The sequence below is a fragment of the Dipodomys ordii genome, unplaced genomic scaffold (assembly GCF_000151885.1).
Source record: "Dipodomys ordii isolate 6190 unplaced genomic scaffold, Dord_2.0 Scaffold1000000893, whole genome shotgun sequence".
In the NCBI taxonomy this organism is placed as follows: Eukaryota; Metazoa; Chordata; class Mammalia; order Rodentia; family Heteromyidae; genus Dipodomys; species Dipodomys ordii.
In genome coordinates, this window is record NW_012284510.1 from 186,756 (window position 1) to 258,844 (window position 72,089).

At 35.9% G+C, this 72,089-nt stretch overlaps 1 pseudogene; it reads right to left on the bottom strand.

The window, feature by feature from the left end:
• Positions 1–7,997: 7,997 nt before the first annotated feature.
• LOC106002777 lies at positions 7,998–56,896 on the bottom strand (annotated as a pseudogene).
• Positions 56,897–72,089: the final 15,193 nt, after the last annotated feature.

Sequence of the window (72,089 nt, forward strand, 5' to 3'; positions counted from 1 at the left end):
TTGGATTTGTTTGTAATTTCATATTCTATAGGATACTACAAAATTCTTTTAAAGTGGAGGGATTAATTGAAAAATTCACAAATAATTCTGGCATTCTATTTGCCTAGATATTCTTTCACGACAGTTATAATTAGAACATAGTTAATAGATAATTCACAGAGTTCATGTATACCATGTTAATATGAATAATCTAGACAGAGTTGCCAAAAAAGGATGACATTAATTTATACATTTAGAAAAACCAATTTTTAAAGGTTTGGTTTAATATGGTATGAAGAGAGTAATTGTGTGACATCTTCTTTCTTCTACCTATATGTACAGAAAAATGCTAGGTTTGGGTTTTTTTTCCAATTTATTTCTTTTTATTGGTTCATCCTAGAACTTTTTTCCAATTTATTTCTTTTTATTGGTTCATACTAGAACTTGAACTCTTGGCATGGACAGGGCCCTACCACTTCAACCTCAGTGCCACTTGAGTCTAGCTTTACAGAGAAGATTTTTGGAGTCTGGCTTTACAGAGAAGATTTTTGGAGATAAGATTCTAAGAAACCTTCCTGCCTGGGAAGTCTTTGAATCATAATTTTCCTATCTTAGCATACTGAATATCTATGAGAGATAAAAAAGTCTAAATATAAATAATATCAGTGGAGGAAAAATGATGCAGCTCAGAGGAGGGTGTCACATTAGCAGAGGTGTAGTATTTTTTCAAAATAGAGATAAGGTATTCATGATGTGAATTAAGGAATTTCATGATGTGAATTAAGGAATTTTAAGGTGTCCCTTACATGTTGGAAACTGTTGGGCTAGGATGACTTTATGGCATAAATCTTGGGATTGATGGTCATAGACATAATAGCTTACTCTTATAAACACACATGCTTCACAGTTTTATCCTCTACAAGAATGTCGCTATTTTTCTGTTTACTTCTCAATCTGTAACACCCCATTGGAAACTGCATCTATTGCAGAATTACATAACATGCAAACAGGTACTGTTTTGAATCTCTTAGGAATATTGAGAATTTAAAAATGAGTAGTTGTTAGTCATAGGAATTTTGAAGAACACATATATTCTGTCCTCCTAAAAACTTACTTACTTTTAAAATTATGGGTTTCCATAGTATTAAACTAGGTCCGGTCGTGGGGCCTGAACTCTGGGCATGGGCACCTGTCCCTCAGCTCTTCAGCTCAAGGCTAGCGCTCTACCACTTGAGTCACAGTACCACTTCCGGCTTTTTTCTTTTTGCTTATGTGGTGCTGAGAAATAGAACCCAGGGCCTCAGGCATGCAAGGCAAGCGCTCTACCACTGAGCCATCTTCACAGACCCTGTTTTCTGTTTTAGAATGAGAAAGTACTAAATTTATTCTTTTTTGAAAAATTTGGCAAGTATATTGTGAAAATAGTGTCTAGTTGGATAACATTCAAGTTGATGAACCGCTAATAAATAAGGGGTAATTATTTCAAGTTAGAAGCCAAATAGTATTGATTTTAAAATGTAACTACATAGAGAATAATATTTACTGTGCCAATACAGTAAAATTACATTTTACACAGCTTATTTTTTCAATTTTATTATCAAATTGATGTACAGTGACTTTACAGTAATTGTAAGGTAGTGAATAAAAACTATTTCAAACTGGTTACCCCTCCCTCATTTTTCTCACAGTTTTCCTTCACCCCTTCACCCCTCACAAGTTGTAAAGTACATTTCCAACATATTGTCTTGTGAGTATTCCTATTGCATTGGTTTGCCTTTTGTCCTTTGTCTCACCATTATGCTCACCATTGTCTCACCATACAGCAGGGATAAACCATAGGGGGAAACCCCAAAGAAAACAGAAATCACATAGTTCATCAAAAACAACAACCACAAATGAAAAAAAATCTGGTTCGATGTCTTGCAATTCATTTTGCTTAGCATCAGCTAATATGGTTACATATATGCATAACAAAGCAACTGGATGGATACTATATCATGAAAACAGCATGTTAACATTTTGATGGTAAAGGTGGAATTAGGATTGTTGAATTTGCGGTTCTGATAAAGGATTTTCAACAGTTTTAAATTTATGAGAGGTAAAATTTAATAGTTCAAAATTTTTAATAACTTAGCCTATTAAGAAAATTTAAAATTGCCTGGAAGCATAGGCTTTCATGCAAAGAAATCCAAGGAGACTTAGTAGAGTGGGAGCAATGTGGATGAAAATCGCTCTTTTTCAAACTTAACAAACAAACCTCAGAAACCTTGCTGTAAATCCTGTAGGTTCCATTGGAATTGTCCTTACCCAGGAACTATATTCTCACTGTTTGAAAGAAGGTTGTATTGGAATTTAAATTAAAAGTTCTTTAAAAAATAAGGCATCAAAATTTGTGAATTTACCTTTAATTACCAAAGAGTAATTCTCTGAAAAATATGATTTGAGTCAAAATATTTAGGGAGAAAGTGCTCTCCACAATGAAAGAAGGTGTTGGGATTACACATTTCTGTTTGTAACACGTTCCACAATGCCTTTGGACGTGAAGCAGTGAAACACAGAAAAAAAATGATTGGATACTTCAAACCAATGATTTCACATTTCTAAGTGGCTCACAAAAAATAATATTCTTATTATTATGAAGTAGTGAAGACTTCTTTTATTACATATGCCAAAAAGTTCAGAAAAGAATTGAGCAAATGGAAAAAATAATAACAAAAGTTTTCTTAGAAGCCTTAGCTAAGCGTATTGACTTCAGCAGTGAAGGGAGGCCAAAACTTTTTGATGTAAATTGTGTTAGTATTTTTACTCCTTAAAGTGATTTTACAGAGCCCATTTGGCTCACTGCAATGCAGAACTGACTGAATGAAGACATGAAAATACATTCCACATCACAATGAGGCAACTTGAAGAGTTTTAAAAGAGAAATAATGAAGATGTAGCAGTGGTGGAGCCCATATGGTCCTTCAGCTTCACTAGACTGGAAGCCAAGAAGCTGTTATTAATTGGAACTCTGGCAAGAGCTAAGAGTAGGACACAGAAGTAGGACATAGAAGCATTTTCATTTTGTAACAGACACTTTCTTCCAAGGTATGGGTGATTTAACTCTATTCTCCATACATCTTAGTGAACAAATGCAAGACCAAGAGAAAAATAATCTATTAAAATAATTTTGCATAGAATAACTTCACTGTTCCTGATATGGTATCTAAGGAGACTCTGAAGAGAGAAGATAAAAAGTGCAGTATTTTTTGGTTTCCTCTAAGCATCTTCTTAGCAAAATATATCTTTGAGGTTAGACAATTCTGATTGAACCAACAAGTGATGGACTACTTATTTTTGTGGGCACTTTAGACACAAGAAGTCTTTCAAGGTAAAAGAAAAAAAGTATATAGGCAAATATTTGTGATCACAGCCTCTTGGACTGTTTTCTGGAGACAAAGTTTTACATTAGATTTCTCCTTATTAACATAGATGTTGTTTCATGGCAACCAAATACAAGAGGGAAGTTTTATGGACTCACTTGGCAATTAAACAGCATGAAAGAAGAAAATGGCAAATAATATTTAATGAAATTACTTTGACCAATTACTTTGCCAGAAGAGAGAAGGAAAAATATAATTCAAAATCAATTGACTTAAAAATATGAAGAAAGAATAGTGAAGAGAGATTAGAGAAAATATGGAGGATTGTATTCTCTCCAGTGGAGTAATGGGTTCTTGATCTTGTTTCTTCCATTCTACCTCACAAGCTACCAAGTGTGTCTCAGGACTGGATTATCCAGTTCAGACAGAAAACTCATAGAAGTAAGATACTGTATGCAGCAGATATAGGTGATTTATAACCTTAGACAATCTATTTAATTCTGTTCAAAATTCTCCCCTATCCCAAACTTCCCTCTTTGAACAGCTTTGTTTGCTTTTCCCAAGACTGCCCTTCATTAACTGATTAAAATTTTGAGTGGTCATATTCATACTCTCTAGAGATTGCTGTTTGGTTGTGATTTTTGTGTGTTTTTGTTTCTAGTTGTGTTTTTAACTGAATTTTAAAAGTTTGTGCAATTGTGTTACAATTAAATATATCCATCTAATTGTCCCATGCTCCTAGATCAGAGTCACTCCTTCTATCATTCTCAACCAACCCTTTCTACAAGATTTATTTCCAATTTACCACTTCCTTCATCATATGTGTACATTCAGTATTGTAGCTGTATTTGCTCCTTGTTCATTTTTCATTCATCCTATGTCTTTACTATAATTCCTCTTTGGTTTCAACTTCCTGATAGTCATTCTGTTAAACTGTATATTAATACTTTGAAAGGTTTATATACATTCCATGGAGTTTCAATCCTGCATATTCTTGAAATGATGTCAGCTTTTATTTCCATAATTCATTGATCTGCAGCAACAATTTGCAAGACTGGAGACGGGAAGCACCTAAACATGATTTTTTCTCAACCGTTTGAAAGATTAATCTTTAGTCAAAAAGAAAGTTAAAAATGGCTTAGAATGTATTCCTAACTATGCATTTTTATAAATGGCTTTGTACAATGGTGTGATTCTTTTATTTTACATGGAATAATATTTTCTACTACCTATAAGTTTTGGAAAAAGAAGAAAATTAAAATTTATTCCTAGATAGGAATATGATAGAAATAGAAGACAGATATTATGTTTTTCATATCTCTGATTAGTACCCATATTCAACATTTAAAGTCATATTTTTTACTATGTTAGACAAAGGGAAAACATAAAATAACATATGATAAGGCAACTATTTGTGATTGTTTAAAATGTACCTTATTAAATGATGAAATTTATTAGCTAACGTTTGGGTTTGAAATTTAGGAGGCTGACATATTAAACACATTTCTGAAAGGCCCATACTGAAAAACACAAATTGTGGGTGGTACTATTTCTACACTTTAATGAATGGGTGAACATGTTTGGCATTAGTGCTGTGTAAATAATTCAACTCTATTGTAACTTGCTCCCTACACTTGACAAACTTGTAATGTCACTAAGTATCATCAACTTGTCAAATGTTATTTTGGCGAAAGTGATTTTAAAAAATTTATTTGAAAAGGAATATACTTTCAGGAGATTAAATGTAGATTATCATTGGTTTGAGAGTGACATTTTTATACCACAGAACCATGTTGTACTGAAGTCCCAGTGTTTTGAAGCACTCCTTAGTGCTTCAAATGGTTTTCTGAATTACATTTGACCTCTAAGTCAAGTTTTCAGGCTTTGGTAGACCAATTATAGATCTATCCTTCTAGGAACTATTTTTTGGCCCACTTATGTTGGAATAAAATCTTTAGTTAATCATAGGTGAGGGGTATTAAAAATAATCTTATGACACTTTGTGAACTTGTTCACTCATATGGGCTGGTCATCTGTAAGTTGAATGTTTGAATTACAGTACTTTCTCTCAAATTTGTGATCTCATCCTTGATTTTAAGTTGCCTTGCATTTCACAATTGCTTACTGCTAATTCCTGCATCTCAAGGAATTGTGGCCCTGAAATATAGGAAATGCGAAATTGAGATGGGTCTTCAATTACTTTGTGTTGATATGTTGCATGGGCCTTGGTGAAAAGTCTTGCCCCTGTTATCTGATGATGCAGGTAACTGGGCTTTGGAATCCTAGGGCCATGGGTACTGCAGAAGAATAATATTTTTTAGACATCTTAGCAAAATTTGGGCATAATCAGTAAGAATGCTTGAGAAATATGAACAAAAACAGTTTGGGACAAGCGAGTTAAAACAATAAACAGAGGAGCAGAGTAAAATCCATTACAGATTAGAGGAAAACATTGTTTTTTTATCATGTGGATTCAGAAGACCAAGAACAGTTATAATGTATCACAAGTTTATACTAAAAATATTGCATTGATACGTTTTCTAGTCTAATATATATTTGAAACCTAAATATTTATATTCCAATGCTATTTATTGGAGTAAATAAATATCAATTTATTTGTCAAATTATCAAATAATTCTAGTAAGTTTCATTGTGTGAAGTATAAAATCAGCACATATAAATATAAAATATATAACTATATATAATATGACTAAAAGAAACACGTTTTGTATTGTTCTGTTGTAGTTACTGTATCAAAGGCAACTCTGTTTTAAAGTATGATTGCATTATCTCTACTTCAGTGTTTGATAGAGTTAGACCTAAAGCTTTATCATTTGTAGATTTACAGCATGGAGGCAAGAGGAAACACTGTGATTAAAACATTATCAATTTGATGCCTAATAACAAGGAGAAACATATGCACTTCTCCTGCAACTATGAAAATATTTGGTGATAAAAAGACAGTAGTGTAAGTTCCTGCCAGGAACTTACAGACAGGCCAGGACATTAAGTAATCATGCATACGAACAATTTTTTCACCTTCTTGGCTTTTGCTACTTTTAAATGGAAGGTATAATAAACAATTATATTTTGATAAAATACCTTCTTGTCTGAACAGTTCTGTTTGAACTGTTCATCTCTCTATGATCCCTTGTAACCAAGATTAGTTTTGTTCTAGTAAGAAAATCTTTGCTGTCAGGGTAAGGTATTCTGGTTGGTCTGTTCACACATGGAAGAAGGGTAAAGGCTCAGGTAGACATTTGTTCCAGTAACACCTCATTTGGGAAAATGTCAGCTGAAGAAGTTTAGAAGTAGCTCTTAAGCAACGCTTAGTTTGAATCCATTAGGTCCACAAAGCTGGATAAATAAGTACTTGAAAAAGCCATCACCTTTGGACCTAACTATAAATAATAGGGAGTATAATCAAATTTCAAATAAAAACACTTAAGATACTCATTGGCAAAAAAAGTTTGCAAATGTGAGCAATCGACTGATCAATATAATTTTTTCCAATATTCACAGAATTTTAGGGAAATAAGATCGATAGCATTGTTAGGAACAATAAGGTTTCCTTGTTACAAGTAGGCACCCATAGATATAAGCCTGTATAAAGATTGCATCATTAACTATTAAATTTAGAGGATACTACATGCTTCAGCAGCATGTATACTCAAATTACAATACAGAGATTAACATGGCACTTGCACAAGGATAATATGAAAATTTGAGAAGTATTCCATATTTTTCATTATTCAGATGCAAGAAATGAAAAAAGTGATTAAAAAGTTGATTTCAAAATTACAAGTGTAACAATACACGTAATTCATATAATTAAATTTAGTTTGACATCAGTGTATTAAAGCAGCTCAGAAAGGCATTTACATAGCATAAACTTTACAAAACTTTTCAAATTAGACAACATTGTCATTTTATCCCAAATAAAAATAATATTAAGACCTAGAAAAAAGGAATCAAACTGTTTCTATATGAAATACAATCGGAAAGACACATTAATAACCTATATATTATAAAATAATATAGAATTCAAAGTATATCTAGGAGAAAATTAATTATGAACATTATGCAAACATAGATTATAGAATATTTTAAAATATACTTTTTCAGACAAGCACCAGAAATATCTTAGTTTCTGTACTACTCATTTCAACGGGTAAATTAAAATTATTTCTTATTAAAAATCACAAACTCTGAAGAAATTATTATACATGTTTACAAAAACTATTGAATACATTTTTCCATCCAAGGCAGGCAATTCACTTGGAAGAATTCAGTAAAATCCATGAATTTTTAAAATAAAATATTGGTGCTGCCGGGCACTGGTGGTTCATCCCTATAATCCTAGCTAAACAGGAGACTGACATCTGAGGATCATGGTTCAAAGCCAGCCTGGGAAGGAAAGTCTGTGGTACTCTTATCTCAAATAAACCACTAGAAAACTGGAAGTGGAGCTGTGTGTCAAGTGGGAGAGGGCTCACCTTGAGCTGAAGATCACAGGGATAGCTCCAAGCCCAGAGTTCAAGCCCCATGACCGACCAAAAAAAAAAGATATTGCTCTTATTTGGATTGTGAAAATATTTTGTAGGGACACAAAAGATGGACTTGCATTTTTGAAATTTAAGAAACTTAACCCGGCCATTAGGACTTCGGCGAACAATTTGTACAGCCTTTCACAACTTCATAGAGGTACTGATACATACTTATCCTTTTGGCAATATCAAATACAGTTTCTTCTATGTTGTTCTTCAGGCCTGGATTTATATAATGGTTCAACAGAAGGCGATCCAGCATATCTTTGCTATCTCAATTCTCAACAGCAAATATAAGGGTGTCAAGAGTCCTTTAGTTTGGGGAAGTGTTACTGTGGCTCAAGTGGAAGAGCACTCCCCTTGAGCTGAAGAGCACAGGGACAGCACCCAAGCCCAGAGCTCAAGCCCCATGACCGACCAAAAAAAAACACAACAACAACAAAAAACAAACAAACATATTTGGGCTGGGAAAGTGGCTCAGTGCTAGAGCGCTTGCCTTGCATACATAAGGCCCTATGTTCGATTCTTCAGCACCACATAAGCAGAAAAAAAAGCCGGAAATGGTGCTGTGGCTCAAGTGGTAGAGCGCTAGCCTTGAGCTGAAGAGATGAGGGACAGCGTCCAGGCCCAGAGTTCAGGACCCACGACCAGACCAAAAAAAATTTTAAAAAAAGAGTCCTTTAGTTTGGGCATTGGTATCTGTATCATGATGAAGTAAGAAAGAAGCCACTCTGGTATTATTCCACGTATATGCACTATTCAGGGGTGTCCAGTCATCTAAGGTTATTGCATGTGCCGCTTGAGACATCAACTCACTGACAATGTCTAAGTGTCCACCATAGTCTTCTCGAAGAGGGGTATACTCATCATCATCCCAACTATTCACATAAGTGGCCTTTTGGGAAAGAAGTCTCCGCACTGTAGTAAGCTGAATATTTTCGGCAGCCCAATGAAGAAATATGCTTGGATCCTTCTCCAATTTTTTTTTCTTGCAATTGATACCATTCCTTACTTTTTCATCTTGTTCCCCATATTCCTAAGAATTGCCTAACCAGAGACTTTGAGTGCCAGTGGGAATGAGGTGTCCATGTATTTCCCTAAAGTTCACATTGGTTGAACTGGTCATAAATATCTGGTGAATTTTCTGCAACTGTTTATTCATCATGATTTATTTTCTCTTTTTCGGATTTTACTATTCGAAATTATTCTAACTGGAGAGTAGGGAATTGATGGAGAGCAGAGGAAAGATATTCCTCCATATTCAAATGTACACATTGAAAATGAGGACCAGTGATGTCTTCATGTGCAGCTTATTCTAGGCATGAGAAAATAGGAAATAATGTCTTCTATATAAATGATTTGGTAAATGGCAGAGCAAAAAGTGAAATGATACAACCAAAAATCTAAAAGCAAAATAAATTAGGAAAATTATGGAGCAATCATATTATCTATGAGAACCATGAAAGGGAGAGAGAAAGAAAGAGACAGATGTGTAATTACGTAGCTAGCCACAAAATCCATGCCTCTGATCAATTTGTACAGCAAACAAAATTTTACTTTTTAAAAGAGATGGAAATCGAATTTATGTACTTACTTGAAGTTAGTAAATACATTTTTAGTAGCCTACGTAAAGAAACATAACTTTACCAAATTACAGACAGTAAAATATATCCTTGATAGTTCAAGTAACAGATCTGACTGAAATCAGTTGAATCATACTTTTCTTGTACAATGAAGGAATAAGAGGGTAGTAAAGCAGCTAGAGAAAGCAGGGAGATTGTATCTGTGACAAAACTTTGTGGAAATTGGTATTGAGGATTTCTTACTGGTGATCCACTTGCACTTGAAGCATGATTCTGAAGTATTGCTTGCCGATTCTGAACTATTGATTTGATCATTATATTCTCCAAGAAGAAAATGAGAATTGATAGTGAAGGACTACTAATACATTTTGACCTTCTCACTAAGCACTTTCAATCATCAAAATCACATGAAGACATTAGACAGGCCTACTTTTTAGATGAAAGCAAGTGTCTTATAAAAACAAGGAATGTATGTAGTCATGCAAAGGACTTCTATTTTACCAATGCCTCATACATTTTTCTAATGTTGGGTACCAATAAATAATGGATCTATTAGAAAGCTCTTAAGGCTCATATGTTCAATAGTGAGTTCTCTTACACTATATCATGGTAATTTTTGTGTATGATTTTAAGAATAAATTTATATTACCAACTTGAATTTCTGACAGGACAGTACATCACTGTACATCTTGCTTCTATACTCTCATTTTAAAATTACCATCTAAGTATGTGCATTAGACAACTATATAGGAAAAAGTAGAAGCCACACTGATGGCTATGTCTTTAGTAGTAGTTAATCAGAAAGATGAAATCTGATCATTGTGGTTTGAAAGCAGACCAAGAAAAAACAGTCCATTAGATTCTGATTTGAAAGTAACCAGCAAAAGCTAGAAATTGAGTTGTGGTACAAGCAGTAAAATGCTAGCCTTGAGAAAACTGAAACAAAAAATAAATTCTGGGACAAAGCCAGGCCCTGAGTTCAAGCCCTAGTATTAGCACCAAACAAATAAATTAATTAATAAGGTAATTAATTAATTAAAACTAAATTAAGTGGTCACATGTGGAGAGGCAGGTAAAATGTAACATGCGTGGTAATGGTTTATGTATTATTTTGTAATAAGGCATATTATCATTTATCCTAATCACTAATATTTTATGTGGACTTTTTTGTACAATAAACCCTGAATTTAGCATGCGTGCATATGTGTGTGTACATGTGCGAACATGTGTGTATGTGTATATGTGTGCGTGTGCTGTTGCAATATTGCTTGCCAATGTGGACAGGGTGAGGCTGAAAAAAGCTAACTGTGTTGCAATGTTTTTATTTATCAGGGTTCTGTCACATTATTTCAGTGGAACCAGCCTTTGTACATATTATTTGTCTAATAATAACATCATAATCAAAGCATTTACAATATTAAGTTAGAAAAAGAGACTGCTTTCAGCTCCTATTATATGTTAGGTAAGAAGATACAGACATAATTAGTTAGTAAGTTGTTGCTATAAGATGATTGTCAGTACAAAATATGTCTTTGACCTCTTAAATTGGTTATATTTTTAAGTTACACTCATAGAGTGATTTGGACCGACTTGACCAAACAGGTATTACTCTCTGATTATTCCTGTGAAACACAAGTTGGATAAACTCTTTCCGGATTTCTGTTGAAAATCAATTTCTTTGCAAGATTATATCTATTCTCACTAAGAGATAATCCAACCTATATTATGTTTGAATATCCCATCTTATTCATTGAAAATAATATTGTGGATATGCTTGTTAGATATTCCTTTCAAAAACGAACAAACAAAAAGCAAGTGTTATGTCCAGATTGTGGATGCATTTGAAGGTGTTTTGTGTATGCACAGGTATCTTTACTAATGGCTCTTTTGTGGGAGAAACTACGGCAACTTTAACAAATAAGGCTTTTTGAATATCTGTTCCAATATACATAACATCTCAGAGCAAGTCTTGCAATTTCTGAAAATCCTTTGAATATTTTAGTATTATTTCAGTTCATTGACTGTAGAGCTAAAATTTCTGAAATATTGTTAAGATCTGAAAATGTAAATGGGTATATACGCTTTTTTATGCTTCATTTTATGAAAACCCAGGTTTTATGAAAGTAAATGGAATAGAATAAAAGAATTAAGTGAATTGGGTAAGCTAATTATTAGTATAATTTTGTTTTCTATTAATAGTCCATTGAATGTAGATGATGCAGTTAAATTATTTCCTCTCTACTTCAGTTAGTTTTAAAATCTTAATAGTTATGAGTGAACTTTTAGTATAAATAAAGGTCTTTTAAAATGATTCGGATTAACCTTGTGCTTTTTGTCCTACTCCCAAGAAAATGAGTTATTTTTAAGTGTTAATAGTTTATCATTATGATTATCATAGCGAATCATTATCATTATCATAGGGACTTAAAAATGCAGTAGTATTGATGTCTTTTTAAACCAATTGTATTCACAAGTTGGAGAGTCTTTAATTCATAATTAGGTCTTGGTGTCAATGATTTTTAACCTCTCGTTCTTAACATTAATGATAGGTAAGACTGCATTTTTGGGTATATGAAAGGTAAAATATTTATCTGGGGTCAAATGTAATTTTATATCAGTCTTTCTTTAATAACATTTTAAAGTAGTCCATTTCTCTCAAAATGGTGGGTATAAAAAGCAATCAAAATACTTCTAATGGTAAACTATTTAGGTGAGCTACAATGTGGAAACGATTGCTCCAAAAGACCTGCAGTCTGTTTCCATCAGGAATTGGGCAGGTCATTCTTTCAATAAGACTGTGTTAACCAGAGATGGGGTCCCCACGCAGTGCAGTGTTGAGTGACGACATAAAATATGATTTCTACTATTTTGAGCTAGAAATCAAGAATGTTATAGTTTAGCAGTTCCTTTCACCAGGGAGGTATAATTTGATTATGAACTTGGAGTTTTCTTAATACAGTTACTTATTTTCTTTTTTTGTTGTTGTTGGTCATGGGGCTTGAACTCTGGGCTTGGGTGGTGTCTCTGCGCTCTTCCACGCAAGGCGAGCGCTCTACCACTTGGACCACAGTGCCACTTCCAGTTTACTAGTGGTTTATTAGAGATAAGAGTCTCACAGTCTGTCCTGCCCGAGCTGGCTTTGAAGCACAATCCTCAGATCTCAGCCTCCTGAGTAGCTAGCATTATAGGCGTGAGCCACTGGTGTCCGGCTTAGTTACCTATTTTCTAACAAAGATAAAGGAAATATTATTAGAGTGTGCACAATAATTTTGGGAATTTTCCTAGAATTAGTAGACTGAGTGCTGGTATTTAGTTATAAAATAGAATGAGGTTAGTTCATATAGTGGGAATGGAACACAGGCTAACACTTACCATGTGTAGAATGTTGTACTAGTAATTCCAACTCTGTAGACTTAAATATCATCATCTTAGAATTAAAAATAGAAACAGTTTCACTTTATGGGATTATTGTAAGGATTAAATTAGATACCAAAGGTAAAGTACTTGGAAAAACAATCAGAGTTTGATACTTTCTACCTTTTATTTTATAATGTGATATATTCTAATATTTTTACTGTGATTTTTATATTGTCTATTTACGATATGAAAAGTGATGTATTGATATACATTGCGTTGTTCACTTTTCTGTCATTATGAGGAAAATACCTGCAAAGAAAATTTCTGAGAAGGCAAGTATCATATTGACTCATGGTTTAAGATCAGATGTCTCCATTGTTTTTAATTATATTTTTATTAAATAGTTGTACGAAATGTTTTCCATCCAATGAATCAATTTATAAGTAAAATGGATCTTTACATAACTTTCTCACATCTTTCAAAACCTCAACCCACTTTCGTTTTTATTAGTTTCATACTATCTGCATTGAATATTATGGCTTCACTGTCTACTTCCATAAGTCTCTTTATTTCTTCCCTTTGATTTCCCCTCACATTTTCCAAGTGGTAGCCTCCTGGTATTCATTTTGTTGGATTAAAAGTTCAATTTTATAAGAAATTACACCTGTTAAATACTCCTCTACAAATAGCATGCTTTGATTAATACTGTTGTTTAACTTGCATAAAATTCTGGCTTCTAAATACACATTCTTTTTGTGTCTGGCTGTGACTTCGTTTACTTAACATAATTTTAGTTCTATCCATTTCTTTGCAAATGCTGTAACAGTCTTTATAATGGATGGGTGCAATCCAATTGTGTATATGTGCAACACTTTCTCCAACGATCCCTCTGCTAAAGTGCATCTGGGCTGTTTCCATAAATTCTCTACAGTGAATAGGGCAGTAGTGAACATGATTGTGAGAGTGATTTTACGCTAACCTTTTGGAAAAATTCATCACTGTTTTTCTGGGAGCAATCCTCTAGCCAATTTTCCAGAATTAGCACATCCCTTCCTTCATCTACATCACAACGTTTTTCAGGTCCTCAAAAACACACTACCCCCTACAGGTACCAATCAGCTAAACCACACTGTGCCCATATTCTTTTGTTGTTGTTATTGTTTTCTTTCTGGTCGAGGGACCTGAACTCTGGGCCTCTGTGGTGCTGTCCCTCAGCTTTTTTGCTCAAGGCTAGCAATCTACCACAGCGTCACTTCTGGCTTTCTTCTTTTTGCTTATGTGGTGCTGAGAAATCAAACCCAGGGCCTCAGGCATGCAAGGCAAGAGCTCTACCACTGAGCCACTTTCACAGCCCCAATGTGCCCATATTCTCTTAATACATTTTTCATAATTTTACACATAATTTAGTGAGAACCTTCTATGTACTTTCCTAATGTGGGAATGAGGTATATGACAATAGAGCAAAAGTAAGAGATATGGAATTAAATTAGCTATTATCATATTTATAATAATTTTCAGCTCTAACTCATAACCTCAGTATTATTTTAATCTTTATTTGATTACTTCACCTATCCCCTAAATTTTAACATGTGATTTAAATACAAAGGCAAAAAAGTGTGGTTTGACTTTGACACTCATGTGTGAGGATGCACAATATGGGCAAATAAAGGGATTGGAATTAATAGCCATTATCCATTTTGTTAAATGGTTTTCTCAAACTGATTCTAACAATTCGTATTTCATTCAACAACAAGAAACATGTGACAATTCCCTTTGTTTTGCTCCTCATTAAACTTGTTTCCATGTTATTTTATAATGAAGGATGATTTCATCAATCTACTGTAGATACAAAAATATGTTAAAATATTTCTATATGTATGCATTGATATAAATATAAACACATATATTATAAAGGTTATAATGATAAATTATAACTTCTGTAACTGTACAATTTACTAAATTATTAAAAACATGGGCGAGTCAGGCCTGGAATTCTGGTTACTCAGAAGGCTGAGATCTGATGATCATGGTTTGAAACCATCCTGGTCAGGAAAGTCCATGAGCCTTTTATCTCCAAAGAACCAACAGAAAATCAGAATTGGAACTGTGTCTCATAGTAGTAGAGTGATAGCCTTGAGAGAAAAGACTCAGAGATATCACCCAGGCTCTTAGTACAAGAACTAAAATCTACCCCCAAAAAGTATTTAATTTACACCTGTGTAAATAGAGTATTTCCTTCACCCAAATGCACATCCATGCTCATTTACAAGGTAACTCTGTTATGTCTGGAGTACCACATAATATTATCACTTAAGTAGAAAGTATTACAATATGGGTAAACTCTACCTCTCTCATGGATTTTTCTCCACTCAAATATTCAAATCTTGCAATTATTCCCATTATTTAAAGTCATAGCTTTTTTTTCTTTAATACACATAAGATTGGAATTTGAATTGAGTGTCTTGTGTCTCCTAAATGGATGTTCTTACCACTTTGGCATGCCCCCAGCCCTAAATTATACTGATTAACTTTCAGATAGAATCTTGCTTCCAACTTGTGTATGATCGTGGGCTCACTCTACTTTATGTTATTCTTCCTGGAATTTAGAATAACAAGTGCCTGGCATTGTGTACAGATCTTTCTGTCCAGTCTGAGCTTTAACCACTATCCTCACAATAGTAGACTCCCTCGTAGTCAGGATTTTCATAAGCTTATCATAGCTATTTTTAAAAAAATCTTTGCATTTCCTGCAGGTTCTTGAGTACTGAGTTAATTGGTGTTTTCTTGGGTTGCTTTATTTCTTTTGAATGTATGTGTTGAGTTGTTCCTCATTTTTCCTTTTGTTTCTTTCACTCAAATTCTTACCTATAGTGCTGAGAAACCAATTCTTCTTTCTCAAGATAGTCAAGGTGAACATTATTTATTCCAAAACAATTCCAGTAATATTTAAACACCTTCAGAAATTTCGAGAAAATGGCGGAGGAGACTCTGGTGGCTAAACAAACTCTTGCATAGAAAGCAGTTCTAGTTTTCCAATGAACAGTCCTAGGCACACCAAGTGTGCCATCACAGTACAGAGAGTTTGGGCAGAGAGGGAAAATCCAGGTAAGGAGACAGATCTGAGCATTTTCCAGCAGCCATGGCTAAGGTAGCTGTGGCGGCTGTGGTGCCATCCATAGCCGCCATAACTACAACCCAGAGAGTCTGGGACAAATGTGCCAGATGCAGCAGGCAAGCAGATTTTACTCAACACGAGCAAGAACTGAGAAGTGGCAGATATTTTCATCCTGCAGATAGCAGACCAGAGGCTACCCAGGAACCCACACTCCAGCCTGAGTACAAAACTAACATCCTCACTCCTTCTCAAAGGGAACAGAGGAGGGAAGGACACCCCTCCCCCCAACACCAGAGATATCCACCTTTGATGTAGACAAAAGCCTGGCTAAGTAGCTAGATCCAACTCAGTTCTTTGATGAAAACAAAAGAGTCATTTAGCGAGTCACAAGTACCTACCCTGACCTGACATTCTCAACTCCACCCATGGGAAAGTCACCACAACAAGGCAGAGAAAGCTACACCCATGAAGGAGTGGCTTTCTTCACTGGGTAAACAGAGCCAGAGGCTGACCTCCCTACAACAGCCCTGACAATCAATTGAAACTCAGTAAACATAAACCCTGAGAAGCTAGCCCTTCAGGGTAAAGCTACAGTTTACTGAAAGGCCTCAACTTTACCCAGAACCCAGCCTTATCACAGCAACTCCAAACTAGAGGAAACAGCCACCTCCCTCTTTTGTGATACTCAAAGCAGATCTCCCTCCCACTGAACTAGCTTGGGAGGCGATCACAAACTTCTGGGTAAAAGAACAGAATTTTTTCTGCCTGCCCAAACAAACTGACTTAAGAAACCAATCAAGCCACAGAAAACCAAACACCACAAACAAACCAGAGACTCCACCAAGAGACTGGTTACTGACACAAGGGAGATACAGGATCTTCCCATGAACCCCCCAAAAACAAAATCAAAGAAGTCTTTTTTTGTATCTTTTTAAATTTTTACTTTTTAATTATAAAAATTGTTTTCATTAATCTTTTTTTTCTTCCTCTTATAAATTTTATTTTAGGTGTATGTGTGTGTGTGTGTGTGTGCTTTTTTTTAAAAAAAATGTTCACTGACCTGTTGGTCTTTTTTGTTCTTTCTTTCTCATTCGTTTTACTTTTTTATCTTTTGTTCTTTTTGCATGAATTATTTGTTGTTCTGTTCACCTCCTATATACCTGTCATTGATTATAAGACCTTATCCCCAATTGTGTACATTCTTAATCCAAAAATGTATTACTCAATTCAAAACCTCTTAGGATTAAATTCCTTAATAGCAGTATTATTTATTTATACCTATAAATTATTTGAAGTATTTTTATTTTATAGTTTTTCAGGTCTCCTTTCTATCCCTCCTCTCCTCTCATCCCCGTTCATCTCTCAATTTTTCTTTTTAAATTTTCATTACTTTTAAGAGTTTCACTTTTTAAATTTAAATATTTGTCTTTCCATTTTTTCTTGTCCCTTTTTTAAAATTTTTTCTTCTCTGTTTTCTATCATTCTTTCCAATCCATTTCCCTCTGTGAGATTAGAACTTGGTTAATATCACTCTCCTTTTACCTTTCCACATCCCTCTAACCCTGTTTTCCCCACCTTTCTCCCTAAACATAATAATTTCTAGTTTGTCAAATTATTCTTTGGTATTCTTAGCCCATTAAAACATAGTTATTTAATGTTGAATGGACTGTATCTGTTGAACTAGATTGTATCTTCAATCATTTGACTATGCAATTACAGGACTTTGGTTGATGCTTGCCTTAAAATGGTGTTCTAGCACAAAACTGGCATTACTTTCATCCCAAATGGGCAGAACAAGCAAGAAAAACACAAGGAAAATGGCAAGTCTGGGTATCTCAATTCCCACACAAGATAATCAGGTGACAGAACAGATAATGTATAATCCAGAAGAGAGTTCCCAAAAAGCTCTACAAACACTACTGGTAAACATGGTGAATGAAAAGATTGAAACCCTGCAAAGGACTCAGTGTGAACGTGTTAGGGAGAGGAGGCAAACCAAAGATCAAAACAGGAAGCTCATGGGCTTGAGAAAGCTACTCAAAGATTGATACTGGAATTGCGTGAGCAGGTTGAGAATACTCAAAGAGAAATACAGGAATTGTGTAAGCAGGCTGAGATCAGTCAAAGAGAACTACAGAAGTTACATGAACGTGAGAAATCTAATCAAAGAGTAATACAAGAATTGCAAGAGCTGGATGAGCATAGACAAAGATCAATAGAGCCATTCATGGAATCCATAAACAGTCACATGAAAGGAGTCAGGGAGACCACAAAGGGAATGTTGAGTGGAGCCCAACAGAAGCAATGGGAGTCCAAGGAAACCATAACCAATCAACTAAGTGATTTGAGAGTAAACAATGAACACCAAATTAAGGAAGTAAAGACTTTCATACAAGATCTAAAACAAAGCTCCAACAAAGAATTTGAAGCCATAACAGGCGACCAATTAAAAGGAAAAGAAATGAAAAATAAAGTAGAAAGTCTTGACAGTAGGTTAGACAATGCAGAAGATTGAGTCTCCGCCATTGAAGACAGCCTAGGTATTATAGAGAAAGAACAAACAACTATCCAAGACAAATTCAAGAAATATGATAGATCTATTCAACACTTGGAAGACACCATCAGAAGGCCTTATGAGGGAAATGGGTGTAGAGGAGCACATAGAGACAGAAGGTAATGGTCTAGAAAATTTGTTCAACAGGATCCCAGCAGAGAACTTCCTAACACGCAAAAGGATAGGCATATACAGATACAAGAAGCTTTTGAAACTATAAATAGACCAGAGAAGAACAGGACTTCCCATTGTCCTATTAATTATAAGCCACACAGGATCAATTCAGACCAAGGAAAAGATCCTTAAAGCTGTCAAGGAGCAAAGATCAGTCACCTATAAAGGAAAACCAATTAGAATCACCTCAGATTTCTCCAAAGAGACAATTAAAGCAAGAAGAGCCTGGAATGGTGTATGCCATACTCTAAAGACAAACAACTATCAACCAAGAATAGTGTACCCAGCTAAATTGTCCTTCATAATTGAAGGTCTAATAAAAATCTTCCATAGCAAAGAAACAAACAATATATCTCCACCAAATCAGCTCTACAAAAGATACTTAAAGATGTCCTAAACATAGAAAACCAACAAGACCACAATAAAGGCCAAGAAACCACATACAAACAGAATCCAAGAACCATAGAAAGAATCCAGTAGGCGCAGCACCCAAGAAGGTGGATAAAATGGCAGGAGCACCCAAATACCTCTCAGTCCTCTCTCTCAATATTAGGGGATGTAACTCTCCAATTAAGTGACATAGACAGTTTGGTTGGTTGAAAATGCAAGATTCTTCTATCTTCTACCTTCAGGAATCACAACTTGCCTATAAAAATCAAACACATTTTGAAAGTGAAAGGCTGGAACAAAATCTACCAAGCAAACATCCCCCAAAACAGGCAGGAGTTGCAATCCTAATATCAGATAAAATAGACTTCAAATTAACATTATTGAGAATAGATAAAGAAGGTTACTACATACTAATTAAGGGATATCTCATTCAGGGGGATATTAAAATTCTAAATATTTGCCAAACAATAGTGCACCCAAATTTATCCAAGAAATACTACTTTAAATCTCACATAGATCCAACGACATTAATTGTTGGGGACTTTAACAAACCACTATCCCCACTAAATAGATCAACTCGGCAAAAACTCAACAGACAAACCGCAGATCTGAACAAGTGCATACATCAACTGATTTAGCAGACATCTAGCAAATATTCATCCAGCAGCATCAGAGTACACTTTTTACTCAGCAGCACATGGAACATTTTCTAAATCAAACTTGTCAAAATTCAGAAACATTGAATTCATATCTTGCGTTCTATCAGACCAAAAGGGAATAAAATTATAACTCAACACAAAAAGCCACCAAAGAAAGTCCAGTAAAATATGGAGACTGAAAAACACACTGTTCAAACACCAGTGGGTCATGGAAGAGCTTAGAATCGAAGTTCAAATGTTCATATTATTCAACAAAAACTAGCACAGAGATTTTCTGCTCCTCTGGGACACAGAAAAGGCACGATTCAGAGGAAAGTTTATAGCTCTGAGATCCTATATTAACAAATTAGAGAGACCTGGAACCAACAATTTAATGAGATCTGACACTCCTTGAAAAAGGGAATCAAGATAAACCCCAATCCAGTTGATGGAAAGAAAGAATTAAAATTCAATCAGAATTAAATGAATTAGAATCCAAAAAAACCATATGAAGAATCAACAAAATGAGAAGGTTCTTCAAAAAAATTAACAAAATTGACAGACCCTTAAAAAAGAAAAAGAAGAGAACACACCTAAATTAATAAACTCAGAGATGAGAATGGAAACATCACTACAAAAACAACCAAGATTCAGAACATTATAAAGGAATACTGCTCAAAACTTTATGCTAATAAGTTTGAGAAATTGGCAGAAATGGACATTTTCCTGGCAAGTATTGACATGCAGAAACTAAGATGAGTTAAACCATCTTAACAGGCCCATATCAAGCATTGAAATAGAAAGAGCAATAAGAGAACTCCCATCTAAGAAAAACCCAGGAATAGATGTTTATACAGCAGAATTCCACAAGGCCTTCAAAGCAGAGCTCACACCAATACTCCTCCAACTCTTCAATGAAATTGAAAGAGAAAGTTCATTACCGAACTCTTTCTATGAAGCCATCATAACCCTCATCCCCAAACCCTCATCCAAGAAAGAGCACTATAGACCCATTTCTTTGATGAACATTGATGCAAAGCCTCTCACCAAAATTTTGGCTAATCAACTTCAAAATTCATCCAAAAAATCATACACCATGTGCAAACAGGATTCATTTCAGGGATGCAAAGCTGCTTCAATATGCACAAATCAATTAACATAATTCATCACATCAACAAGAGCCAGGATAAGAACCACATGGTTATCCCAATAGTTGCAGAAAAAGCCTTTGACAAGATCCAGCACCCCTTTATGGTGAAGGTCCTGGAAAAATTATGAATCTATGGAACATTCCTCAATACAATAAAGGTTGTGTATGACAAAACTACAGAAAGCATTATACTCAATGGTGAAAATCTAAAGCTATTCCCTCTAAACTCTGTAAAGAGACAAGGAGGCCCACTCTCTCTACTGCTCTTCAGTGCCAACATAAAGAGGAACCCAATAGAGAAAGAAGAAGTATAACTTTCCCTCTTTGCAGATGACATGATCTTGTATTTAAAGTCCCTGCTCCTAAGTTACTCAAGGTTACTCAAAACTTGGGCAAACAAGAAGGGTATGAAATTAACCCTCAAAAATCAATGGCTTTTCTGTATACCAACAATGAGCAAATTGTGGCTGAAATTAGGAAAGCAACTCCATTTGTAATAGCCCCACAAAAAATAAAATACCTACGAATTAACTTAAAGGAGTGAAGGACCTCTATGATGAAAACTTTAAATACCTGAAAAAGGAAATCAAAACAAACTTAGAAAGTGGAAAAACTCCCATGTTCCTAGATTGGAAAGATCAAATCGTGATAATGGCAATACTTCCCAATGCTATCTACAAATTGAATGTGATACCTATCAATATTCCTACCTCATTCTTCAAGGACATAGGAAAGGCAATCCAAAAATTCCTATGGAACAATAAAAGACCCTGAATAGCAAAAACAATCCTTAACAGAAAGAACAGTGTTGGAGGAAAATCAGTACCAAATTTCAAACTCTTCTACAAAGCCATAGTAAGCAAAACAGCTTGTACTGGCACAAGAACAGAACTCAGGACAAATGGAATAGAATTGAAATGAACCTAAAGACCTACAGCCATCTAATCTTTGATAAGCGAGCTGAAAAAAATAGAATGGAAGAAAGACAGCCTCTTCAGTAAATGGTGCTCTCAAAATTGGTTAACTACTTGTAGTAAAATAAATCTAGATCCTTATATATCACCCTGTAGCAGAATCAACTCCAAATGGATCAAAGACCTCACAATATGAAGACACTCTGAAAACATTACAGGATGGAATAGGAGAAACCCTAGATCTCCTTGGTACAGGCTGAAATTGCTTAATAGAGACCCAGAAACACAACAAATCATAGAAAGGTTGACAAATGGAACTGCATGAAATTGCAGAGCTTCTATATGGCAAAGGACATACCTAGCAAGATCCATAGAAAGTCCACAAATTGGGAGAAGATCTTCACTAGCCATACAATGGACAAGGGTCTCATATTTAAAATATATCTGGAACTCCAAAAATTCAATCCCCCAAAAACAAATCCTAAAAGAATCAACAGCCCAATAAATAAGTGGCTAAAGGCTTAAAGAGAAACTACTCTGAAGAGGAAGGAAAGATTGCCAATAGACACATGGAGAAATGCTCAACCTCCCTAGCTATAAAAAATGCAAATCAAAACAACATTGAGATACCACCTCACCCCAGTTAGAATGGCTATAATTAAGAACTCTAATAACAACAGATGCAGGAGGAGTTGTGGATAGGGGAACCCTACTGCATTGTTGGTGGTAGTGTAAACTTGTTCAACCACTTTGGAAAAGGGTATGGAGGTTCCTCAAAATAGCTCCCCTATGACCCAGCAATCACACTTTTGGCCATTTACGCAAATGATCACAAAGAAGACCACACTAAAGCTCCCAGCACAACTATGTTTATGGCAACATTATTTACCATAGCTAAGCTTGGAACCAACCCACTTGCCCCTCAGTAGATGAATGGATCAATAAATTGTGGTATATATACACAATGGAATTTTTTGCCTCCATCAGAAAGAATGACATTGCCCCATTGTTAGGAAAATGACAGTCTTGGAAAAAATTATATTAAGTGAAGTAAGCCAGGCCCAAGTACACATAGGCCCCATGGTTTCCCTTATTGGTAATAAATAGGATATGCCTGAGACAAGCAGAAAAGGTAAGATTCGTTGATGTTAGGTGAAATGTACCCCAAGATAAGCATTCAAATATTTTTTTCTTTCATGCAATTGTTTCTAACATATTTATAAGATGAATTTTTGTTGCTTTGTATGTCCCTTCCCCACAATAAAGCTCCTGTTTTCACTGTATTTTCTGTTGGTATAGTTTGTGGAAGGGAAGGGAAAAAACAAATCTTTTAAAAAAGGATAGAGTTGGACCCATTGTAACAATGAGATGTACAAGATGTTTTGTCAAAAAATGAACTTTAAAATTTTCGAAAGGCGGGGCTTAATGGGGGGAGGGGCAGGAGGGATGAGATGGAAAATGATAGGAACTGGAAAAAAAAGGAGGCAACAATGCTTGATAAGAAATGTACTCATTATCTTGCCCATGTAATTGAAACTCTTCTGTATGGTATTTTCAGAATAATAAAAAAACCTTCATACCTATTAATGGTATACGAATTCTATGTGTTTAGAAGGGTCTTTTTATTTTCACAGCCTTTTTTGGCATACACAGACATATCATGGATGATATGAAGATAATAAATTTCCAGATGCTTGCGAGGAGGAGTAAAACCTATAGTTTATTTTTTTTCAGAGGCTTTCCATTTCATGAAAGAAATATGCTGCTTGATGTAGGATTTCACAAAATTATATTGCTAGGAAAAACTTAAACAATCATCTAACATTACAGAGATGAGGGAGATGAATTGAACTCTTGAATAATTTACTTCTGGGTCAAATAAGAGCAGGCTGCCAAAAAGAGAGTAGACTTTAGAGAAACATGATGAGTTGTATGTAAATAGGTGCTTAGCTGATTTTGTTAATTTGTGAACTAATACAGGGAAATAAAGTACAGCAAGGTAAAAAAATAAAGAACTCTGCATTGAAATACTCATTTGTGTGTGTGTGTGTGTGTGCGCACACGTGCCTGTACACACACGTGCATGTTCATGTGCTCATGCGTGCATTCATCATTCTTGCTCTAAGCATCTGTGCCCAAGGTAGTGGTCTACCACTTGAGCCACTGCTGCACTTCTGGTTTTTTGGAGATAATCACATGTTTTTTCATGATTGTACTGGCTTTGAAAAGTGGTTTTCAGGTCTCGGCCTCCAGAGTAGCTAGCTAAGCTGATTCACCCTCTGAGTAGCTAGCTAAAATTCTGTTTGTCCTCTATGCTTCACTGCTCTTTTATTCTTTTCCTGAGGTATTCACAAACCTGTCATGTAAATGTCTAATTGCTTTAAAAATACTGTTACTGTTTGTCACCTGGGGCTGCAATCTGTTCTCTTAACTACTTAGGAGGCTTGAGAACAGAACCCAGGAAAAATTTTAGGGGAGTTCCTTCTCAATCTGTAGCTGGGGGCATTGGATCATTTCCACCATCGTGCACTCTCTAGACTAAGATTGGAAGGACTGCAGTATCCAGGAAGCTAAACAAGTTGGTATGCAACTCTGATGCCATTGATGATGGGAAACTTAAAAGGACAGATCAGGTGCATGTTCTTGTGGAAAGGGAACCCTTATCCTAAAATTAATCACTGACATAATGCCAGCCTAGCAAGAACAATACCCCAATTTGAAATCCTCACAATTTTCCAAAACCAAAATAAGTACATACATTAACATCCCAAAACTTAGTACAATCTGTTCTTTGCTCTAATATCATCTTTATCTGATTATCGTATGACATGACAGAATAGTTTCTTCATTAAACTTATGATATATTTTAAAAGACCTAGAAAATTCTTTCTCACTTATTAAGTGCAAACGAATGGCATATTACCTCATTTCTTACATATTTGACTGCCACTAAAAATCCATTCAATGATTATTATAGTAATATATTCTGATTTATTACTTTATTTGTAACAGTTGTTAAACATGTTGCTTTTCTGCTGAAGTATATTTAAATAGTCTTAACACGGGGTGCTATATGCTGAGTCTTGGGAAAGAATGCTACGTGCTGAGCTTTTCAAAGCATGCCCTGCACTGAGTCCTATACACTGCGTGCTATGGACTCCCTCCTTCAAAGGGTGCTGTGTGCTGAGTCATCCCAAAGCCTACTATATGCTAAGTCCTTCAAAGGACACATTGTGCTGAGTCTTTTACTTAGTGTGCTTTGTGCTGTTTTTTGAAGTATGCTGTGTGCTGAGTCATCCCAATGGGTGCTATGTTCTGAGTCCTTGAGAGATAGTTTCCCCAACAATCTCTCTCAGTCTCTCAGTCTCTCTCTCTGTCTCTCTCTCTAACTGGATCACTGTGCACATTCTTGATATGTGGAGTGGAGAGGCTTGGAGGAGATTCTCCTCTAGTGGTGGGGCTGAGGGGAGATTCGATCCCCTGAGCAAATGCTAGGGTTGTCGGGGAGTGCAGAGCTGAGCTGAGGCTGTCATTCCCATGGCCTGGAAGCCTTAGGGCCCAGTCAGGGCTGCTCTTGTGGGCAAGGGTAGGGGCGGAGCCAAGGGGAAGAGGTGACTGGGCAGAGGGGAGGAGGAGGCAGGGTCCGGGCCTCACTGTGGAGTCAGCAGTGGCCAGTGTCTCCCAGGGGCAGGTGTACATGCGCAGAGGATGTGAGGCGGCCTGCAAGAGGAGTAGAAGTAGAGAGAGAGAGCAGAGAAGAGCAAGGATAGGCACGAGTGTAAGTGGCTTCACATGCTCTGTTCGTGGATCAATAGAAAAATAGCCAAAACGAGAATAAAGGAAACAAATGTACAGCCAAGAAGGATATAGTTAGTATAAAGGTAGAGGCAATAAAGGTGCAGCCAAGTATATAGGAAGCCTTGACCCAACACCCCCTTCCTGCAAGCATGCTTCCATGAAGCTTATGTTTGTCTGGCGTGATCTCTCACGCAGATTCAGCAGGAGGTATCATAACATTTCTTCCTTTTTTATTTTTTAATTGAAGCTCATGAATGTCCTGGTGCACAGAAGAGATAAATCTAAAGATCATCCGGAAAATGACTGGAAATATAAGAATAAGAATTGGAAGAATTGATCTGACAATGGTAATTATAATTATTACATTAATCCAATCCAGAGGATTGAGGGCCTCCACATTATGCTTAAATAATGCTGCCAAAGATTGTAAATTTTTTTACATCTAAATGAGCTTTACTAACTGCTGTAATTTTATCCTGTAAAGCCTCCATAACATGAGAGATATCTTTATCTCTCCAGACTCCTAACAAATCATTTTTCGTGGCATTCCTATTAAAAAAATGTTATATTTTAGAACAGTAACACAGATATATTTAAAACTAGCATGACATTTAACTAAGAGTTGTGTTTTTAAATTTTTAACTTCCTGACCTATAGCCAGAACCACCTCCTCCAGAGCATTTATTTTCATTTCTAACTTTTTATCTATAATTTGTTGTTCTGCTAGGGCTAATGAAACATATTTGTTTAAATCAGTAACAAAATGAGTAGTATTTACTTCATATACTAAGGCTGCTGTAGAAATCGCTAAAGAGCTAATGATTGTTAATATAGCACTTATTCCTAAAAACAAGGCCGCAACAAAGCATTTTGGCTGCAACATAATATCTAGAATTTTCAGCACTTGTAAAGCAGAATTTTTAAACCAAGGGTCATTTTATAGATCTACACGTAACATTACATATGAAGGTCTTTTTAAAATAAAAATTACAGAATATGTTTTATCCAGGGAAGAAGACAATTAGTAAAAATATAATCCTTACAGCTAATATAATAAGATTTTTCTTGATGAAAAATGATTAAATTATCTAGTTTTCTAGCTAAAATTCCCATAGGATAATCTACACATGCTCTTACCCCACTTGCAGTACTCTTAGTTTCTTTGGGCTTTTTCAGTAAAATCATGTTTGTTGCTGCAAAAAGTCTAAACAAATACAGATGAATGCCCATTTTATTGTGAAAGGGAGAGTGACTCACCAAAACGGAAGCCACCCACGCTGGAGTGAGCCATCTTTTCAGGGGTTCCCCGTGCCTATCAGGAGCATAGCCATTAAACTTTCCTGAATTATGTTTTAAGTAGGAGGCATAATCATAATCGGGGTTACCAAGGAAAAATAAAAAATTCTATCTGGTGCCCCAAAGGGTTGTAAAAAGAGGTCTTTTGAAATCCACATTCTCACCATTTCAGTGAGGTAATTAATACATCCCCAAACTGATCTTTGTCATGATATTTTTGTAGGCAGTTACCTAAATGTATATTCCTCTTGGGAATGAAAAAGGATTCGTTATAAGTATGAAAACCTAATATCATGCCAATTTCCCACATCAATATTTTTTTGAACTTTTTATCATTGGATTGATCAAGGGTATCAGTCAAAAAAGTTCTATAGTTTATAGGCAAACACCCGTGAAGGTTTTCTCCTGATAGCATTATGCAAATTGGAGTGGTATCTGTCATTCCTTCATAATTAATTATTTGAGAAGTCATATGAGAATTAGAATAGTCCTCCAAACCCCTTAGCAGGTCACTATTATTTGTCATTACTTGTATTATATCCTCATCCCCCACCCCATCCCATAGGATGTAGAAGAGGAGAGGAGGATTAGGAACATATGTCCAGTATTGTTCTCCTGAAACACACACTGCCTGCACAGCAATAATGTCAAGCATAGCAAGAAACGTATTTTTAACAGTAACAGTCTTTCCTGTAGAAACAACAATCTCCTCCGCAGAATGGTTGAGCTTCTTAATTTATGCCCAGGTTGGTGGTTGGGCTTCTTTTGTTGTCTTCACCTGTTGAGGAGAAAGGTGCAGACTTTTGAGCTTTGGCATCGCTTTCTTCATTTGCATCTTCTGTTTTGTTTTTTTTCCTGGGTTTCTCTTATTTTTGTAGGGCACACAAGACAGTTGCGATTCCAGATGGGTGACTCGGCTCCTGTGGAAACACACATGTATACCCTCTTCCCGAGGTGGTTAATACATCAGGCCCTTTCCAGGTGCCGGTGAGCAAATCTTTCCTTTTAACTTTTGGCTGAACTTTAAATCCAATTTCGCTCCAATGTTATTGCATAAGTGTAAGATTTTGTTGATTAGTATTAAGGTGATTAATTACAAATAAAGCATGATGATTTCTCTAGTTAATAAGTCAGCCATCATATTTCCAAATGAAAGAGGACCTGGTAAATTTGTATGTCTCTTATGTGTTCAATAAATAATTTTTCTTTTCTAAGTTGAATTAATTTTTGTAACTGTTGTAACAAGTCTATAATTTTTGATTGTCCTGATAAAACAGCTGTCTCTAAGGCAGGAAATAAGTTAACCACATGCTTAGAGTCTGTGCAAATGTTATGCTGCTGAGGAAATATGGTTAAAGCTAAAATTACAGCAATAATTTCTGCCTGTTGCTCTGAAATGTCAGATCCCTTTTAAAAATAGGGAAGTGGTCTGGAATGTATACAACCGAAGTTCCATTTGAGAACCCATCAGTAAAGCCTGTTAGAGTTCCTTCGAAAAGTGTTGTTACCACTAATGGAAAAATGGTTTTTACCTCTTCCACAAATTTTAATGAAGGATGTTGAGGAACATGAAATTTTATTTGTCCTGTATAATTTAATAATGCTAATTTCCAATTCTCATCATTCTGTAATAATATTTTAATTGTTTTTTATTATAAGTTATAATTATATTATACATTTCTTTCTCAAGTAACTCTCAGGCCCTACTCCTTGCCTTGACAATGAGTTGTCTGCACAAATATACATAAGAAGCTATCATTCTTGTCTGACTGTGAGGCAAGTGAAGCCAATCCAGGACTCCATCTTGCCATAAACATCTTGTATAAGATGTCTTTAATATTATAATATCCCAGTCTTTATTATAGTCCAATTGGACCACTTTTGCTTGTAACTTTTCTTCCATCAATGAAAATTTTCTAACAATATTGGAGTGAATTGTCTCTTAGATTTAGGATTAGAATCCCCTTTTAAGGCTTCAAACACTGGGTGTAATTCTCCTGTGGTAATTTTCAAGTAGGGTCTAACCCAATTTAAGTTTCTTAGTAATTTTTGAAAATCATTTAATGTTTTTAATTTATCTAGCCTAATACTCATTTTTGTGACGTGATGTATTATTTTTCCTAAATAATTTAAAGGTTTATTATGTTGAATTTTATCTGGAAAATAAGCAAACCAAAGTTGGTTAATTGCTCAATGGTTAATTGTTAAAATTTGTTCTGTTAAATGTTTACTTTCAGCAGCTATTAAAATACTGTCCATATAATGAAAAATATAAGCATTAGAAAACTCTTCCCTAGTTTTTGTAAAGCTTTATCCACAAATTTTTGACACAATGTAGAATTTTTCATGCCTTGTGGCAAGACCTTCCACTGATATCTCTGCCAGGGCCTTTTCAAATTACATGAGGGCACATGAAATGCAAAACTTTGAAAATCATTAGGATCCAATTTTATTGTTTAAAAAATCCTGAAAATAAATGATTATTATATAATGTCCTTTAGGAACAGCCACAGGAAATGGAAGTCTTGGCTGAAGAGCCCCATGTCATACATGGTGTTATTAATGGCTCTGAGGTCTTGTAACAACCTCCATTACCCAGATTTCTTTTTAATTACAAAAATTGGAGTATTCCAAGGGCTATTGGATTCCTCTAAATATCCTTTCTGTATTTGCTCATTTACCAATTGTCCTACAGCCTGTATCTTCTCTTGAGTTAGGGACCACTGATCAACCCACACAGGCTGATCATTTTTCCATTATATTACATCAGCAAACTTCTCATCAGCGGCCCCTATGAAAAATTTTGTACAGTAAAGGAATCTGCAGTAACGAATTTTAGTTCAATGTTTTGCAAAATGTCTCTGCCCCATAATGTAAGGGCAAAGAAGATATAATATAAGGTTCAAAGTTTCCAAATCTATTTTCACACTCCCACTTTAAAATTTTTTAACTTTGAGCAACATTGATAGCCATACCCAATCCCATTTATGTAGATTCTGTCTTCATAATTGGCCAGGATGAGGGCCAGTCTTTTCCTGAAATACATGTTGGGTCTGCCCCAGTGTCCAAGAGACCTTTAATAGGCTTTCTATCCACTTTTATAGTTTTCATGGGTCGATCCTTAGAAATAGATTGTACCCAGGCCACAGTTTCTGTGGAACTGAAACCTCCTGTACCTCGGTCTTGTTTTAGGATTTGATTTGGAAGATGGACATAATTTAATTTGAGCTAATCTTTGATCCATATGTATTTGCATATTTTTAAAGACATTACCATTATGTTAATTTCCCCTTGGTAATCTGCATCAACTACTCCGGGTAATACCTCAAAGTTTTGTTATAATTTGAGCTTCTACCAACTATCAAGCCCACAGTTCCTTCAATTACAGAACCATAAACTTGAGTTTCTATTAGCTGAACAGCATGCATGATAGAGATGGTGTAATCTCTTTTTGTTGCCAGATCAAACCCTGCACTTCCTGGAGTAGCTCTTGGCAAATCCCATACTGTAAATGGAGGAGACAAGGGATTTAATGGAACTGATCCCTTAGGGGATTTTTGTGTAACAGTAGGTGTTTCCCCTTTTGTTTAAGGGGCAGAGGGAGCACCCCTCTTCTTGTTTTTTGTCTCCTTTCTTCTGCTGTTAGGATAATTCTATCCTTATAATATTTTGATCTACACTCATTTTTCCAATGATTGCCTTTCTTTCATCGTGAACAAAGTCCAGGCGCTTTACCCTTTTTATTGTTACTAGGTTTATTTTGCTTTTGTTGAAAATATTTCCTCATGTGTTCTGACTGGCCACATGAGAAACATACCTCATTTCTGGCCTGAGGTCGTGTCTTATGTAATTTTTGTTCATAAGAACTGAATGGTTCTCCTTTCATTGCTGCAGCATATGCCATTCCTTGAGTGACTGCTGGTGAGGCATCTATGCATGCTTTAACATTATCTTGCAATGATCCCGTCAGTAATTGTAAAGTACTTAATACATAACCTTTCATACTTGTTACCTCCTCCCTCATTTTTCTCACAGTTTTCCTTCTCCTCAATACCTCTCACAAGTTGATATGTACATTTCCCATATATTTTCTTGTGAGCATTGCTATTCCAATGGTTTGCCCTTTTGTCTTTTTTCTCACCATTTTGTTTTTCCTCTTCCATTCCCTAATTAAGGTAAATGTATACACAAAATACAGGGTACCAAAATCAGAGGGATAAACCATAGGGAGAAAACCCAAAACAAAATAGAAATCATATAGTACCTTAAAAACAGCAACCACAAAAAGAAAAAAAGCCTCTGTTTTCATATCTTGGAGTTCATTTTGCTCTGATTCAGCTTATATTGTAATATATATGCATAACAAAGCCACTGGAAAAGAATCGTTGCATGGACAATATATCATGAAAACAACGTTAACTGTTTCTGATGGTAAAGGTGGAATTAGGATTGGTGAATTCACGATTCTGATAAAGGAATTTCAAAAGAGTTTTACAATTATGACAGGTAAATTTTAATTCTTCAGCATTTTTAACAACTTAGCCTATTAAGAAAAGTTAAAATTGCCTGGGAAAAGAGGCTTTCATGCAAAGAAATCCATGGAGACTTAGTGGAGAGAGAGCAATGTGGGTGAAGATGGCTCATTAAACAAACAAACAAACAAATAAACCTCAGAAAACTTGCTGGAAATGCTGTAGGTTCCCTTGAAAATGTCCTTACCCAGGAAATATATTTTCAGTTTGTGAAACAAGGTTGTGGTGGAATTTAAATTCAAAGTTCTTAAAAAAAAAGACATCAAAATTTGTGAATTGACCTTTAATTACCAAACTTTAATTCTCTGAAAAATATATTTTGAGTCAAAATATTTAGAGAGAAAGTGTCCTGAACATTGAAAGAATGTATTGGGTTTACATTTTTCTGTTTGTAATTCTTTCCACAATGTCTTTGCACATGAAGCACTGAAACACAGAAAAAAAATCTGATAGGATAATTCAAACCAATTCTTTCACATTTCTAAGTGGCTCACAAAAAATAATATCCTTATTAAGATGAGATAGTGAACACTTCTCTTATTACATAAGCCCAAAAATTTTGGGATCAGAAAAGAATTGAGGAAATAAAAAATGTAAGAAAGCTCTTTTTAGAACCCGAGCTAAGCATAGTGGCTTCAACAGTGGAGAGAGGCCAAAACTTTTTGATATAGATTCTCTTAATATTTTAGCTACGTAAAGTGATTTTACAGAGCCTATTTGCCTCACTAGGATAAAGAACAGATTGAATGAAGACATGAAAATAAATTACACATCCCAATGAGGCAACTTAAAAGAGTTTTAAATGAGAAACAATGAAGATGGAGCAATGGGGGAGGCCGTATAGTTCTTCAGCTTCACTAAACTTGAAGCCAAGAAGCTGTGATTCATTGAAAATCAGGAAAGAGCTAAGAGGAGGACATAGAAGTAGGACATAGAAGCATTGTCCTTTGTAACAGACACTGTCATCCAAGGTATGGATGATGTAACTCTATTCTCCTCGATACATCTTGTTGAACAAATGCAAGACCAAGAGAAAAATAATCAATTGAAATAATTTTGCAAAGAATAACTTCACTTTTCCTGATATTATATCTAAGAAGAGACTTAAGAGAAAAGATAAAAAGTGGAGTATACTTTGGTTTCCTCTAAGAATCTTGCTACCAAAATTTATCTTTGAGGTTAGAAACGATTGAAACCAAAAGTGGTGGAATACTTATTTTTGTTGGCAATTGAGACAAAAGAAGACTTTTAAGGTTAAAAAAAAGTAAAAAGTATAGTCAAATATTTGTGATCACAGCTTCTTGGACTGGTTTTTGGAGACAAAGTTTTACATTAGAGTTTGTCCTCATTAACATAGAAGTTAGGTATTCATGAAAACCAAATTCAAGAGGGAAGTTTAATGGACTCGCTAGGAAAGTAAAAAGAAAACCACTAGAAAACCCGAAAGTGGTCAAGAGGTAGAGTGCTTGCCTTGAGCTGAAGAGCACAGGGACAGCACATAGGTCCAGAGTTCCAGCACCATGACCAACAAAAACAAAAACAAAAAAAAGAAATCAAATTAGTAACAGAAACTGAGAAAACTTTGATCATTCCTCTTATATAATGGGTGGGAGAAGAAGGGTAACAAGAAATCTAAAGGGTTCTACATCTATGGCCAGGCAAATGTGTTAGTCATGTTCTTGGTGATAAGGATTACAGGTGAAAATGATCGATTTAGGGGAAAAAACTCTCTGATAGTTCTAACGTTTATATTAAACAGATGTAAAGATTGATCTGTTTAGATATCATCAAAATATCCATGACCATGAATATGAAAAAGAATGATAAAATTGGGGGCATTATTAAAGGGAAGAAGAAAAGAAAAGTTATGACATAAGTATAGCAATGTGCGCACCAGTGTGGACAAGATTGGAAGAAAGAGATAAGGAAACAAAAAAGTAATAGAAACCGATTTACAGAAGAAAAGAAAAGAAAGAATTTGCAGGAAGAAAAGGTCAAAACTGTTACAGGAAATATGCTATTTGGATTTGAAAACTAAAAGGACATAGACAAGTTCAATAAGAACAGTGTTTTGGTGAACTGGTAGAGATGTAATTCATATTGATGAAATTTTGAGATATGAATGTGAAGCCATAAAATTCTAGATCCATTAATTCAACAGATCCTTTTTATTTTAAATGTTGGGAACAAATGCTTTTATTCTGACCTTAGAAGAACTAATGAGCTCCAAGAAAAGGTCTCTAAGGAGACTTTCAATTCAAATATCAGTTTGTCTCAAAATGCCTTACGTTCTACATCTTCTAATGTTGGCATAGAGTTACACTGTGGAACTTTTATCCTCAGAGAGTGAGTACTACCTTATTGGTTAACATGGACAAAGTACCTTCATAAATAGACTGGGTGTTTGCAAACAAGAAGTGGTAGCTGAACAATGTTCTTAGCAGTTTGTACAGATGAAATGGAAGTAGAGCAATCAAAAGGAACATGCAAAAAAACAAAGGCACAAAATAGAATGTGCCAAGGAAATGCTGATGTACAATTTCAAATAATGTGCTCAGGTGTGAAGGTGTGTTCAAAGTACAGCATCAGACAATATACTTGTATACCTTGAGAAAAAACTGCATTAAACTATTCTGGGATTATCATACAAGTAGAAACCTGTTACACTGACTCTCTAAGCAGTCACAATATCACCATTTTAGGGAGTATTTTCCAAGAGCATACTGAGAAAAAGGGCTCAACACAATTAGTGTTCAGGTTGAAGTAACGACAATCACATAACGTTTCTTATAAGTTTTCATTTATTTTGGAGCATTAAAGTGGGAAAAAGCAAAGTAAATATTTTGCATGGATCTAAATTAAGTGGGACGAATTATATTGGTCTCTCTTTAACTTGGAAGTTATAGGTTATGTTTTTTTATACTCTACGTTGGGACAATGATCTGCTTTCAGTTATTTTCTTCTCTTCCCCTTCTTTTGCCCTTCCACTTAAAGAGACATACTTGAGCTTGCATTTCTAAATCCTTCAAAATTATCTGAATTTCTCCTTACTTCTGTCAGCCTCCTATATCTTTCTCAAGGGAATATCTTCTTACTACCATTTTTTTATCCCATATGATATTGGATATCTTCCTGCCTAATTCAGTGCAAGATACACATTAGACTCATCCATATATCTCAACAATTGCACCACCATAAAATCCTATCCTACTTAGAAATCATGATTTTAGTATGTCTGGGGAGGTGACATCTGTCATTTTTGAATGACCATAATTGATACTTACATGCAAGCATGTTTTAAACCAATATGCCTCTCAGTAGATGAATGAATTGGCATGTCCATTGCGGTGCTGTGGGCTGTGACAGGGACGAGGAAGAAAAATGGTTGGCTACCCTCGGTTATTAATCCTGGGTCCCGGGGCTGGCCAGATGGAGAGTTTCCCTGCATAGGGTAAGAATTTTTATAGGAATTCCTTTATTGTCTATATTTTATCTACACACTCTTGCCCAGTGCTTTCCTTTTTATATTTAGGGCAAATTCCTGGTCCTCTCTTGTTAACATCAGTAGCCTTTTTACAGTTCTTCTTTATATGTCCCATTTGACCACATCCAAAACATTTTAGATTAGATGGTTTGTAAAGCATGCCAGGTAGTGGGCATAGTTTCAGCAAACAACTGCAAACACCGGGATTCGGATGTAATGTCTTTACACGCCCTTAAATATGTATTTACATCCCCAGATTCTTTAATAGGCAATAGGGCTCGTTTACAGTCCTTATTAGCATTCTCCTAAGCCAACATGCCTAGTAGTTGTTGCAGTGCAGCCTCTCCCACAACAGTATGTTCCAAGGTCAGTGTCAATCGTGATAAAAATTCAACATAGTGTTTATTAGTTTTTTTAATTGCTTTAGTCCAGGAGCCATAATGCTCTCCTATCAGCCGAATCCTCCCCCATGCCTCAATACCTATGTCTCATAACTGCTCATGGATCTCTAAAGGAGAGTTCACTTGCGTATGAGCATCTGCATATGGTTCTGTTCCACTCAACATAGGACAGGTTATGATCTGCAGGCGTGGATTTTTGCTCTGTTCATTTTGTCTAGTCCTTTCTGTATATAACTCAGTAAACTACATTTGCCATTGTAGGTATTCAGGTTCCTTAAGCAAGGCTCTACAAAGCATCTTCCAACCCACGGGAGCAAAATTATCGCGCAAGCCCATTAAGTAATTCCTTAACATAATGAGACTGAGGACCATAAGTCACTGATTGTTAAGTTTACGAATATCATCGACAGCAACACCCTCATATCTGGTTGGTTGAGCTATACCATTCATAGGAGGTGGTCAAATTACAGGATAAGAAAAAATAGGCATTTCTTCATCAAACTCACTGAGCCTTCTGTTTCGTGAAGGAGTGATGCGGTAAAAATGGCTTCCCCAAGCTGAGGAGAGGAAGGCTGTTTTACTTTCACCTTCTCAGATGATCCTTTCACTCTGCTAATTTCTAACTCCATATGTAGTAATCTTGATAAAATCAATTCCATTTGCTCAGACATTCTATTTACGCTTTCAGTTTGTTCATTTTCAGCTTTCTTTACCTCTTGTTTTTTCTCCTAATTGTGATGCAGCCTTATCTATTGCGTCCTTAACCTCAGAGTCCAATATTAAACCTACAATAGAAGGCGCTGCCTCTTTCTTTAAGTCCGCTATTAATCTTTTCTCATTTAAAGCTTTAAAAAGGGTATGTAAAATAGCCCAAATGGACCAAAATCTAACAGGAATCCTTCCCCTTCTCGAACAGCTCTTTCTACAATACTTTACTCATTTCCAATTATCAACATCTAATGCCCCATCAACGGGGAACCAAGGATTCCATTCCCTAACTACATTAATACACATTTCTATGTCAAAAGAAGAAATAGTTACACCATAAGCAGCAAGTAAATATTTTAGCATATGTAAGTACGGAGTAGACTTAATTTGTTCCATCATCCTGTAATTAAAAGTACTTACCTGAATATCCCTTCCTGTATTCAACACTTCAGGGTCCCTGTTTGTGTGCCTGTTGTCAATGTCTCAGGCATTGGGGTCCCTGGGTAAGGGTCGCAAAATCACCAGGACACAGGGGTTGCAGAGTGCAAACAGCAATTGCCACTGCATGCTGTGCTTTATTGTTAGTGGGTATTGAAAGACAAGCAAGTATTATCTTTGCCAAGATTTATTCAGGAGACATTCACACAAAGAGTTTCAACAGATACAATTTTGCTTAAATTATGAGATAAGTCTTTGTATATTTTTATCTAAACTATTTTAGAGCAAGCTCAAACCATTTCCCTGTACTCTGGAAAATGCTTGACTAGCTGTTCGTCTATGCGTAAGTAAGCAGAAGAGCTACTTCCTCAGCTTTGAGACATGATAGCTTTGAGATAGGGAGAGAGAACATGTTCCCTCTCTAGGCCGGCATGCCAAGAGCTTTCCACATACACAAACACAGTCCTCAGATAATCCTGAGGCTGGAGCCAGCATCATTCTGCCCCTCCAACACAGACCCTGAGTCTTCACACAGATTGTCTCACCAACTCTTCTATTACTTTAAGAAAAAACAAAGCAAAGCAAAGCAAACAAAATAGACATAATCATTAAGTAAGCTGCTATTAAAGATTCTAGGCACAATTATACTGTTAAATGATGTTAGTAAATATGTTTTGTAGATACTGATCTCACATGTGTCACAAAAATATCCATGGATTCATAACTAGAAACTCTGAAGTGTAAAGTATATTAATTAGGTGAGTTTCATTAGGTAGCCAATGAAGAGAACACCACAGGGTTTTCAGCCAGGTAAAAATGTTTATTTACTGAACTGCTGCCCATGCCATACATGGTGGAAATGCATGTAAAAAAAATGGGGCGATCCAACCTCTGGTAAGGATGTATCTATGTGAAGGACTAGATGAGGTGTGGCCGTTTGGGGGAAACTCTGGCCACACTGGATCTGGATGTGACTTCAAGTTCTGGGACTCACCTCTGGTCAGATGGAAAGTGGGACCAGAGGCTGACCAGGTTGTGACTTAACAGGATGCTGCCTCCAGGTGTGCCAGATAGTAGGCAACACATAAAGTGTTGAAACTTAGCCAAGAAGTGGCTGCATAGGGTCTGCATGACCTGGGGCAGACCTAACAACAAATACAGGTAGTACTTCTGACATATGACTCTTGACTCCAAACAAATGACTCTTGACTCGTTCTTTCTTTCTTTCTTTCTTTCTTTCTTTCTTTCTTTCTTTCTTTCTTTCTTTCTTTCTTTCTTTCTTTCTTCCTTCCTTCCTTCCTTCCTTCCTTCCTTCCTTCCTTTCTTTTCTTTTTTGTTTTATTGGTTGGTTGTAGGGTTTGAACTCTGGGCTTGGGCACTGTCCCTCAGCTCTTAAGCTCAAGTCGAGCGCTCTACCGCTTGAGCCACAGTGCCATTTCTGGTTTTTGAGTGGTTTATTGGAGATAAGGGAAAGGGTTTCACGGACTTTCCTGCCCAGGCTGGCTTTGAACTGCAATCTTCAGATCTCAGCGTAGGATTACAGGTGTGATCCACCAGCGCCCAGCTCTTTCTCTCTCTATCTCTCCTCTCTTTCACTCACCCTCCCTCTCTCCCCTACCTCAGCATTCTCAACTCTCAAATAATGAACACTTGCTGAGTTGAAATCACAGGCTGGGAGAGCAGCTCAGTTGGCATATGTGAAATTTATTTAATGTTTCCTTCTACTTCTACCACAGGTCACTGGAATCAAATAATGAACACTCAGCAGCATGGCATCTCACGCCGTTTAGAGGAGGAAAGCAAGCATGCTCACTTCATTCTGTGAGGTTCACCCTGGTAAGGTGGGGCAGACTCCTCCCACCTCTTGCTAAATCTCAACCCAGATTCTGTATCCGTAGAGGTGACTGCCTCCAAGAGTCCCAGTTACTCAAGTGAAACAGTTTCAAGGCAGAGACTTAGCTTCTTGTGGTGCTGAGATTAATGGCAGCATGATTGAACATGATCCACTAGTTTATTGAGATTGGGACTTCTTAAATTTTTGGTTAGGCTATGTTCAAATTGTGATCTATTTATTTCTGATTGCTAACCATGATTATAGATGTGAACCAGCACATCAGACCATTCAAAGTTCTTTATCCCACATGGAAGACGTGACGTTTATTTTACCAAATGACATACAACTAGACAGACAGCGAAAGTAAGTCCTCAATTCTGGTAAAGATGTGTAGTTAATGTGAAACAAAATTACTTAGCAAAATATCTGACTACTGCGATTATACTTTCAAACTTACCCTACACTTTAATATCAAATCACTTATATTAGCCAATGATTCACTCAAATTACCTGTAATCATTTATGTCTGTCCTATCTTCTAGAAGTAGGGAGAACAGGAGCTCACACAATTAACTAAAGTGTTAGAATTTGAGAGGATCACAGTTCTGAATAGGTCTAGGAAGGAAAGTATCAGCCATATCAACCTACTAGGTAGGGATATTGGAATGCAATCCTGATCCCTGCTTTTTGGGCTGGGTTCAAAAATTGCTACTCTATCCGTAAAGTAATTTAAACTAGAAAGGAGTGGTGGAGTGACTCCAGTGGTGGAATACTTATCTAGCAAACAACATGAAAACTCAAATCAACTTCCTAAAGATAAAATAAGACAAGGAAAGAAAGTACAACTCATAATGAGCATGTGTTCATTGTAAAGATTTACACTAAATTATTGTAGTTATAAATGCCATCATTTATTTCTAAGAGCACACACATTTTGTGTCAAGACTAAATGAAAAATTAACACAATATATATAAAGATTTGGTAAAACACAGGTCTAGCTTACAATGGCGAACACTTAAGTTTGCATGTGCAGGGGTGTTGCAGGGTTGTTAAGGTTTATGGAAGTCCATCTTTTTGATGAAATTGACATGATGAAATTACCTATACATACATAACCATACAGTTCACTGGACAGATACTGCTGATATATATATTGCACACACATGTATGCAATTATATATTAAGTGACAGGTAAATAAAAATAAAAAATAATGAATAAATTTAGTGAACAGATAACTTTTCCAAAGTATTACTTAACCTGAACCAGTTCATTTCGTAAAGTCTCCAATGCTATATCACACTTACATGGCTGCTGATCCCCTTCAGCTTTTTTATGAAATTGTTTTTTCTTTGTTTTACAGGTGAAAAGCCTGCAATAAATATACTTTCATGACATTCCTTTCTTTAGAAAATGCAAAGCACGTTGTGTTGTGTTATCTGGCTCTTTATGTATCATCAATATAACTTTTTTATAATTTCAAGTGCATGTTGTCTAAGATCTCACTCATTCTCTTCCAATTGTACCTATTGGAAGGAGAAAATGAAGGATTATTCTGTTACTTTGGGAGTTTCTGTTATTAATAACTGCAATAAATATGAAAATGAAACTCTGAAATTATTAGAGAGGTAACTTGAAAGTTAAATTTCTACACACTTATGTTACTCCCTCAACTAAAACACAGAACTTAAAATAAATAACATTTTTAGCTGGGTGCCAGTGGCTCATGCCTGGAATCCTAGCTACTCAGGAGCTGAGATCGGAGGATAGTAATTCTAAGCTTGCCCTGGCAGGAAATCCATGACACTCTTACTTCAAATTAACCACCAGAAAACCAGAAGTAGCACTGTGGCTCAAGTGGTACCATGCTAGCCTTGATCTGAAGAGCCAGGAACAGCGCCCAGACCCAGAATTCAAGCCCCTTGACCAAGAAAATTAAAAAGGAAAAAAGGGGGAAAAAGTAATATTTTAACGCTAATGTGCATATATACACAAAATTTGTCTAGAAATAAAACTATAACAGCCCCAGAAATGGCAAAAAAAGAGATTAAAGTGAAATTGCCTTCAATAATTCATTTAGACGATCTAAACTGAATGCAGGCTACTGGAACTCACGTCACTAATTGAAGAGGTAGAATTTGAGAGGATCACAGATCAGAACCAGTGTGCAAGGAAAGTAATTAGAGTCTCATATCATCCTAAAGGTTCGCATGTTGGAATGCATTTGTGATCCCCGCTACTTGGCAGACAGAGGTGAGGAACTTAGCTTGTGTTCAGCCCTCAGCAAAATGGATAACCTATGAGCAAAGTAAATACATCGAAAAAGGATTATTCTAATGGTACAATACTTGTTCAGCAAACAAAATATTTAAATTCATACTCATTTCCTAAAAGAGGAAAGAAAAGGGAGGAAAGAAAGAAGAAAAAAAGAAAAGAAAAGAAATATAGAGAGGAAGAAAGAAAGGAAGGAAGAAAGAAAGGGAGGAAGAAAGAAAGGGAAAAGGAGAGGTATAAAGAAAAACCTCAGCATGGGTTAAATGTTAACAATGACCCTAAATCATTTTAGCTATAAATGCCTTAATTTAATTCTGGGCAGAGACATTTTGTAGCAAGCCTGAAAAAAACCATAGCATACCGCATACAAAAATTGGGTTAAATACAGGTCTGCCCTACACTGTTGGACCAATAGGAATGTATGTCCAGTGCTGTTGCAGATATGTTAAGGTGTGTGGGAGTTTATCATCCTGATGATCTTGCAATGATGAAATTGACTAACTACACAATTACCTTGGCAGATCCCTGCTGAGACCTATATTATGTCACAGGTTAAAAAGGAACAATATATACAATGAAATATATTGAACAACCAGGCATTGTGTCCAAAATTATTTTTACCTGATTCCGTGTATCTTTACATTCTATATTACATGTACAAGTTTCTCATTCCCTTCTGTCTCATTATGTTGTCTTTCCTTGGTTTTGTTTTGTTTTCAGCACCGTGGTATAGGAGGGCATTTCTTATATTTTTGTCTTCTCGTCTTCAGAAAGTCTGCAGTTAAATATGCTTAAGTTCCTTTCATTAGAAAATTTAAACCACATTGGGTAGGTTCTTTATCATGATTTTGTTATGATCTCAAATACGTTTTTATTTCTGGCATTCTACCTGTATAATCTCACTTCAATCTTTTCCAAAAGGGCACTTTAGTGGAAGTAGGAAATTCAAAGGGAATTCTGGTAGAGAATTTCTGTTACTAAAATTCTGGTACATAGTAAAGTAAGTAAGTCCAAAATTATTTATTAGAGAGATGATTTGAAAGTCATCTTTTTACATCTTAATACTCTTTCCTCAACCAAACCAGAGGATTTAAAATAACTTATATTTATAAGTTAATGGACATAAATGTGGATGAAAATTCTAGAAATAAAATGATCACTCATGAAACCTTGCTGATACTTCAAAGAATGCTTTCCAGTTACAGGAATCAACTTCACACATTTTCACACAATGTGAATCTGCCTGTTAACAGAACCCCAAACTAGACTAAGGCATCTAATAGCTATCAAATTTTTGTTGTCTTTTGTCAATACTGCTTTCTTATCATATTGACTAGTATGAATTCTGTGACCATTATAAAAGCACATTTGTAGTAAAAGTTCCTAGGTGGGAACTTCAAGGATGAGGTGGTGTGGGGTTTCTGGTGGAGCCCTGTCTGGTTCAAGGGAGGAGTTGGTATTGGCACAGCCTCTGTGGTAAAGCAGGGCAAGGATTTGAGTGTGAAAGCCAGTCTGTGTAAGGCTTTGAGACAGCAGGGAGGGGACAGGAAAGACTAGACTTGTTAGGAGCAGGGTCTCTTGTGGAGTAGGTGGGACTTTAGGATGGAGACTGGCAGGTGGATGGGTTTTCAGTGGAAGAAGGCAAGGTCACTGGGGAAGAGGCTGTTTGGGGCAGAGCTTTGAAAAAGAAGAACAAGGCTACAAAGGAGGAGGTTACTTAGAGAAGGGGTTGTGGTGTAGCACTGTGAGCCCTGGTGGGATATGTAGGGTGAGGTTTCCCATAAGGCAGGGAAGATAATGAAGGCAAGAGGCTGACAAAAGGTGGGGATTCTGGTGCAGGAATGCAGAGCTATGAGGGAGAGGCTTTTAAAGGTCTGTGAGAGGGCAGAGTGGTGCTAGAAAGAAGGGGGCTAGTAAGGGGCGGGCCTTTGCAAAGTGTGTTAGGGTGGAGGTGGGGTTTCTGGCAGAGAAGGATGTAGTAACAATGTATGGAGGAATTTTTCAGGACCAGAGCTTTGTGAGAGCAGAGATAGGATCCAGTGGACTAGACTAGTTAGGACATGGTTTCTGGTGTAGCCAGTTACCACTTCGAAAAGACCAGTAAGTTTGGGTGAGGATTTCAGTGTTGCAAGGCAGGACATTAGACTTGGACAGGGTTTCCAGTGGGGCAAGGCAACCTTCAAAAAGGGATTATGAAGGGACAGGGATTTACAGTTGAGCCTGGTGAGGCTTCCAGAGGGAGGCCAACAGATGCAGTAGTTTGCAGTGGAGCAATGTGGGTGTCAAGAGATGGGATAGTGTGGTGGGGGTTTTCTAGAGCAGGTCAGGGCTTGGAGCCATGGGGTTAATTGGAAGAGGGACTTTGAGAAGGAGTGGAAGGTCTACAAAGGTGTAGAGTAATTATGGGCAGGGTTGAGTAGGGTGTGGCTCTGTGGGAGGAGCCAATAAGGGGAGGATTCATCACGGGAACAATGAAGCCATTGAGAGAGTAGATATGGGAGGTAGAGAGGCCTATGGTGGAGCAGGGCTGGCTTTCCAAGCAGGAGATGGGCTGTGTGAGAAGCTTCTGGTCAACTAAGGCGGGGCTACAAGGGCAGTTATAGAGAGTTGGAGGGTTTTTGGTGTTTCATGAAGGGAATTGTGGGAAGAGGTAGGTTCAGGGCTGGGCTTGAAAAGTTCGGCTACTTAGACTAGTTATGAATCGAGTTTCTGATGAAACCACGAGGGGTCGAGGGAGAAGTTTGGTTGGGAGTGGGGGAAAGGGAACGGAGGAGCTTGGAAGTAATAGAATATGGGAGCAATGGGACTCTGAGGGAATAGAGTAGTTAGGGATAGGGTATCTGGTGGATGAAGTTAGGATTAGAGGGAGGAGCCCAATGTTGACGGGGTTCTTGGTGCAGCAAGGTGGATCTTAGGAGGAGATATGGATGTGGCTTGGTTTCTGGTGGTGCAGAGCAGGGATCCCAGGAAGGGGTGGAGTGGAAGAAGGATTTCCCTGTAGCAGAGGAGGACTTTCAGGACAGTCAGGCCTTTGAAAGTTTATGGCAGGACTACCAGGGGGTAGGTTAGTTAAGGTTGGGCTTTTTAAGGACCAGGCTGACTGGCAGTGGGTTTCCAGTAGATCCAGTCAAGTTTTATGGGAAGAGGAGATTGGAAAGGGACAAGACTTAGTAAAGAGTGAGGCTACAAAAAATAAACAATTACTCTAAAGGAACACCATTTTCAGTCAGTGTAGAATTATATTACTTTTATGTATGCGAGAGATATTGGAGAAAGTAAGCAAGTAATAATTCCTTCCTATTGAAATTTTTTTTAAATTCCTGTTGAGTGAAAATAAAACCACAGGTCACATCAGGCTCAGAGGCCCACAGTAGACTAAGAAATATGAAGCACTGGACTGGATTCCCCAGCACAACCTTTAAGGAATACAAAAAAATTTTAAATATCTCACTTGTTCATAATGGACACTCTATCATCTTAAAATTGTGAATGAATAGAACTTTTAATCTGACCGTTTTAGAAATCCTAAAACTAAGTAAGTGATAATGTTTTAACTTTATATAATATGGGAAGTATATTAAAATAATTAGGAAAATATAAAATTGTACACAGAATATTTGTTGTCCAGCATCAATTTTAATCTAAAATAATTTAAAACTAGAAAATTGCCATATAGTGAGATTGCAGCATGGTTTCTTTTCAGTTATCAAAATGGTGACTTAATGAATGTGTCTTCATCATTGGATGCATCGATGTTAAAACATATTTAAAAATGTGAAGCACTATACAGACCCTGAAGAAACTCAGAGGGATCTGTGAAATGATGTTGGAATAAAATTAATGAATAGGTACAGTAAGAATTGATCATCACTAGGCACATAAATATTTTTCAGAAGAAAAGACTACACTGAAAAATAAACGAAACAGTGAAAAGGAAGCAGGCAGAGAGACCTTGAAATACACATTATCCAATGAAGAATATCTATTGAAGTATGATTGCAATAATCTTTTCCCTAAGTTACAGTACAGATCTATGTTCTTCCCTAATGCCAAGTAACAAAGCCATGAAAATGCATTAATAATTTTCAAGACATTAGACTTTACAGAAAGAATTCAATGAATGTATTTCTAGAAAGTAATGATAGATGTCTGAGATAGAGAGTAAAGCAAATATCCCCAATTCTTAGCCCTTCAAGGTCAGAGGGGTACAAGCCGAAGCACAAGGAGAATGGACAGAAGTACAGTAATGCATACCAGTAATTCCCAAGATGCAATTATGAATATAAGAGGGGAGAAAATCAACATGACCATCACAGGACTTAGCACTGGAGAATAGAGAAAAGAACAGTGAAAATCACAAAGAATGCCCTTGCATATTTGACAGAAGTGTGCATTGCATGGCATTGCATGGCATTGAGGTCTAAAATATGTGTAGGTATTATAGGAAATTATTTGTGCTCATTGTTGCCTCAAGTAGTGATTTACAGGACATTGAGTAATAATAAAGGTCCTGTTTCAGTAGTGTAGAGTTGATAAATTCTGTTTTTAAACACCTAACGCCCTATAAAACCAAGACAAGAAGATTCTAATTATATATAAGTGACTTGACTGCAACAATAGAGTTCAAAAATCAAATCATATAATGTGGATGCAAAAGGATTACATTATTAAGGTAATCTTTAAACAACACACAATTTTATGTGAATAGTCCTGATTATAAATGATTTGTTTTCCATATAGACTTTGGATGCACAAAAACAAAACAAAACAAAATGAAGAAATGACACTTGGCAATAGAGCTAGAGGCCATTATCTCATCTCATGAGGCTGAGATTGTAAGACCATGGTTCACAGATGGCTGGGGTAGCAATCCACGAGACATTTATGTTCAATTGTTAATAAAACACATAGTGAAACGTTGGTTAAAATAGTACAGATTCAATCAGTCATGAGTGAAAAAAAACAAGCAAGATATTGAGGCTCTGATTCAGTTTCATTACTGCACACACGCGCACACACACACACATACGCACACACACACACAAACACACACAGCGAATATTAAGAGTGTAAAACATGAACCTATCCTAAGCATATATTAATAAAAATGAGGGAAACCATAGAGCCTATGTTTCTTTGAGTCTGGCTTCCATCACATAATGATTTTTTCCAAGTCTTTCCATTTTCTTAAGAAATGGGCTATGTCATTCTTTCTCATAGAAGCATGAAATTCCAATGTGTATATATACCACATTTTCCTGATCCATTCATCTACTGAGGGGCATCTGGACTGGTTCCATATCTTAGATATGGTAATAATGCTGCCAAAAACATACTTGTGCTGGTAGTTTTAGTGTTTTATTTTTTGGAGTCAGGTCGTGGGGCTTGAACTATGGTTATGGACGCTGTCCTTCAGTTCTTCAGCTCAAGTTTAGCGCTCTACCACTTGAGCCACAGCGCCACTTCCGGGGTTTTTCTTTTTGCTTATGTGGTACTGAAGAATTAAACCCAGGGACTCTTGCATGCAAACACTACCACTGAGCCACCTTCCCAGCCTGAGAGAAGATATTTTAACTTATTTTCTACACGTAAATTAATATTAAGCAAAGCTATTTAAAATAATTATTTATTTACTCTTCAGAGGATGAGTATATTACTCTTTGATATCTTTGAGGAAAAGACTTTAGACTCATTACAACTGATGCCTTGCATTGAAATTACAGGCTAAACTTTCTTCTTCATTAACCAAAAGCTTCAGTTCTTTCATATTAGAATTATAAAATCATAATACCTGAATGTTGATTTGTTTTCCTTTGCTATTTTCAATTCCATTTTTCATCCATTAGCTATCTAGAGATAATTTCGACAAATGCCCATGAATGGGATTGCTGGCTCTAGAGTTATGTACATTTGACCATACAAAATGATGCTAATTGAAATGGACTCCAAGACATGGAAACAACAATTACTTTTTTTTCAGATATCAACCTTGATGTCGGTAAAGAAGTGTAACTAGATCTTATTTTATTTCATTTGTCTTTGATTTATCTCTGGACATCTCTGTCTTGATTCTGGTACCTTCCATCTTGTATATACATTATCTGATTTGGAGAAGGAAAGGGAAATAACATAATGATGAAAGAAGTGACCCATTGCAACAATGATATTCACAAGACAATATACTGGCAATGAACTTTACAACTTTGGGGTGGGGCGTATGGTTGAGGGTGGGAAAAAATAGGAGAACAACAATGGAGTAGGTAACAATATTCATCAAGGAATGTACCTTACTCATGTAACTGTAACCACTCTGTACAGTATCTTTAAATAAAATAAAATTTAAAAAAGTGAACCTACCCTAGAAAAAATATCCTTTTCAAAATAACCCATCTGTAATAGTAATTGTGAGGGATTCTAGAGTCAAACTGTTATACCTGGAAAGGGATATATTGGGAAGCCATCTCAAACAGCAATCAAAAGGCTGAGAGCTGTGCTCTGGAAAAGTCACACAGTTAAGGGAAGACAGGGGTTTGGTTTATTACCTCAAAAGTATTTAAGTTAGACCTGTTGGACACTAAAAGTTTAAGACTTTGGAAACAAGATGGATGTCTGTGCTATGGTTGTAATGATTATTTCTCCCTTCTGCTCCTTAAAAATAAGGGATTCAATTATCACTATGTATACAAACAATACCTCAGTTAATAGTTGTAACCACAAACTAGTTTGATGCCTCAGTTTGTGGAGGTACCTGTAGCCACTCACTCCCCCACCCCTGTAGTAGAATGAATATAAAGCATTTTAAACAGGATTTGGGGATCCAGAAGCTGGCAATGAGGCTTTGGGTCCTCTGGTGTCTTCTTTCCTATCCCTTCCTGTGATTTCTCAGTTCTTTGGCCAGGTATCCCAACATCTTTGCTGTTTCAGGGTTGTGGTTAGTGACAGTACTGATATTCGGAACACCTCCAAACAAACTATGGAAAACACTTCCTCAGAGAAGATTCACAAATGTATAGGAGCACCTGAAAAGAAACCAAACATCAACAGTCATTCTGTGATCCTCAAACAAGAAAGTATAATTCAGGTGTATCTTTACTTCGGATATATATAAGAGATGGACAATTGTCCCTTTTGTACATTTGGTATTTGCTATTGCATGAATTTTCAGAAACACATATACATTCTGAAATAATGTTATTTATTTCATAGGTCACAAACCTTGTCCAAATGTCTTAGGACCCAAATGTCTTATCTCAGTTGCCTGATTCAGACTTAGATGAGTGTGAATTGAATAATTGTGAACATTTTTCCATGAAACTTAATAACACAGGATGAAGTTTGAAGGTCTGGTCACTCCATACCTCTAAAGATTTTACATATATTACAGTAATACACACCTAAACTGCTAAGCACTCACAGCACATTGGTGTGTTATAATTGTCTTCAGATCAGAAATATTCTAGAGTTTAAAGTAGAGTGATGGGCTGTACATTTTCAATGGAAGAGTGATGATCACCCCCTGCAATTATTCTAAGTGGAAAATCCTTCCTATACATTTTACTGACTTAGCTTCTACTCTGTGCTTTACCATTATCAGGGAGGGTCACACTGTATAGAGCTACAATACTGCAGCAACCATAGCTGTCTTTGAATTTTACCTCTAATCTTAATACCAAGGTCAACTCTGCAACTCTAATCACATCATTAGTGGACACCTGAACTTTCCAAGCTTGGTTAAAAATTCAGCTATCATTGCTCATTGCATGTGTTAAAGATCTCACTCTATTAGATTTATTGTGTTTCTTCTTGTATTTCCAACACTGCCTTAGATGTTGGTTTTGGATATAGAGCTTTTAGTTTGCATTTGATTTATGGAAGTGTTAGTAATGCCAGTTGGACTGCATATGTTATAATGTAAGTAATTTGATGTTTTGACATATGAATTTAATTTTGGCAATTAAGGAAGTCAATGCACATCACTCACAAAAGATTCTTTATATGTACTGGTATTGCTTTATTGTGAACTTCCTAAAAGCCAGTCATAGGAGCACATGTCCTAATCCCATCACTTCTGTCACTGAGACGAGGCTTGAAATGTCCAGACGACTTGGTACTTCATAGTGAGAAAGTTTCTACAATGAATTGTGAGAGAATAGAAAAAAGAGCAAATGAATCTTCCAACTGTTTTGTTACATGTTCTTTACACTTAGCCATTAAGACACCATAATAGTATTTTTATAACTTCTTACCTACTTTTTTCCTGTTCTGAGATGTTTTATTTATGGATCTCTAAGAAATCATAAAAGAATCATAAAATAAATCTATAAATCATGTAAGAAATCTAAAAAAATAGTTTGTTAGGGATATATAACCTAAAAGGAATAATTTCAGGAAAGTATTAAGCACATAAAATGTAATGCACACCTAAAATTGTCTCTTTATTTAAAACTTCAGCAGTTGTAGTTTATTTATTCTAATAACAAAGATTATAAACTAAGTTACAATAGTATTCCAAATGGAACACAGAACTAGAAAAATGAAGGGTAGTACTAAAGAATGCTACCGCTACTACTAATAGAATAAGAATAAAATTTAGGAAAAACTCCTTCAGACTAAAAGCCACAGGACAGTCCCAACATTACTTTAACTGTTTCATATGAAGAAAAGACCTTTTTTGTAAAGATAAGTTTTCACAGATATTAACATCAGTTGGGTATATATTCCTTAAGGCCTTCAGGAAGGATGCTCTGACAATGTGGTTGGAAGCTGACTTCTTTGGGACCTACTACACAATGTGCAGACACCATTCCAAGCACTGCACCTGCATTAGGGTAATTTTAGTGCTCATGATAGTTCTTCCAGTTAGGAAATGAATTAAGTATTTTATTAAAAACAGAAGTAGGCAACAAGACCCAACAAATTTCCCAAGTACCCAATACGGATCAGCTGTAGAACTATAATTCAAATCCAGGTTTCCACCAGGCATATCTGAGGATATTCTGTAAGTTTCACATTCATTACCTGTCAAGATGTATGGAGCAGATGAACCCACATTATCTTCCTAATTATGGTTATAATGGCAATAACATTGCTACAGAATTTACATATTTTTAAATTAAAAGGGTGTGGGTAATGACATTGTAGTGATCTTTATACCAAATAAAGACTGAACCAAAAAGAAAAGTAAGGGGCTGGGAAAGTGGCTCAGTGATAGAGCGCTTGCCTTGAATGCATGAGGTCCTGGGTTCAATACCTCAGCACCACATAAGCAAAAAGAAAAAAGTTGAAAGTGGTGCTGTGGCTCAAGTGGTAGAGCACTATCCTTGAGCTGAAAAGCTGAGGGACAACACCCCTGCCCAGAGTTCAGGCCCCACGACCGGACCCCCCCCAAAAAAATAATAAAAGAACCTAGTCCCCACATTTTAGTCATAGTACTAGCATATATATATATATATATATATATATGTGTGTGTGTGCGTGTGTGTGTGTATATATATATATATACACATACATATGCTTCCTAAAATATACAGTGAGTTAATTTGTCGAAATCTGCTCATAGATTAAATATGAGGTGTGAAAAAGTATGTAAGTCTGAAATGACTCCAAGGTATTTTGAGAAGACAGCTGGAAGAGTTATCACTTAATCAAATAGTGATGAGGGATTGGTTTGTAGATAGAGATCAAAGCTCACTTTGGGATATTTTGAGTTCGCTAAAATCAGTAGTTAGGAGTTGTCAGTAGACAGGATGCTATTAAGGACTTGAATTAAAAAAAAACAGAGCTGGAGAAAAATACAGAAATATTTACTGTACTCAGTAGTAACAACCATGAGAAGGAATATTACAGATCTAAGCCCTGGGATACACAAATATGTAAAACATGACAAATGAAGAAAAACAGTAATAAGTATGTAATGCAGACTTATATGGGTAGGTATTTTTAATGTTTAAGGGCTATGAAGTGATTGTGTGATGACCTAAAATTTAAGAAATTGGTAAGTTCAACTATTCTTTGGGCCAGCCATAGCTGATAGTTTAAGTAAAACGGGGCCACGATAGTGTGTCTTGATTTACCAAAGTGAAAATAGGCCAATATTTGGAAAGCCACTTTTTGGACATGTGGTTGGAGTGGCAATTACTGCAGTTTGTTCAACTGTCAGTAGAAAGCTACAGGTTTAGCACAATGATAGAAATCATTCAGGGATCTGGTAGATTTTCCCTCTGTCTTCAATTTCCCTTTTTTTCCGAGAGCAAAAATATCACTACTGGAAGACTGTCCAAATTGTACCTTTGGCAAGTTAACAGATAGTCTATCACATGCCCAAATAAAAGAGAATTGGAACAGGTTTACACTGACCACTCACAGTAAACGGGTCTCTGGACTTTCTCAGGAAAAGCCTTCTGCCATTGTGGGATGGATAGTGCTGGATAATATGCAAAATTGACACCATAGATTGAAAGTATTCTGCTAAGTTAACACTTGAGATATCGGATGTTTTAACTGCCTTGTATTGGCTTTTATGAATCAGTTAATCAGATTCTTCATGCCATATGATTTTACTAGACTGTAAAATGCATGCCTATCACATTTCCTTTGTATAACATATAGTATGTTTTGAAATTTGGTATAAAACATTTGTCTTTTCATTTATTTATTTTAATATGTAATACTCTAGTTTTCAAGAGTAGGGAAATGCCCTGGAACTTTGTAATTTGATGTCATATGTAATATATTATTTTTAATTCTTATTTATTGTCTATTGCAGCCCCCGGCTATATGTAATTTAAACTGTAGTTTTCTTCAAGTGTATCATCCTACGCTCAAGTTTTTTTCTTACAAGCTTTCTAATAAATATGTAGTCTATTCAATTTTGAAAAGTACTGCTGTACCTCCCACTTATTTGTGGCATTTCTGAAATCCAAGTTCCTCTGTGTGTCAGGGTGGATACTTTTGCTTGTAACAGTTTTGTTATTGAATACATAGCATCTGACTACTTAGGGAACAAAGGATGTGAAGTTACAGTATCCCAATAAAGAACTTCCAGGACAATTCAAGAGCAAGGAGCATAGAAAAGAAATTCTTATACATGAAAGTGACTGGGAGTGTGTGCACATAGGTATTCACTTATTTATCTGTTGTTATAGTTTTACATATTCAATATTATTCATTATATATATATATATATATATATATATATATGATCACATATATATATATATATATATATGATCAAACCACATCCATGGGCATCGCTTTCCTATGTCGCTCGTTGGGTGGTATTGTCCTGTGGTAGAGAAGTAACTCAGAGATTCAAACATTTTTCTTTCAATATGTTTCTTTCAATATGTTGCGTGTTCCTTCATCTAAAATGAGGAAGTCTGTTAATACATAATACATGTTATAATCTATTTAATATATTTATACAATGTATAATATATTCTATATTATAATATATATTATATATAATAACAAGGAAAAATATAACAAACATATCTATGTCCATACTTTCCCAGCCATGATTAGGTTCAGTAGAGTTAGGTGCATTACATTTCAACAGGAAAAGTCTACTGAAGTTTTGATGACCTTGAGCTAGACAAGGAGAATTTCTGTAAAAGGAGCCTCTCTTCAATTATGAGAAAAGATAAGTTTGGAATTTTTTTGTTTTATTTTTTTGTTTTTATTTAGGCCGGACAAGGAGCCTGAACTCTGGGCCTGAACACTGTCCCTCACCTCTTCAATTCAAGGCTAGTTCCCTACCACTCAAGCCATAACAGCACTTCTGGCTTTTCTTTGCTTATGTGGCACTGAAGAATCGAAACCTAGGCATTGTCCCTGAGCTCAAGGCTAGTGCTCTACCACTTGAATCACAGCACCACTTCTGGCTTTTTCTGCCTGGGATTGCTTTGAATCATAATACTCAGATCTCAGCCTCCCGGGTAGCTAGGATTACAGGTGTGAGCCACCAGTGCCCAGCAAGGCCCTCTCTTTTAGATATTATTCTAAAACCCTCCTATCCAAGGTCACTCCTAAGATAATAAATGGACCTATGCCAATAGTTCCTTCATACTCTCATCTCCTGTTATGGCTATGGTGTGTCTTTTCCATTGTATCCTGAACCTACTTCACAGTTCTCTTCCTAATCCATGATTCTAGATGTATTACTAATAATTACCTAAATTTTGTGGCTATAAACCCTTAATTACTCAACTATTAATTTAATTTAAATTTTTTCAATATGATCGTGGTTCTCTACAAATCTGAGCTTATATTCACCTCTTGCATCTACCTCTTGGCAAGAGCAGAGCCTGGGCCTAACCTACTTTAAATGCAAGAGGTTAGCCAAAGAACAGCCTACAGTATTCCTGCCGAGGAGTCAGGACAGGTAGTTGAGTGCCTGAAAGAAGCAATGCATTCCTTACATGAGAAGGGGTGAGAGAGACAACAGCCTACAGAGCAATCTGGCAGTCACAACATTTAACAACTTCTCCTTTGGGGAAACTGACCTCCTGCAAAGTGGCAGTGAGATAACTTTAATTTTCTTATATGAAGGAAGTTGTCATGTCTCACTACATAACTCTCTTGTAATCAAAGAGAGGGTCATTCTTTTGTTTCCACCTTAGGCCCAGTCTCAGTTTATGTCAGACTTTGCTCAGACTCTATTCCTACCAGAAGGTCCCTGATGAGGAGGAAAGTATGATCTCTTGGCTTCTGACTGGCCCTTTGGGACCTGAGGCCACTTTTAGTTTTCAACCTGTTCCTTCTGACAATGGGAAAGCTCATTCTCTGAATTGTGCCCTAGTATCAAATCTCTTCAGAGAAAGTCAAGGAATGACAGATTCTGCCTGAGTGAGTGAGTTTCTCCATTTCCAAAGAGGTCAATTCATATCTGATTCTGAGACCCAGGTGAAAGTCCTTTACCAGATCTTACAAGCTGGAGTGGATGTTAGCTCAGACTCCAAGCCATCCTCATATTTCTCCAGCTCTTTCTCATGAATCAAAAGGTTACAGGAGTTTAGTTCAGAAACAAGGAGAAATGAGAGAAGCAGAAGAACCATTGGCAGGGTGAGGAATTTAGAGATTTTGGGTGAAAAAAAGACTCAGAAAATCTAGAATCAGGGGGCTGGGAAGGTTGCTCAGGGGTAGAGTGCTTGCCTTGCATGCCTGACTCCCTGGGTTCGATTCCTCAACACCACATAAGCAAAAAGAAAAAAGCTGGAAGTGGCGCTGTGGCTCAAGTGGTAGAGCGCTAGCTTTGAGCTGAAGAGCTGAGGGTCAGTGCCCAGGCCAGAGTTCAGGCCCCAGGACCAGACACCCCCCCACAAAAAAAAGAAAATCTAGGATCACTTACATCATTAGGGAATCACATCATAAGATTAGGGAATTAATGTAAGAAATTACTACCTAAATTACTAACTCCACTACTCTACATTACAAGTGTTCTGTCAAAAGCTAGCTGTCCTAGCTCTATTTTGATCAGGAAAACAGAGCACATTCTTTCCTTACAAAGTTCTACTGAGTATCTTTATCCATACCCCAGGTTGTTCTTACTCTCTACTTCTCTGTTACTTTCCTTTGCTGCATTCAATCAATGACACTTGAATATGTTATCATCTTCTAATCCATTTGTTATAAAGTAAAACAAATTATGGGGAAACGTATATCTATGGTACATTTTCTTCTATGACATATTTATTTGATGTTATTAAGTATTATTATAATAGTTTCATTGTTAATACTTGAGAAAAATATTTTACTATTAGGAGTAATTAGTTGCACATTTTTTTGGTATTTTTCCATGTCTGTGTATTTTTTAAGCTTCTAACATCGTCTTTTCCCCCAACTGTTGCCTTCTTAAAATTGCTTCAAATTTTAAATTATATATGATGGTCCTCTATGTGTTCATTGATATAATTAAATTTTTATCTAATATCTACATATTATAGGAAATCTTCAACCTATTGTAATTGGTCTGAAAATCAATATGGATGTTCCTCATTAAAGCAAAAACACAATGCCACAAAACTTTCTGAAAGTAGGGTTAGGTATATATTCAAAATATTTAGCAATGATACAGTAGAAACATTCACTTCTCATATACTAGAACATGTTTATAGCTATGAATAGCACATTTTCTTCATTCCCTCATTCTGGTGCATCTAGGTTGATTACACAGCTTGGTTGCTATAGCATATTGGTGTCATGAACTTGTATGTTCATGTTGATTTATATTCCTTCAGTATGTATCCAATTGCAGTAAAGGTCATCAACATATCTGTCTTTTTGGTATTGTGTAAACTTCCATTAAGATATCCCTATGGGTTGTACTAGTTTACAATGCCACAAAACCAAATATAGTTCCTGATTTATTTACCTCTCCAGCAGTTTACTTATTTGAGTGATGGTAGCTATTCTGGTGCGTAAGATAGGATCTCAGTGACTTTCCTCTTTATTTTCCTTCGTATTTGCTCTTTGGATATGAATCTCAAAAATTTCATTTATTTATTAAACACTTACATTTGTACTTCATTCCTGATTAGTGTCTTACTTTTTCATTGATATTTGATCAATTTTTAAGATTTATAACATTTGATTTTTTCCCATTACAAATACTTATTTCAGTTAGTAAAAAGATTTTTTTCATTACAGTGGTGCACAATTAACTAAAAACAACAGATTGTACATTTATATCACTGGATGTTTTTGTTTGTATTTACAGCCAGGAAATTGTTTCAATAAAGATGCTGAACTTCTTTTATTGATATACTGAAAGTATAGTATCTCATATTGGCCTAAACTAATCTCAGAATTAACAGTAAGAGCTTGGGCCACCACAGTCTGGGCTAAGTAAAACCACTAACACAGTATAAACTGCAATTAAAGAGAGCAAAGGGCTTCATAAAAGATGGAAGAAAGGCATCACCTTCATGAAGCAAATTTGGAAGTTCACAAGCAGATCTTAGGAATCTGAATATCAAGAAGATCAAAGGATAAAAGTATTTAGAAGGACAACTTTAGAACTCAAAATTGGGGAGGTGGGACAAACAATAGATACCAAAACTGCTGAAGGGAAGGAGAATTTTACCCCAAACCTCAGCTGTGTCTGACTCTCTCACACAACACACACAGACACACACACAGACACAGACACACACAGACACACACACACACACACACACACCCCTAGTGAGAGATCTTTGCCAAAGCACAGGCACTCTGGACTTAGACACTGAATACTCCGAAACTATCCATTGTGAAGGCATTTACTGAAAGTATCCATTGTAAGTAGACATTTACTGAAAGTTAGAACTCAGGTTCCTGGAAAAACCGTGAAATATCACAATAAAGTTCTGCCCATAACTCCCCTAGCAATAGCCATCAGCGGATGACAGGAAGTACCTAAAGCTACAGATTTTTAATTTTTTAATGTTTTTTTACTTTTTTATAGTGAAAATACTGTACAGAGGAGCTACAGTTACATGGGCAAGATAATGAGTGCATTTCTTATCAAGCATTGTAGCCTCCTCCTTTGTTTCCCCTCCCATCCCTTCCCATTATCCCCCTGCCCCCCCATCAAATCCTCCTCCCCCCTTCCCCTCACCAAAGTTGTAAAGTTCGTTTTTCTCCATAAGAACTTGTACATCTCATTGTTGCAATGGGTCCACATGTATCCCTATTTACACGATTTGTTTTTTCCCCCTTCTCCTCCACAAATTATTGCTTATTGCTTAGCCTGCACTCGCTAGCCAATAAGATTGTTATAATATTACCCAGTTAACAGAAGGGTAGGGGATCTCAACTCTGACCCACTGCAATGGTGACAGTTGTGAGTCCAGGCTCGACCTTGCAATAAATGACTCTAATGTGGTCACATGAGAACTGGCTCCATGGTGGTCTTTGGGGATCCTTATCTAAGCACATGGCTAGTGTACACAGAGAACCCTAGGGGCAGCTGTATCTGGACCAATGAAGCTTTTTTCCTCTTCTTTTCAGATAATCAATCATGATGTTGCAGTTGGCTCCACAGCTGCTCCACACCAGAGCAGGAGGAAGGAAAGGATACCTTAGACTGCAGGACGCCCTTGTGTACCCCTGAATTTATGTGTAAGAATGCAGTTTGTGGTCCTCTAGGCAGGGGTGGCCAAGCTGAAATGGTGGTAAACTTTGCCTGAAGGATGGCACCCTGTGAGCCCTGCATACATGGTGAAGCAACCTGGAAAGCCCTGTGAACATCTCCGGGATGGCCTCTCAGTGGATTGGAGAAATTGACTCCTGTAGTTGCACATGGCAGGAGGCAGGAGGAGAGCAGGAATCCAGAAGATGGGAGAGGCACAGAAGCAAATGCAACTCTCCATTGAGACTCCTCGGCCATTCTAAGGAGGTTCACAACCCACACGTGGCGGCCACTGCACAGGTCCCCAGAGGCCCTACTTGTCTGGGGAGCAGTTCCTGGTCCTGATCCAAAGCTGGAACTTCCCAAGTGGCCCTGAGCTTGGCTGGGCTGGAGCGGAGCTTACTAGCCATGCTTCCTCTGCCCTGCTGAGTATAGCCTCCTAGCAGCTGCCCAGGCTACAGCACCCACAACAGGCCACCTCCTTGGCAGGCTGAAGCTGTGCTGACAATTCCTGCCTGGTGCCTGCTTCAAGGCAAGAGCCAGGCCTAGCCCACAGCAGAGCTGGCCCTCACTTCCAAGGGCATCAAGAGAGGCATGACAATCACAGGCCCAGCCTTGCTGCCCTCACTGCCCCTAGAGGTTACCTATAAGTCCCTCCCTTTGTTCTTGAAATTCTTCAGCCATTGGTTGTCTCATTTTTCATTATCTGTTTGGGTGGGACTCGAGACTTCTTCCTCTCACCAAGCTAACATGTCCTAGCAAAGCCACCCCAACTACCAATCTACCATATATTATGTGATTTTTTTGTTTCTCTTCTATTTTCTTTCTCCATGGTATAACTCTTTTCCACTGTATTTGAGGTCTGTGAGCTCCAACTTGCAAATACAAATTTCTAATGTGGGGAGGAGAAGGGAAATAAAATGCTGAAAGAAGTACACAGTATGACCCATTGTTACAATGAGATGAACAAGACACTATATTGAAAATGAACTTTACTAGTTGGGAATGAAAGGTGAGAGTTAGGGCAGTGGGGAGAAAAGGGATGGCAGGGAATAACAAAAGAGGAGGTAACAATGTTCGTTAGATAATGTACTCACTAACTTATTTATGTAACTCTAATCCCTCTGTCTACCATTTTCACAATTAAAAAACATGAAAAAAATTATCCTGGAGTACATTAAGTTCAAATTTCCTAAATGCTCTGTAAATTAAGACCAATTTTAAGTGGGAAGTAGGTTCTCAGAAACATTTTTTGTCAGTGTTTGTGTTGTGCATTATTACCCAAGTGTACATAAATTAACAGAAGGAGAAATAATAGGAATAGGAGAAAGAGAAGTTCTGTGTTTAAGTATAATGGTTCAATAAACTATAGAAGACTCTGCAAATAAGACAACTTTGAAACAATAAAGCCAAGGCCAGTATTTAGACCTATGGAAATGACATAGAGAAAGCATTACTCCTAAATGGAACATGAAGGATGAGGCCACACTCTTTCTTCTACTAGCTCTAAATCATGGTAGCTAATCATGCAAATTTGTAAAAACTAGAATGGAAGAATAATTCTGCTTCAAGCAAGTCACATATAAGACCATGGACTTAACTGGGGGAAAAAAGGCCAGGTTGAGAGACCAGAAATTATTCTAGCAATGAACTGGTGGCTAAGATCATATTTCTTTTTCTTTCTTTTTCTTTTTCTTTTCTTTTTCTTTTGATGGGAGTGGGGCTTGAACTCCATGCCTGGGCACTGTCCCTCTACTCTTCAGTTCAAAGCTTGTGCTCTACCTCTTGAGCCTCAGCACCACTTCCAGTTTTCTGGTGGTTAATTAGAGATAAGTGCCTCAGAAACTTTCCTACTCATGCTGGATTTGAATTGCAATCCTCAGATCTCAGCCTCCTGATTAGCTAGGATTACAGGTGTGAGCCACTGGCACCCTGCTTATGATCACATGTAATTCACTTGCAATATATTATCTCCTTTTATTGTATACATTTTAGTGCTTTGGAAGTGAATTGTACCTTCATAGGTTTTCAAAGCCTAATTTTCACAAACTTGCATTTCTTCAAATAGAAATGCTATAAATTTTAGAACAGACATTAAAATAGATATAAAATTCACTTACAGGAATTTGTCCAGCGTACATCCTCTATACTGTGTCTTTTCAAAATTTGATTTTTGGGGATTTTTTCCAGGGTCTTACACATATTTTCAAGTGCACTGTCAATGAACTACAATTCCCTTTCAAAACACGTTTTTTACTTCTCTTTAATGCATTCATAGAAGTGTAATGAATATACAATTCTTTTTTACCTTTACGACTTGAAAACTTGCTTGCTAAAATGATTGCAGTATTATAAAAATCAATCATTATGAGGAGTTTATCAATTTCTCCACAAATTCATTACTTTATTTTGTGTCATCTTTTTATGTTAGGGTCATACTAGTGAGTTTTCTTTGTCTTTTTTCTTAGATACTAAAGAGTAACTTATTTCATATGCTCCTACTATTGACTATTAATTTACACATGTTCTTTAAAGAAATATCCTATTCAGGAAAAATTATATGGAATTAGAAGATATAAAAATACTTAAGATTCAGAATCATTGTAGCATTCACATTGTAGCATTAACAAATATGTTCCCTCTATCTGTTGGATATGTTTCACTTCGGTTATAGTGTCCTTTGAATTATGAGTATAGTGTCCTTTGAATTATGAAATGCTATCACTTGATATAATCCAGTATATTCTTGCCTTTCTTTAGCCATTAATGATTTCAATTAGAAACTTTTACTGATACAATGCCATGAATTTTTACGTTTATCTCTTATAGGTTTTTACATCTCACATTTAGTTTGGTAATCTTTTTTTATTATAAATTTTTGTATACGGATTTAGGTAGGCCAGGCGCCTGTAGGTCACTCCTGAAATCCTAGCTAGGCAGTATTCTGAGATCTAAGGGCCACGGTTTAAAGCCAGCCTGGGCAGGAAAGTCCATGAGACTCTTATCTCTAATAAACCAATAGAAATCCAGAAGTGCTGCAGTGGCTCAATGGTAGGGTGCTCACATTGAGCTGAAGAGCACAAGGACAGCGCCTGAGCCCAGAGTTCCAGCCCCATGAGTGACAAAAAAACAAAACAAAAGAAACAAAAAAAAGGATTGATGTAGTAGTCTAAGATCATTCTGCAAATCCCAGAAGACAATAGTGCCAATACACCCATTTAAGATTCTATTTTTATTTCATAAAGTCATAGGATAGTTTTCAAAATCTATTGACCATACAACTGAGAATTTATTTTTAACAAATCTGTTACATTCTTCTGTGTGTCTGCTTTTGTAGTAGAACTATGTTGTCTTCACTACTAAACATGATAAAAAAGATTCAAAGCTAGAATGAAGGGTGAATCTACACCATTTTACAAGATTGTTCTGAATGACATGTATTCCTTGAATTTACATAGGAGTTTATTGAGCAGGTGGACCAATATTCTACGGAGATATCTAGATGTTTGATAGTCACTCATATTTTGTACCTTGAAAAAACACAAGACCCCAGATATTATATATAGAAAAATGTCTTCAGAGAATACTTGAAACAACTAAAATTAACTCAGGAATTAGTTAAGATTTAGATAACACTGTAGCATAACAAAGCTGAATGATAACAACTTGAGCTCTACAACAGAGGAAAGTGAGAGGAGAGAGAATGATGGACCACATAGGAGCTATATGTGATTGCTATTGTGTTTCAAAACCCACAAAGACTTCAGAGAAGGAGAAAAATAAAGTGTCCTGAGAGAAGTTTCTTTTTAATCCATCTAATAGCTTGTACTAAATCAGTGGAAATGGGAAAAATTAAAATAGAAATTAAAGCGTTGTATATACATGTTGTAATAGGAATATGATAATTTTCAAAGAAATAAGAGAGAGAATAGTTAAACTCTAAAGGGAAAAGGAATGAAGAGAAAAAAGAAGCAAAGTAAAACCTTTATCAATAACAAACAGAAGAGTTTGAAGTGGAAATATTCTAAATTACAATACAAATTGCTAGCGTGGATAGAATATGGATCACATGTTATCATATATAATTTTGAAAAAGCATACTAGGAATGAAAGTCATAGTTTAAAACACTATTTGGATTATAACTAGACAGTATAGCTCAGTGGTAAACCATTGGCTTTGCATATGTGACGCAATGGTGTGAACTCCCAAGCATTACAAAGTACACACAAAGCACACACACACACACAAAACCACATAAACACACACACACACATTTGCAATATTCATATTATAATATTAAACGGAGGAAATTATCACAAACAGTAGAAGTATGTTAATATATGAAATAATAATATTGCTCGTAGTATTTAAAAGTTTAGTATAAAGAAAATAGTCACAATATACTTGGATTTTAATAGATTAAGTAAATTGAAAATTAATAGAAGACATGAGAACTTTTGCAAATAAGTTTTAAATCATAAACATTTTGAAACATGTGTCCTTTTATTTTAACAAATGATTGATATTACTGGTGTTTTAACTCAAGATTTAGAATATGATAGCGAGGTGCTCTATATAACGCTAGGGATGGCTATATCCATAATCATTTCACTCTGAATAATTTTATACTAAGGTCTCATAGTTTCCCAGTCTCTCCCGAATTACAAACTCTATTTACACTTCCCACCATAGCTAGAAAATGGATGTCACAAATCACCATGCCGAGCTCAAAGTTTTTTTTTAATTCAAGTAAAAGTACTTCTAAAAAGTGACCAAGTAATGAAGCATTTCTTAAGAAAGTATGTGCTTCTTGAAAATACTGTAAGTATTTGTTACCTGGACAAATATCTTATACTATAAGAAAATAAATGTATTTAGATTCACTAACCATATAAAATTAAGAAATTAATTTTTAAATAGCCACATGTTAAATATTATAAAAGCAAAATATATGTGTGTAAATAATTTACATGTGTAAAAATCAAGCAAAATTAAATTAACTGATCCTAAACTTTGAAAAAAGAATTACTCTAAAGAAACAAAAGGAAACATTTAAGCTCAAAATTTGAAATTTAGAAAATAAAATGAAGTAGGGGCTGGGAAGGTAGCTCAGTTGTAGAGCACTTGCCTTGCAAGCATGAGGCCCTGGGTTCGATTCCTCAGCACCACAAAAGCAAAAAGAAAAAACCTGGAAGTGGCGCTGTGGCTCAAGTGGCTCAAGCGCTAGCCTTGAGCTGAAGAGCTGAGGGACAGGGCTCAGGCCCAGACTTCAGGCCCCACAACTGGAACCTCCCCCCCAAAAAAAGAAAAGAAAATGAAGTATACTCTTTAGTTGACTTAATTAAGTGTAAACGCTCTGTATATCAATTTTATAATAAAAAATGCTTGAACAAAAAAGCAAAAGTACCCATTGATCAATGGCAACAGCAAAAGCATCAATAGTTCTTGTTTTGAGTGTACAAAAATATCGTTGGAATATATAACAATGTTCCTTCCCAAAGAAATGTACTCATTACCTCATTTATGTAACTGTAACCCGTGTGTACATTACCATTACAATAAAATTAATTTGAAATTAAAAATAAACGAAATAATATACCAATTAAGAATTCTTAGAAGCCATTGGTTAAAAACATTGCAAAAAACTCCCCTAAATATCCAAGGAATATACTTTGATGATACTATTTAAATGCTTCAACTTCAGCAGAAAAGCAAAAAGTTTAAAAACTGTTATAAAGTAAAGTAATAAATCAGAATATATTACTATTAATAATAATCATATGACGAATTTATAGTGGTAGTCAAATATGTAAGAAATGAGGCAATTTGCCATTCATTTGCACTTAATAAGTGAGAAAGAATTTTCAAGGTCTTTTTAAATTATCATAAGTTTAATGAAGACATTATTCTGTCACATCATATGATAATCAGACAAAGCTGATATTAGAACAAAGAACAGAATTATTAAGTTTTTGGATGTTAATGTATATACTTATTTTGGATGTGGAAAATGTGGGGATTTCAACTTGGGGTATATTGTTCTTGCAGGCCGGCATCATATCTGTGGTTAATTTTAGGATAGTGGTTCCCTTTCCACAAGAACATGCACCTGATCTGTCATTTTAGCCTTCCCATCATCAATGGCATCAGGTTGCACACCAACTTTTCTAGCTTGCTACCTTGCCTGGCCTGGATCCTCAGTCCTTCCAATCTTAGTTTCTAGATAGTGCAGGATGGTGGAAATGATCCAATTCGCCCAGCAATAGATTGAGAAATAAGTCCACTAAATTTTGGCCTGGTTTCTGGCCTCAAGCCTCCTAAGTAGTTAAGAGTACACATGTGATACCCTGGTGCCAAGCAGTAAGAATATTTTTAAAGCAAGTAGACATATATATGACTTAGGCTTGTGAATACTTCAAGAAAAGAATAAAAGAACAGTGAATCACAGAGGATAGGTAGAATTTTAACTAGCTACTCAGAGGCTGAATAAGCTCAGCTAGCTCCTCGGGAGTCTGAGATCTGAAGACCACTGTTCAATCATGAAAATACAAGCGATTATCTAAAAAAAAAAACACAACAGAATTGTAGCAATGGCTGAAAGTTGTAGACCACTATCCTTGGGCACAGAAGCTGAGGAATAGTTTCCAGGGACTATCAAGCCTCAAGAATGATGAATGCATGCATGAGCATATGCACATGTTCGTGTGCATACTCGTACATGCATGCACACATATACAAACACAAATGAATATTTCAATGTGAAGTTATTTATTTTTTTAACCTCGCTGTACTTTATTTCCCTGTATTAGTTCACAAATTAACAAAATCAGCTAATGACCTATTTACATAAAATTCATCATGTTTCTCTAAAATCTACTCTCTTTTTGGAAGCCTGCTTTTATTTGTCCCAAAAGTAAATTATTCAGGAAGTCAATTCATCACTCTCAAGTCTATAGTATTAGATGATTGTTTAGGTTCCTCCTAGCAATATGATTTTGTGAAATCCTGCATCAAGCAATATATTTCTTTCACTAGAAGAGAAACCTCTGTCAAACAATTAATAATAGCTTATTCTCCTCCTGGCATTCATCTGTATTTTTATTTTCTTCATATATTTCATGATCTCTCTGTGTATGCCAAAGTCTGCGCTTAGCATGTGTATACCATTCATAGATACTGAAATTGCTTTGGAATAAATAATGTTCACCCTGACTATCTTGAAAAAGAAGAATTGTTTTCTTAGCACTTTAGGTAAGAACTTGAGGGAAAGAAACAAAAGGAAAAGTGAGGAACAACTCAACACATAGATTCAAATGAAACAAAACAACCCAAGAAAACAAAAATTAATTCAGTACTCAAGAACCTGCAGGAAATGAAAGATTTAAAAAAATCAGCTATGACAAGCTTATGAAATTCGTGACTTCATGGGAGTGCACTTTTGGGAGGATAGTGGCTAAAGCCCAGACTGAACAGAAAGTTCTGTACACAATGCCATGCACCTGTTATTCTAAATTCCAGGAAAAATAACATCATGTGCACTGAGTCCAAGTTCATACACAAGTACGAAGCCAGTTTCTAGCTGAAAAATAATCAGGATAACTTAGGGTTGGGGGCATGAAAAAGTGGTAAGAACATCCATTTAAGGGGCACAAAACACTAAATCAAACTCTAGTATTAGGGGTAAAAAAGCTATGATTTAAATAATTAGAAAAATTGTAATACTTGAGTATTTGAGTGGAGAAAAATCCATTAGAGAGATAGAATGAACCCACGTTCCAATGCTACTTTAGTGATAATATTTAGTGGTACTTGAGGCAAAACAGAGTTACCTTGCAAATAAGCATGGATGTACATTTGGGTGATGGAAATACTCTACTTACAGAGGTGTAAATTAGATTTTTTGGGGTAGATTGTAGTTCTTCAACTAAGAACCTGAGTGATGTCCTTGAGTTTTTTCTCTCAAGGTTACCACTCTAATACTTTGAGCCACAGTTCCAATTCTGATTTTCTGTTGGTTGTTTGGAGATAAGAGGCTCATGGACTTTCCTGCCCAGGATGGCTTCAAACCATGATCGTCAGATCTTATCCTCCTGAGTAACCAGGATTCCAGGCATGAGCTGTCGACGTTTTAATAATTCAGTAAATTGTATAGTTACAGAAGTTATAAATTATCATTGTAACCTGTGTAATATATGTGTATGTATAGATCAATGCATACAGTTAGAAATATATTGACATATTTTTGCATTTACAGTAGATTTATGAAATCATCCTTCATTATGAAATAAAATGGAAACAAATTTAATAAGGAGCAAAACAAAGGGAATTGTTACACGTTACTACTTGTTGAATGGAAGATGAATTGTGAGAATCAGTTTGGGAAAACCATCTCTAACAAAATGGATAATTGCTATTATTTTCAATCAACTTTGGTGGGGGGGGAGTATTGGATGAGGGGGCGGGGAGAGGCTGGGAACGGATGTGAAGGGTAAACAAAGGAGGAGGCTGCAATGCTTGATAAGAAATGTACTCATTATCTTGCCCATGTAATTGTAACTCCTCTGTACAGTATGTTCATAAAAAAATAAAATAAAATAAAAAAGAAATAAAAAAGAAAAAATTGTAGGGAAAAGTTATATAAAATCCATTACACTTAAATCATGATTTATTGAATGGAAATTCCCTTTTACAACTAGTTAAGATAATAAAAATATAATTAAAAACAATGGAGACATCTGATCTTAAACTGTGTTCTCTTAAACCATGAGTCAGTATAATAGTTTCCTCCTCAGAAATTTTCTTTGCAGGTGTTTTCCTCATATTGACAGAAAAATGATCAATGCAATGAATATCAATACATCACATTGCACATCAGAAAGAGACACAATAAAAATCACAGTAAAAATGTTAGAATTCACCATATGATAAAATAACAGGTAGAATGTGCCAAATGCTAATTGATTATTTTTCCAAGTACTTTACCTATGGTACCTAATTTAATCCTCAGAATAATTCCATAAAGTGGAACTACTTACATTTTTAATTCTCAGATGATGATATTCAAGTCTTCAGAGTTGTAATTACTAGTACAACATTGCACACATGGTAAGTGTTAGCCTGAGGTCCATCCCCGACTGTATCAATTAACCTCATTCTATTTTATGATGAAAATTCTAGGAAAAATTCCCAGAATTATTGTGTACACTCATAATATTTCAGTTTATCTTTGTTAGAAAATAGGGAAGTGTAATATGAAAACTTGAAGTTCAGAATCAATGCATACCTCCCTGGTGAAAGGAATGCTAAAGTATAACATTCTTGATTTCTAGGTAAAAATAGCAGAAATCATATTCTATCCCTTCACTCAACACTGCACTGCCTGGGGACCCTAACTCTGTTTAACACTGTATTACTGAAAGAATGACCTCCCCAATTCCTGATGAAAACAGACTGCAGGTCTTATGGACCAATCATTTCCACATTGTAGCTCAACTAAGTTGTTTACCATTAGTAGTATTTTGATTGCTTTTTATACCCAACATTTTGAGACAAAGGTACTACTTTAAAATGCTATTAAAGCAACACTAATATAAAAATCACCTTTGACCCCAGATAAATAATTTACCTTTCATGTATCCAAAAATGCAGTCTGACCTATTATTAATGTTAGGAATGAGAAGATAAAAAATCATAGACAAGAAGGCCTAAGCATGAATTAAAGCCTCTCCAACTTGTGAATACAATTGGTTTAAAAAGACATTAAGGGCTGGGAAGGTGGCTCAGTGGTAGAGCGTTTGCCTTTCATGCATGAAGCCCTGGGTTCGATTCCTCAGCACCACATAAGCAAAAAGAAAAAAACCGCAAGTGGTGCTGTGGCTCAAGTGGAAGACCGCTAACCTTGAACTGAAGAGCTGAGGGACAGAGCCCAGGCCCAGAGTTCAGGCCCCACTACCAGACTCCCCCACCCCGGAAAAAAGATATCAATACTACTATATTTGTTCAAAATTTCTTATTATACTGAAGATTCAATTGTAAACTGTTAACACTTGAAAATAATTCATTTTCTTGGGAGTAGGAAACAAAACACAAGATTAATCCTAATCATTTTCAAAGATATTTATTTATACTAAAAATTCACTCTTATAACTACAAAGATTCTAAAAATAACTGAAGCATAGTGTCACCAAGGACATAATTTAACTTCATCATATACATTCAAAGGACTTTGCTAATAGAAAATAAATTTATACTAATAATTAGCTCACCCAATTCACTTCCATTCTTTTATTCTATATCTTTTATTTTCATAAAAACTGGCTTTTCATAAAATGATGCATAAAAAGCCTATATACCCACTTACATTTTCAGATTGTACCAAGGTTTATTTCAGAAATGTCTTTAGCTGTATAGTCAATGAACTGAAATAACACTAAAATATACAACGGGTTTTCAGAAATTGCAAGACTCGCTCTGGGATGTTATTTATATTGGAAAGGATATTCAAAAAGCCTTATTTGTTAAAGTTGTGATAGTTACTCCCACAAAAGTACTATTAATGAAGAAAACTTTGTATGTATAAAACAACTTCAAATGCATCCACAATCTGGAGGTGACACATGCTTTTTGTTTGTTTTAGCAATGTATATCTAACAAACATATCCACAATACTGATTTTCAGTCAATATGATGGGATATTCAAACCTAAAAAATACGGGGTTTATTATCTTAGTGTGAATAGATACAATCTTACAAAGAAAGTTATTTTCAACAGAAATCCGGAAAGAGTTTATCCACCTTGAGTTTCACAGGAATAACTGGAGAGTAATACCTGTTTGGTGAAGTTGGTCAAAATTACTCTATGAGTATATCTTAAAAGTATATCCAATTTAAGAGGTCAAATACATATTTTGTACTGACAGTCATCTTCCAGCAATAACTTACTACCTAATTATATGTGTATTTTCTTTCCTAGCATATACTAAGAGCTGGAAGTGATCTCTTTTATCTAACTTAATGGTGTAAATGCTTTGATTATGATGATGTTATTATTTTACAAATAAAATGTACAGAAGGGTGGTTCCACTGAAATGACAGGATGGAACACTGATAAATAACAATATTGCAACATAGCTCTTTTCAGCCTCACTCTGTCCACATTGGCAAGCAAGATTGCAACCGCACACACACACACACACATGTGCGCACATGTACACACACATATACATGAATGCCAAATTCAGGGTTTATTGTACATAAAAGTTCAATTAAAATATTAGTGATTAGGAAAAATGATAATTTGACTAATTACAAAATAATACATAATCCAATCACCACGGTTGTTACATTTTTCCTTTCTCTCCACATGTGACCACTTAATTTATTTTTAGTTAATTCATTCATTCATCATTCATTAGTTTGGTGCCAATACTGGAGCTTGAACTCAAGGGCTGGCTCTGTTCCAGAATTTGTTATGTTTTTGTTTTAGTTTTCTCAATGCTAGCATTTTACTGCTTATACTACAGCTCCATTTCTAGCTTTTGCTGGTTACTTTCAAACCAGAATCTAATGGACTTTTTTGTCTGGTTTCAAAGCACAGTCATCAGATTTCGTCTTTCTGATTAGGTAGGCTTAAAGACCTGAGCCACGCGTGTGGCTCTTAATTTTTCCTGTACATATGTAATGCACATACTTAGTAATTTAAAACTGAGAGCATAGAAGCAAGATGTACAGTGATGATATTGTCCTGTCAGAAATTCAAGTTAGTAATGTAAATTTCTTCTTAAGACCATACACAAAAAATACTTAAGAAATCTGATGTTGTGTGTGTATGTGTGTGTGTGTGTGTGTGTGTGTGTGTGTGTGCTGTTGCAATATGTTCCACATATAAGCACTGTGCAGTGGTGTCCAGCCATTCACAGTTATTGCATGAATATCTGCCTTGAGATACCAACTCATGGGTAATGTCTAGGTGTCCACTCTAGGCTTCCATATGAAGAGGGGTCTACTCATCCTCATCCCTAGTATTCATAAAAGTGGCCCTTTTGGAAAGTACTCTCCACACTGTAGTAAGCTGCAAGACAAGCACTCTAACACTGAGCCACCTTCCCAGCCCAAGGATTAAGATTCTTGTCTGTAATTGGGCCAAAGCTATGTCTCTTTACGTAGGCAATTAAAAATGTATTTACTAATTTCAAGTAAATACATAAATTCTATTTCTTTTAAAAAATAAAAAAATTGTTTGCTCTGTAAATTGATTAGAAGCATGGATTTTGTGGCTAGCTATGTCATTTCACATCTGTATCTCTTTTCCTCTTTCTCTTTCATGGTTCTCATAGACAATAGGGTTGCTCCATAATTATCCTAATTTATTTTGCTTTTATAGTTTTAGTTGCATCATTTCACTTTCTGCTCTGCCATTTCCCAGAACAGCACCACATAAACAGAAAAATCCAGAAGTGGTTCTGTGTCTCAAGTTGCAGAGCGCTTGCCTTGATTTGAAGAGCTAAAGGACAGTGCTCAGGCCCAGAGTTCAGGCCCCACAACTAATTTAAAAACAGAATCTAAATACTTGATAATTCTACTAACAGATGTGACTGAAATCAGTTGAATCACACTTTTCCTGTACAATGAAGGAATAGGTCCAGGCTAGGAAAGCAGCTACAGAAGGCAGGCAGATTGTATCTGTGACAAAACTTTGTGGAAAACGGAATCAAGGATTACTTACTGGTGATTCACTTGCACTTGAAGCATGATTCTGAACTATTGCTTGCTGATTCTGAACTATTGCTTTGATCATTATATTTTCCAAGAAGAAAAAGTGAAATTTAATTGATAGTAAAGGACTACTAATACATTTTGACTTCTCCTTAAGCATCTTCAATCATCAAAATGACTTGAAGGCAATAGACAGGCTTATTTTTAGATGAAAACAAGTGTCTTTAAAAAACAAGAATTTAGGTAGTCAACCAAGGACTTCTATTTTACTACTGCATTATACATTTTTTCTAATGTTGGATACCAACATTAGAAAGCTACTAGAAAGCTCTTAAAGCCCATATGTTGAATAGTGAGTTCTCTTACACTATAACATGATATTTCACAAATCATTTACAAAGAAGGCATTGTTTCCTATTTTCTCATTCCTAGAATAAGCTGCACATGAAGACACCAAGGGTCCTCATGTTCAGACAAGGAACAAGATGAAAAAGTGAGGAATGGTATCAATTTCTAGAGAAAAATGGAGTAGGTTCCAAGCCAATTTCTTATTTGGGATGCTGAAATTAATCCGCTTACTATGGTGTGAAGACTACTTTCCCAAAAGGCCACCCAGATGAATACTAGGGATGAGGATGAGTATACCCCTCTTCATATGGAAGCCTAGAGTGGACATTTAGACATTGTCCATGAGTTGGTAGCTCAAGGCAGATATTCATGCAATAACTCTGAATGGCTGACACCCCTGCACAGTGCTTATATGTGGAATAATACCAGAGTGGCAGATACCAATCCCCAAACTAAAGGCCTCTTGTCCGCCTTGCATGTTGCTGCTGGGAATAGAAATCGAAAAGATACTCTGTTGAACCATTATATCAAACCAGGTTTGAAGAACAGCTTGGAAGAAACTGAGTTTAATATTGCCAAAAGGATAAGTATGAATCACTACCTCTTTGAAGTTGTGGAAGGCTGTACAAATTGTTCTCATAAGTCGCAATGGTTTGGTTAAGTTTCTTAAATTTCAAAAATGCCAGTCCATCCTTTGTGGCCCTACAATTTTTTTCACAATACAAAGCAACAGCAATATCTTACTTTAAAAATTCATGGATTCCATGGTATTCTTCCAAGTGAATTGCCTGACTCTGATGTCAAAATGTATTCAAGAGTTTTTTGTATACATCTATAATGATTTCTGCAGAGTTTGTGATTTTTTAATCAGAAATAATTTTAACTTATCTGTTGAAATCAATAGTATAGAAACTAAAGATGTTCCTGGTGCTTTTGGGAAAAAAGTATATCTATGTTTGTACAATATCCATAATCTATTTCATTTGCTCCTAGATATAATAGTTTGAATTCTACATTTTTATATAATGTATAGTTTCTTTAATAAATGTGTCCTTTCAGATTGCATTCCATATAGAAGAAATTTAAGATTCCTTTTTCTCCTAGGTCCTTATATTATTTTATTTCTTTGGGATAACATGACAATGTTATCTAATTTCAAGTTTTATAAAGGTTATGCTATGTAAAGGCCTTTCTAAGGTGAAGATTTAATACACTGATGTCAAACTAACCTTTAATTCTATGAATTACATGTATTGTTACACTTGTATTTTTGTAATCAACTTTTTAATAACTGTTTTTATATTTCTTGCATCAGAAGAATGAAAAATATGGAATACTTCACAAATTTTCATATCATCCTTGTGTAAGTGCCATGTTAATCTCTGTATTACTGTAATTTGGGTAGACCTGCTGCTGAAGCATGCAGTACCCTCTAAATTTAAGTACTTAATGATGCAATCTTTATACAGGCATATATCCATGGTTGCCTATTTGTAAGAAGGAACCCTTATTGTTCCTTAAAATGCGATTGATCTTATTTCTCTAAAATTCTTTGTATAGTGGAAAAGCTTATATCATTTGGTCGATTGCTCATATTTACAATTTTTTTGTCAATGACTATTTTGTCATTTTCATCTTAAATTTGATCATACTTTGAAGCCTTTAAAGCTAAGTCCAAAGGTGATGGCTTTTCAAGTACTTATTTATCAACTCAGTTAGCTTTGTAGAGCTAATGGATTCAAAGTAAGCCTTGCTTGAGAGCTACTTCTAAATTTCTGCAGCTTAAAATTTCCCAAAGGAGGTCTTGCTGGGACAAATGTCTACCTGAACCATTACCCTTCTTCCTTGTAGGAACAGACCAACCAGAATATCTTACCCTGACAGCATAGATTGTCTTACTGGAACAAAACTAATCTTAGTTACCAGGGATCATAGAGAGATGAACAGTTCAGACAGAATTGTTCAGAATGGAAGGTATTTTATCAAAATATAATTGTTTATTATACTTATCATTTCAAAAGTAGCTAAAGCCAAGAAGGTGAAAAAATTTTCATATGCATGATTACCTACTGTCTGGCCTGTCTATCATCCACCAGGCAGGAACTTACACTACTGACTCTCTATCACCAAATATTTCCATAGCTCTTGGAAAAGTCCATATGTTTCTCCTCGATATTAAGCCTTAAATTGGTAATGTTTTAATCACAGTTTTTCCTCTTGCCTCTAGGCTGTAAATCTACAAATGGTAAAGCTTTAAGTCTAACTCTACCAAACACTGAGGTAGAGATAATGGAATAATACTTTAAAACAGAGTTGCCTTTGATTCCCTAACCACAACACAACAATGCAAAACAATTTTTATATTATATATACTTATATATTTTATAT